At 34.8% G+C, this 72,089-nt stretch overlaps 5 protein-coding genes across 6 annotated transcripts; 4 read left to right on the top strand and 1 right to left on the bottom strand.

The window, feature by feature from the left end:
- The first annotated feature begins 4,911 nt into the window (after positions 1-4,911).
- Positions 4,912-10,061, top strand: LOC107616352 (putative amino acid permease 7). The gene is made up of 7 exons (XM_016318322.3): positions 4,912-5,032; positions 5,124-5,357; positions 5,469-5,562; positions 5,693-5,907; positions 7,812-7,945; positions 8,066-8,293; positions 9,621-10,061. The coding sequence occupies exons 1-7, from the start codon at positions 4,957-4,959 to the stop codon at positions 10,020-10,022; spliced, it is 1,383 nt and encodes a 460-aa protein (XP_016173808.1). The 5' UTR covers positions 4,912-4,956; the 3' UTR covers positions 10,023-10,061.
- A 12,326-nt stretch (positions 10,062-22,387) lies between these two features.
- On the top strand, positions 22,388-22,831 carry LOC148575626 (uncharacterized). The gene has a single exon (XM_088502455.1). The coding sequence runs from the start codon at positions 22,388-22,390 to the stop codon at positions 22,829-22,831; it is 444 nt and encodes a 147-aa protein (XP_088358581.1).
- A 20,703-nt stretch (positions 22,832-43,534) lies between these two features.
- Positions 43,535-48,494, top strand: LOC107612881 (putative amino acid permease 7). Its single transcript, XM_016314686.3, has 6 exons — positions 43,535-44,039; positions 45,697-45,790; positions 46,365-46,576; positions 46,795-46,928; positions 47,468-47,695; positions 47,796-48,494. Exons 1-6 carry the CDS (start codon positions 43,724-43,726, stop codon positions 48,195-48,197), a joined length of 1,386 nt encoding a protein of 461 aa, XP_016170172.1. The 5' UTR covers positions 43,535-43,723; the 3' UTR covers positions 48,198-48,494.
- A 4,146-nt stretch (positions 48,495-52,640) lies between these two features.
- On the top strand, positions 52,641-54,119 carry MYB80 (myb domain protein 103). Its single transcript, XM_016314573.3, has 4 exons — positions 52,641-52,753; positions 52,895-53,033; positions 53,173-53,302; positions 53,408-54,119. The coding sequence occupies exons 2-4, from the start codon at positions 52,901-52,903 to the stop codon at positions 54,117-54,119; spliced, it is 975 nt and encodes a 324-aa protein (XP_016170059.1). The 5' UTR covers positions 52,641-52,753; positions 52,895-52,900.
- Positions 54,028-70,739, bottom strand: PA200 (proteasome activating protein 200). Of its 2 annotated transcripts, none has more exons than XM_016314468.3 (35): positions 70,323-70,739; positions 69,019-69,121; positions 68,814-68,926; positions 68,419-68,541; positions 68,070-68,171; positions 67,813-67,978; positions 65,673-65,789; positions 65,497-65,564; positions 65,267-65,368; positions 64,966-65,182; positions 64,586-64,822; positions 64,373-64,500; positions 64,152-64,269; positions 63,866-64,078; positions 63,620-63,775; positions 63,464-63,540; positions 62,369-62,574; positions 61,616-61,829; positions 61,434-61,513; positions 61,222-61,339; positions 60,966-61,136; positions 60,309-60,477; positions 60,183-60,226; positions 60,047-60,089; positions 59,809-59,960; positions 59,468-59,562; positions 58,481-59,379; positions 57,415-57,684; positions 57,237-57,332; positions 55,962-56,140; positions 55,503-55,584; positions 55,228-55,352; positions 54,782-54,874; positions 54,465-54,618; positions 54,028-54,360 (listed from the first exon to the last, which is right to left on the bottom strand). In XM_016314468.3, exons 1-35 carry the CDS (start codon positions 70,481-70,483, stop codon positions 54,319-54,321), a joined length of 5,433 nt encoding a protein of 1,810 aa, XP_016169954.2. In that variant the 5' UTR covers positions 70,484-70,739; the 3' UTR covers positions 54,028-54,318. The 2 variants fall into 2 exon arrangements, with proteins under 2 accessions (XP_016169954.2, XP_020972497.2); XM_021116838.2 differs by having other exon boundaries at positions 68,814-68,921; positions 70,323-70,710.
- Positions 70,740-72,089: the final 1,350 nt, after the last annotated feature.

Raw genomic sequence — 72,089 nt, 5'->3', positions numbered from 1 at the left:
AAGTAAGGAATAAATGTTTTAATTCAGAATTATGAGGGGATTTCTGAGAAGAATAAAATTTTACATTCAAGCAAAATTCTTATCCAAGTCTATTCAAATTGTTGTAACAACTTTTTAAATTACGTGTTCCTTCTCCTTCTCCTTCTCTGTTTCTTTCTCCTTCTCTGTTTCTTTCTCCTTCTCCTCTTCCTCGTATTTCTTCTTCTTCTTCTTCCAAATTTGGGCAGATTCTTCTTCTTCTCCTTCTTCTTCTTCTCCTCCTCTTTCTTCTTCTTTTTCTTCCAAATTTGCACACGCAAGTTTTTCTTCTTTCCTTCTTCTCCTCCTCCTCTTTCTTTTCCTCCTCTTAGAGATTATCAATTCAATTCAATTCAGTTGAACAACTGCGTCTATTCAATTCAAAATAATCCAATTCAATTCATAATAAACCGAACATGATATTAAGATGAAACAATTGTATAGTACTAAATAAACGGAACATTATCCATTACATAAAATCAAATTCAAAATAAATGTCTGCATAATGAACCGAACATGTTATTAAGGTGAAACAATTGTATAGTACTAAATGAACGGAACATCATCCATTATATAAAATCAAATTCAAAACAGCTTTCTGCATAATGAACTGAACACGTTATTAAGGTAAAACAATTGTATAGTACTAAATGAATGGAACATTATCCATTATATAAAATCAAATTCAAAATACCTGTGTCTACAATTTAAAGATTATCAATTCAATTCGATTCAGCACACTTGTGTTCATTCAATTCAATTTAGCAATTGCATTCCATTCAATTTGATTAAAAAAATAATCCATTAGCATAATGTTAGTGTTGTTGGTGATGACGATAACGAAAGAGGAGAAGAAGAGGAGGAGGAGAAGCAAAAGAAGAATCTGTGTGCGGGAAGGAGGAGGAGGAGGATGTATGTGTGTATTTGAAAGAAGCGCGGGGAAGGAGAAGAAGAAAAAGCGCGTGTAATGACGCGTTTTTAATGAGTGGTTTTTGTTGGTGTTGGACCTATTTGGATAAACTTGAATGAAAAAATACTTGGATGTGTAGCAATCCTGTTCTGAGAATTGTACGATTAATGTTGTGTATAGAGAAGTCTTTAATAAATTGAGATAATCAGTTATTGTTTAATCAATTGGTATCTCTTTGTTATTAATTGTGTTTTTTATTTTTTATTTTTTTATAGTTGAATAAAAATTTATATACAATTAAAATTTAAATTTTATTTGATATAGAAACAAAAATACAACTTATAGATATACAACTATCAATGTTAGAGACAAAAAAATGTATATGTATATTTTCTTAAAAAAATTAAGATATTAATTTATTATATATTATATTTTTTTTTAATTAATCTAATTATTTTATAAATTTTTTTGTTATGTACTAATGTACTATTGTCTAGTATTCCTATGAATAAAAAAAATAAATTTAATTTAATTTAAAATTAAATATATTAAAAAATATTTTTTTATTAAAAATATTTTAAATACAAATAAAATATTAAATATTTTTCGTGCATCGCACGGATACATATATACTAGCAACATTCTAAAGTTATTATTTAAATAAAATATTTCCTATTATAGAAGAATACAAAATTAAATTTTGTGATTAATGTACATCTTCAAATTTGTTGACAAGATTTTGTTGCCTTCTTTTATACACCAAAAGATTAAAAAATAATAATAAAAAAATTCCACTCTTGTCAATGTTCATTAATAGTAGAAACTTTATTTGATATTTTACGCATAAAGAAATTTAATTTTAATACGTTATAATGAAAATTATTTTTATATTATTAATATATTAAAATTAAATTAAAAAAATATAGTTATTTAATTAGTAATTTCAATGATCATTTATTTGGAATGCATCAATTTTGAAATAATAGGAGAGAAGAATAGTTAAAATAAATAGGTTTAATTATTCTGTTGGTCCCTATAATTTTGTGAAATTTTCAATTAGGTCTCTATACTTTTTTTTCTTTTTAATTGGGTCTCTACACTAATTTTTTTTTTCAATTAAGTCCTTCTTAGTAGTAATTGACTTAATTTTATAAGGACCCAACTAAAAAAAAAAGAATTAGTATAGGGACCTAAATAAAAAGAAAAAAAAGTGTAGGGACCCAATTAAAAAAAAATTGGTGCAAGGACTCAATTAAAAGAAAAAAAGTATAGGGACCTAATTAAAAATTTCTCGAAACTATAGGACTAACAGAGTAATTAAACCATTAAATATTATACTCATAAAATAAAATTACAAATTACATTAAGCCAATTTAATTCGTAATTGATGTGGGCCTGCACTTAATTAAGCTATGAACATAATTAAGTTTAGCATCTATTCTGCAATACAATATAATTATTCATATATTTTTTATTAATTTAAAATTTAAAAAAATATTTTTATAATATAATATTATAATTTTTATGATCAAATAGTCTAAAGTTTAATTTTTATTTCATGCAATTTTTTTAAAAAAACTTTAACATGTATTTTATATAAATAATTAATTTGATAATTAATCTTTTACGTATATATAACATAACATGGTTGAATAATTCCTAGTTTTGATATGATTTTTTTCCCTTTAAAAAAGGTTAAAATTCACTACCGATGGGTTTTACCAAAAATAAAATGTGAATCTTGCTGATATTTATACGAAGATGGTAAAGTTACCTACAGACATGAATAATAATACGGATAAAACTCTTTTTTTGGGTTTATTTAATTTGTGCTTTAAGAATACATATTAAATTTATAAATTAAAAATTTTTTATTGAGAATATAAAAATTAAAACTTTTAAAGTATTTATTTTATATTTATTAAATAAAAATATTTAAAATTTTTTTACTAATAATAAATTTATAATGAGCTTTTAAGATACATGTTAGCTATTTTTTTAAGGAAAAGTATACGTAACCAACAACATTTTTGAATAATGTGTAAACAATGTGAATTAATAGGGTTAAAAGAGTAAATTAATCTTAAATTTAAGAGTGAAGTACCAATCCGGTCCCTATCCATTTCTAAGAATGACAACGCGACCCCTCAAAATAAAATCGATCCACTTTGGTCTCTGTTCCCTAATTCCGTCACACAACGCGGTCCCTATGGGTATTTTTCCGTCAACTATGAACGGAAAATGTTGACGTGTCAGGTTCAGAAATGGATAGAGATCTAATTGTCTCTAAATTTAAATTGGTTAGGGGTTTATTTGTCCTTATAATTTTTTAAACAAAATTTTTTTAGATTATTTTTTTATTTATTATATTAATATTTTTTTTCCAATAAATTATTAAATATATAGTATAATAAGTACAAACTAATTAATAAATTATTCAAATTTAAAAATATCATTTATTATCAAACTAAATAAATCATTCTCAAATATAATTTTTAAATACATAAATAATAAACATTAAACTTCAGTTAATACATTAATAATAATAACCCTATGATATACTATTAGTATTATGATCTAGAAAATTTTTCACAATAAAGTAAAAACTAATGAACACATTACTTGATATATAGTAAAATATTTTTGAGTAATAACAAATTTAATTTTTTATCTCTTTAAACTAAATTAATAATTCTATTTAATATCTTTCTACTAAAATACACTATAAATAAGCTACTAATACTAAATGAAATAATTAAAATATATAACCTTTAATGAAATAATTAAATACTAATTGAAATAATTCTATTTTTTATCTCTTTAATTGAATTTTAATATACTTAAAATTTTAATTAATCTATATTATTCTTATATTGATAAATCTTTATCAATCTATAACCTTATGATCATATGTATTATTAATAGATTAATAATATTATTGATACTTTAAATATGATATATATATATATATATATATATATATATATATATATATATTATTTCATTTAGTATTATTAGTAGTTTACTCATAGTGTATTTTAGTATAAAGATATCAAATAGAATTATTAATTTAGTTTAAAGAGATAAAAAATTAAATTTGTTATTACTAAAAAATATTTTACTATATATCAAGTAATGTGTTCATTAGTTTTTACTTTATTGTGAAAAATTATTTAGATCATAATACTAATAGTATATCATAGGGTTATTATTATTAATGTATTAATTGAATTTTAATGTTTATTATTTATGTATTTAAAAATTATATTTGAGAATGATTTATTTATTTTGATAATAAATGATATTTTTAAATTTGAATAATTTATTAATTAGTTTGTACTTATTATACCATATATTTAATAATTTATTGAAAAAAATATTAATATAATAAATAAAAAAATAATCTAAAAAAATATTGTTTAAAAAATTATAAGGACAAATAAACCCCTAACCAATTTAAATTTAGAGATAATTAGATCCCTGTCCATTTCTGAACATGACACGCCAGCATTTTCCGTTCAGAGTTGACAGAAAAATATCCACAAGGACCGCGTTGTGTGACGGAATCAAGGGACAGGGACCGAAGTGGATCGATTTTATTTTGAGGGGTCGTGTTGTCATTCTTGAAAATGGACAGGGACCGGGTTGGTACTTCACTCTAAATTTAATTAGTAGCATTAAATTATGGTGTAGTGTATTTTTATTTGATTGGTGATTGTTTATATTGTTCAAAATAGTCATTGTTTACCTAGCACTCCCTTTTTAAAAAATAAAAAACATGTATCTACCAAAAATAAAAATAAAAATAAAAACAAAAACATTATTGAAGTTAGAAAAATGATAGCTAGCTCTCCATTACAATCTTAAATCGTAAACCCAAACTCAACTAGGATGGTAAAATATAATTATAATCAGCTCCTAATATCATCTCATGCAACTTCATATATAGTGCTCCCCACCTTCAATTTCTCTTTAATGTTCCAAGCTTAGGCCTAATTAAACTCCATAACCATAAGCTTGGTTAAAAGATGGATGTGATGAACTCTCTCCAAATAAGAAGTGGCACAGGTGCTTATGATGATGATGGACATGTCAAAAGAAAAGGTAAAATTTTTCTTTTTCTTCTAAATGTCTCGAAACAGAGAATACAGAGACACTGAGATAGAGGCTAAATGTATCATAATTCATAACCCAGGAACCGTAAGGAGTGCCGTGGCTCATATCATCACGGCGGTGATCGGCTCCGGCGTTCTGTCTCTTGCTTGGAGCACTTCACAGCTAGGATGGATTGCAGGGCCAATTACCTTGCTCTGTCTTGCAATTATAACCTATGTTTCTTCATGTCTCTTATCTGATTGTTACAGAACTCCGGATCCTATAACTGGGAAAAGAAACTACTCTTACATGGATGCTGTTAGAGCCAATCTTGGTACTATCAAAATTTTATATAGCATTAATTGTTAATAATAATTTTAAAAGAACTACATTGGTAATTATAAATTATGATTTCATATGGTGTATATGTTAAATTTTTTTCCAGGTAATAAAAGTACTTGGTTTGCTGGTTTCCTTCAATTTTTGGCCTTATATGGGACTTGTATAGCATATGTCATAACCACAGCGACCAGTCTAAGGTATATGAAATTTGAAATTCAATGTTTTATGCATAAAATAATTTTACATCAATAAAAATATATATTTTTTAATATTGACGGCTTGAATGGTTATTAAAAAGAACGGATGTGACTAACGTCACTTGTGCAGGGCAATTCTGAAATCAAATTGTTATCATAAGGAAGGACATAAGGCTTCTTGTGAGTATGGAGATAGTTTGTATATGGTGATGTTTGGGTTGGTCCAGATTGTGATGTCGTTCATACCAGATCTTCATAACATGGCATGGGTTTCAGTTGTTGCTGCAATTATGTCCTTCACTTATTCATTCATAGGACTTGGACTTGGCATCGCCACAGTTATAAGTAACCATCTCTTCTATTATTACTATTTAATGTTAACTTGCTAATGTTGGTTTCATTATTTCCAAAGTGTCTACAATCTCATCGGTTTTCAACTAAATGAGATCACAAACTTTTAAATTATAGAAACTTCATGTATTCTTAAAGATCTTACATACTTGTTAGTTTGTTTGGGTTAATCTAGAATCCATAGATTTTACCCCATCTCAATTAAGCGGGTGCACATACATATGCACACACACACATTCTTTTCTTGAAAAAAAAAAAAATATATATATATATATATAATATAAAAAGAGTTTAATTTTGATATATTAACAGTGTTATACCGTAGTGTAATTACATTTGTTCTTTGGATAACCAATCACATAGTTAATGGTTAATATAAAAAATAGTTATTTTTATTAATATAATGTTACATAATTAGATACATGTGTAAAATTATTTTACATTAACAATGCATTAAAATTAAATTCATATGAGAAGTATACCCATCATTGACTTTTGAAACCATTAATTTCATTCAAATTAATGCATTAATTAATTATTGGGTAGGAAATATGGTGAAAAAATATATATTGGAGCAGTTATTTTCAATTGTTGATGATATTATGATTTTTTTTGTTTAATTATTCTATTGGTTTTTATAATTTTGTAAAATTTTTAATTAGGTCTTTATACTTTTTTTTTTTTAATTTGGTTCCTCTACCAATTTTTTTTCAGTTAAGTCCTTCTTGACAGTAATTGGTTTAATTGTATAAGGATCTAAATAAAAAAAATTAGTGTAGAGACCCAAATAAAAGAAAAAAAAGTTTAAGGACCCAATTAAAAAAAAATTAGTGTAAGGACTCAATTAAAAAGAAAAAAAGTATAAGAACCTAATTAAAAATTTGGTGAAATTATAGGACCAACAAAGTAATTAAACTTTTTTTTTTTCTTCTTAACTGAAATTTAGTTCGACGGAGATTCAAACTTACTACTTAGGGGTGAGCACATGTCGCGGTACCTGATTACTCGTCCCAAACCCGAACCGAATAAATTATATTGGCTCTGGAACTAATGGGTAATCGAGTCTAACCCAAACCAAACCAATGACTCTCTCTAGTAATTAGTTGGGGTAACGGTTATGGGAATGCGGAACCCAAACCAACTTTTAGATCTGACCATATATTAATTAAATAAAAATTTAAAATATATATACCTTTTAATATGTATGGATTTTAATGTCTTTAGTGTTTAATATATTTGAATTTTAATGTGTTTAATTTTTAATGCATTTGGTGTTTAACATGTTTGAATTATTTATATTAATGTTATATGTTTATTGTAATTACAGATTTTTTAAGATAAATTTTTTTTTTATAAATTTTTGTTCATTGGACACCCAATTACCCGAACCGTTTGATTTAGGTACACACACAAAAAATATAAATCTGAACCAAATCAAACCAATTACAATTCAATTAGTTCGGTTCTAATTTTATCTTAAACCCGAACCAACCCGACCCGTGCTCACCCCTATTACTACTTAAAAAATAATCTAAACGCATAAATATGATAGATGATGTTGTAAACTCATATTATCAATATAAAAATACTTTATACATGTATTTAATTATACTATAGCTTATTAAAAAATATAACTAATAAACATTTTAGATTGTGAATAGATCGTTTCAATTTTTTTAAAAAAAAAAATTGTCAAGCATAATCTTTTACTATTTAACATCTTTTTTCATATATATATATATATTTTTTAGTCTCACTTAAAAAAGTGTATAATAAAAAATTATTTTACAACAATATTAAAAAAAAAATTGAGAGATCCATTCCCTGGATAGAGGTAATTTGATTTGATAACTTTAATCAAATAACAATGTATGATTGGAATTTGGTGACACTTACAGAAAATGGAAGAATTATGGGTAGCATAACAGGGGTAGCAACTAATAACGTTGCAGACAAAATATGGTTAGTGTTTCAAGCACTTGGCGACATCGCATTCTCTTATCCCTACTCTCTTCTCCTCCTTGAGATTCAGGTATTTCATATTCAAATTAGGTAGTAATTATTACTTATTAGTGGTTGGTACCACTTTTGAAAAAAAGAAGCAGCAATTTAATGCTGAAATTAAGAAAATGTTGAATTTTGTTGTTACAAGGACACACTGAAGTCTTCTCCACCGGAAAACCAAACCATGAAGAAGGCGTCGATGATTGCAATCTTGATCACAACATTCTTCTATCTCTGTTGCGGATGCTTTGGATACGCCGCCTTCGGAAACTCTACGCCGGGAAACCTGCTCACTGGGTTTGGCTTCTATGAGCCTTTCTGGCTTGTTGACATTGCTAATGTTTGCATTATTGTTCATTTGGTTGGAGGGTATCAGGTACCTTTATTGCTAATGTTTGAATTTAGGTGGAAACTCAGGTGGAGTCGACTTTACGTGAAATTGATACTTGAGAGTCGTTAAATAATTTGACTGATTTGACTAAAATTTCATCTAATGGTTTTTAGGTATCAATTTCATATGAAGTCGACTTCACCTGAGTTTTTACCTTAAATTTAACTTTGTTACATTATTAGTGTAACTTTACATAGAGTCATAGACAATAGACCATATATATTGTCGCGTAAACAAAAATAACTATTTTTTAAATATATTACTTAAAATGTATAAATATGAATCGTATGAAATTATTTTAAGTATCAAAATTAAAAATGTGTTTGGAAATATTAAAATGAGAAAAGAATTTTATTTTTATTAAGAAGTAAATTTTAATTCTATTTTAAATTTAAATTAATGATTTAGAACAATTAATTACATGAATTAAATGAATTTTGTGTTCTTTACTATTTTATTTTTGGGGTTTTTTATTTTTGCCTTTTTTTTATTTGTTTATTAGGGACAATTTTAACATTTTAATCTTTAGTAATACAGAATTACAAATCAGATTTTTTTGGTATGATTTAATTTGAATATTAATGTAAGAATTGAAATTCTTTTGAGAATTAAAAATTATACTTTTATTGTATTTTAAACTTAAAATTTTTTTTTATGAGAACTCTATTCTCAAGATATTCCAAACACACCTTAAACGCTTTTGGTTAAACTATTTACTATTTAGCATCAATTTCTTAATTAGTAAAAGTTTTTAATAGAACTTACATGTGTATATAACTTTCATTCTCGTCAAATTGAATTTGAGAAGTATTCACATGTATATGTCCTTGTATAATAATGGCTAAAATCACATTAAATGGTATGATATATTTAATTAAATAATATGTGTTAATGTATTAACTATCATCTTTATATAAAAATATTTTTATTTAAATAATTTCATTTTTAAAATGTTAACTAATCTTTAAATTGTCATAGTAGATTTTCAAATATTATGTTAACCAGATAGATAACTAAATTCATAATTATAAAACTTCGGAAATCAAATTGATTCTTATTATCTCTATTTTTTTTTAACCCTTTAATTGTTTGCTCACCTACATCATACTAATTAATGGACAATTTTATTATGATGATGAGGTTTTTGTGCAGAGAGAATAAAGAAAAATGTATAATTTATTTTAAAAAATAATAAAAATAAAATGACATATTCTTCTAAATAGATATCCAACTATTTGTTAGAAAGAATTTTTATCTCTTTACCATTTTTTTCCCTTCATGCAACTTAATTAATTACTGTTCTTCTTAACAGATTTATTGTCAGCCAATATATAATGTAGCTGATAGATGGAGATCAAGAAAGTTCCCCAACAATGGTTTTGTGAACAATTTCTACAAAGTGAAACTACCCCTTTTGCCCCCTTTTAACTTCAATCTTTTCAGGTTCTGTTTCAGAACAATTTTTGTGATTTCAACCACAGGAGTTGCAATTCTTTTCCCTTACTTCAACCAAGTTCTTGGAGTTTTAGGAGCCATAAACTTTTGGCCATTGGCAATTCTTTTTCCAGTGGAGATGTACTTAGTTCAGAAAAAGATTGAAGTATGGAGTAGCAAATGGATTGTTCTTAGGATATTTAGCTTTGGTTGCTTTCTTGTGACCTTAATGGGGTTTGTGGGCTCACTTGAAGGAATCATAAGACAGAAAATTCATTGAAAGGTTTATTAGGTCACTCTATTCAATAATACATCATTTCTTTCGTGTGAGAATAAATTAAAATAAACATTACGCAATTAAATAACTTTTTTCTAAAAGTATATTTTATTGTTGTTAATGTTAGTGTTGTTTAACACCGCAACTAGAGTATCAGCCAACTTGAGTCAATTTTTTAAATTAAAAAAAAAAACACGCTGTCCTCCCCCTCTTCTGTGCAAAAAAAAAAAATCCAAAATCTAGGAAACAAACATCCAATAACTCACATAAAAAATCATCCATTTATTTAGAAATAAATATTCGATACCCTGTAAAAGAAACACCATTTAATTAGAAAGAATCGTCCGAAAAATAGTTATAAAAAAACAGAAACACACTGCAAAAGGACATTGCGTTCGCGAAGGAAGAGGTGCTGCGGTGGTCAGTAGTGGTATGAATTGTAACACCCTACTACACAGAGCTTTACACCTAAGATGTAAAACAGATGTGACGAGGCGCTACAACCTCTAAAAATAAAATATAAATATACATAATATAGTTAAAAAGAAGGTTTATCTAGGAGCCTTTGAAAGAAAGTTTAAAGCAAAGCATTAAATAGAAAAACGCATCATTCATGTAAGCGATAAACGTAACGAAGCTGGATAAGAGTAAAATAAGCATGAAAATATATATGCAAAAGAGTTCCAAGATACAGATAGCAAAGCTTCTGACCCGGCTCGCAAAATTAAAACCGGACAGAGCATATATATAGATATACACATTAGAATCCCAAAGGACCACAAGATAGCCTACAGAACCTGTTTCTCCAAATACAACATCTAAGAGGATAAAACATAACATACATATGTAGTGGAGATAAAAGTATAAATATATATACATCATAACCAAACTAAAGTCCTAAATACTACAAAAGAATCTTCGCTTTTAGAAGCTCCCAGAATGCTTCAGCGAGGTGCCGCCTGACCTGCATCTGAAAACCACAAATATCCGTATGGAATGAGAACAGGGGGTTCTCAATATGGTAAAGGTGTCGTATACATAAGATATAAGGTCTTGGGAAAACCAGAGGCAATCCTAGAATGTCGACACTCAAATTATAAAGCTTAAAGAACTAAAACAGAAACCATGAATGGGTGGTCCTCTAGGGATTCCTAAACCTAACTAAAACTTAACTAGAACCCAAAATCTCTCCGCCTTTCTTCTGTTCCTCTATCTCCCATGAAATTACAAAGACAAACAAGCAGACAATGGTAAATACAGGTAGAATACAAGTAATACAGATAGCAAATATAACAAATAGCATATTATAATCACTTAGACAATTCCAATTAATACACAAGCAATCAATTCAAACAATATGCATATAATGCATGCCTGTCCTATGGCTAATGAGTCTCATCTATCGGTTATCAAACCAACCCGACAAGTCCGGCTGCTAAACCCTGGACTGTCCCCCGACGTGCATCCCCAAGAGTCTATGCATAGCTTTTTCTCATATATATAAAATTGCTCAATGGGGGTATCCTTCTCGGAAATTTATAAGTGCCCGGTCACCTTTTACGTCGTAGGCTCACCAGAGTATCGAGTCTTAACCTGGAACACGTGGTGGTAAGTCATGGTACTTTACCCAGGGACACTCGTATCTCAGATAACATAAGTGCATAAGCCTCATTTCATTCATATTCATTCATAATCTTTCATTATGGCCATAACATTACTTATATATCATATATTTGCACTTTTATACATAGTTTATCATAACCCGAAGCAAGTGGGACGAACCACACCCTTGCTTCTACTCGGGGAGCCTCTATACTAACCAACTTCGAACAAGTAGGGCGAAATCACAACTCTTGCGTCTACCCAAGAAGTACGTTCTCATATGCCTAGGAAGAACAAAGAAGGAAATCCTAACCCCCTACCATCTCGCTGGTAACGATTTTACAATACCAGGAGGAACAAAGAAGAGGATCCTCACCTTTCACCATCTCCTGGGGTCGCACTTTCAAGAAAGAGTGCTCAGATGAAATATTCATTCCTTTCTTTAATCAGTTTTATAATTTAAGAAGTATATATATACATATATTTATGCCACCTATCTTCTCATATCAAATTCATCATTTTTCTAACCTTACTTCATCCCCAAGAGACCTCCTTTACCTTAGTTTCATCTCATTACTAGGTCTATTACTAAGATCTAGGATTAAAAGAGTGAAATTAGAAGTTTAGAGGTTTAAAATCATGTTTAAAACATTAACATTCCATTTGCTGAAAACAAAGGTCATGCGTACATGTGGGAGTGCAATTTGCCCATCACGCATATGCATTACCTCATCCGCGTACGCATGCATGCCAAACAGAAACGTCCATCCACGTATGGAGGGGTTTGCGTACGCATGCATTGTAGATCAGTCAAAAATGGTTAAGTCTGCAAAATTTCAGCTTTACATACCAAACTTTCGATGCACATAACTTTTTCGTTTCAAAATATTTTTCATTCGTTCTTCGAACAGCGTAAACTTCACGGACCCAATTTTCCTATAAAATAAGTTTGAAACAATTTGAAAGCCTGAAAGCCAAGTTATGATAAGCCAAATTTTGGCCAAAAATTAGATTTTCACAAAAGCTCATAAACCTCTATTTTCACCAAAACAAACTCAAATCAACATTCTATACATATAAACAGCACCACAGCTTACCATTCACAGCACCACAATTCCCACATCCTACCACAATCAATCATACCTCAATTTTACATAATCTCATACATAAATCCCTCTAAAATACCAACAAAATCATCATTTATTCATCATATGCACATATACATCATTATCGCCTTATCAATCATCTCCAAATCATCATTTAGCATTCCATGTTCATCACCACACCAATCACCACTAATACTCAACCTATTTCAACAATTATTAGCAAGGTACTAAGCATTTAATCACATTCATGCATCCACACCTATCCTATGGTCATCTAACCTAAGTTTTCATAAGACATTATATATTAAATACGAGAAACCAAAATCATACCTTGGTCAATTTTTCTCCTAAGCTCAAAACCACCAAAATTCAATCTTCAAGATTCTTAATCAACTCCGATAATTCCAGCCACCAATGGTTGTTCCAAGAGCTCCAATTCACCAACTAAAACTCCAAATTAACATAAATCCGATCTAATTTATACAATTCACTAAATTAGCACTAGGGTACACAAAATTAGACAAACCAAAAGGATTTAGAGTTTCTTTACTTTATCCATTGATGATTGGAGTATAATTCAACAATTATCCAATGTTAGATTGTACCTAAACCACCAAAATCATCAAAATCACTCAAAACTCAAACTAATTTCGTGAAAAAGGGGGAAACAAAAAACTGGGCATGAATTATAGAGAAACTTACCACTTAATTTAAATAGAATTAAAGAGGAGCCCAAGACAAATGTGTGGTCGCAAACGGCTCGTCAATCGAAACTCCAAATCAAAAATTACGAGCGATTGAAAACGGAAGTGAATAGTTTTCTTCCCAAACCCTTTTCCCCCTCTTCTCATCCAACGTTGCTTCCCCTCCTTTTGTGTGATTAATGAGCTGAAGGCTTATGAATGGAGCTGATATAGGTTGGGCCTTGGGCCCAATATGGGTCCGGTTCAACCAGTTTAGTCCGTTAGTCTAACTTTGAGCCAAAATCTTTAAAATTAGTGTTGAAATTCATATATTTTAATTATTTCTACATCTTTAAACTATAAAATTTAATTTTCTAATTTTTTTAAAATAATTAATTTATTGACTAATTATTCGTTAATTTTATGGGATTTACATAAATCGTGAAGGGGAGATAGAAAAAAAGAAAAGAAAAGAGAAAACCTATAAACGACATTACATGGACGTGGTTACCATTTTAGTGGGTGTAATCCAGAGAGGAGGGCGACAACTAAATGCAAGGTGGCCAACGACGAGGTGGTCGATGGCACTGCGTGGACGGTGCAAGTATCTCCTCGCTATTTCTTCTTTTGCGAGTCCCCCTGCGTGAATGGCGGTGGAAGTAGTGGTTGTGGCTGAGACCTTCATGGACGAGGGGCGAGCGGACTTTGAATGGTGCAACGGTGGCGTGGTGGCGTCTTTCTTCCTTCGCGAGCTCCCTTGCGTGAACGGCGGACTAGGTGGAGCAACTACGATGGAGGACGTGCGGGGAGAGGCGGCTGCATGCGAGGGAGGGGGAACAAAGGTGGTGCATCGGAGACACAACGATGGCGTGATGGGCAAGAGGAGGCAGACGCCAAGGTGTGATGTACGGGAGGAGGGGCGGAAGAGAGAAGACGAAAGACACCTACATTGAGTGATTTGTGGTTTAGGATTGATATGGAAATGACTTAAACTAAATTTTTCAAATTTTAAAATTATAACTAGAAAAGGGAGTTAATTGAGTTAGCTTATACTATAATTGCTCCCTATACTTTTTTTTTTCTAAAGTTGAATCAAAATTATTTAGTAAATAGTAAAAATAATATTTAATATAAATGAAAGATTAATTAAAAATATAATATTTAAGTCTTTTTTCCTTTAGTTATATGAATTTTAAACTTCATATATACTACCTCTTTATTATAAAAACTAATCATGGCTTAATAAAGTACAATAAATTTAAATAATTATTTTACAATAGTACATATTTAAATAAATTCTTAATTCTAGTTAAAATATTGATAAAAAAATGTTACTTTTGAAATTTTGCTTTTGCATTAACTAATTAATATTACCGAATATAAACTATAACCCTAAATAATTAAAAGAAAAATATTTCAACTCATTGTATTTAAAAAGTAAATCATATTTCATTTTAAAATAATAATAATAATAATTAAAATACACGAAAATTTAGCTCATCAAGATATTTTTAAAATTTACTTAAACCGTTAATTTACTTAATTTGATTATTATTTAATATAATAATAAAATTAAATCATCTAAACCGTTTAAGATGGAAAGAAGTTTAAGAAAAAAATATTTTTTATTTTTATTTTTGTTTATTTTTGTTATTGATATATTGCACAAGATAGTGGGAGAGACAGTAAAAAATGAGCGTATATCTTTGTTGTTGGTTGAGAGAGATAATATTAAACTGTTGCATCTTCGATTTGTGGATGATACTCTTTTATTTTGCCCACCAAAGACATAGACAATTTTAAATTATAAGAAGCTCTTGCAGTATTTTGAACTCATGTCGAGGCAGAGTATTAACTTTGACAAGTCAAATTTGATCCCGGTAAAATTGTGAGTCAAAGTGGGTGACAAATATGTGTAGGTTACTAGAATGTACAGAAGTTGTTCTACCTGTGAGATACCTAGAAATCTCCTTAGGAGATCTTAGATTGGTGAAGATCTAAAAATCGATTATAGATAAGATGAAACAAAACCTTAGTCTTTAGAAAGCGAAGGTATTTAACAAAGTTAAAAAGTTAGTTTTTATCAAGTCTGTGTTTAATAGTTTGTTAGTCTACTATCTTAGTTTATATAAAATGTCAAAGGGAGTTGTAGAGAAGCTTATTGCATTGCAAAAAAGATTTTTATGGGATAAAGAGGATAGTAACAATGGTATGCCTCTTGTAAAATGAAAAATAGTGCAGACGACGAAAAAGTTAGGTGGATTGGAGGTGGAGGATGCGATGATTAGGAAAACATCGTTTTTGTTTAAGTGGTGGTGGTGTTTTTCAAAGGAAGATTGTCCTTTATGGAAGAAGATTATATGTTCTTGTAATGATTTAAATCCCAATATAATATTATCAAATCAGTTACTACCTTCAAAAAGTGGTCCATGAAAAAATATCTGTCATTGAATTTCAAGGAGCAACAGGTAAAAGACAAGATGATTAGTCGGCTGTTTATGAAAATTGAGAATGGGAGAAGAACTCGATTTTGGGAAGATAATTGATTACAAGGTGGGTCTTTTAAAGGGATTTTTTCGATACTTTTCTCTGTTTCAAACCAGTAAGGATATGTTATAAGAATTGTGGATTTTAGGATAGGTCAGAGTGGATATAGAATTTCCATTGGAGGAGAGAGTTGTTCCAATGAGAGTTGGTACTTGTTAACCAACTTCCTAAAAGGTTAAGGCCAATTAAATTATCAACTAGTAGAGAGGATAGAATGGTGTGAAAATTTGATAAAAAATATATTTTTTCTACTAACTCCTTTGTGCAGGTGTTGCAGACAGAGACTATTTTGAAAAAGGTCACAAGTTGTCAAGTTATAGTTTCATTAGTTTAATTTGGAGAGGTTTGGTCTCGCCAAGAATTGAATTTTTTGCATGGTTTATTTTAGTGGGAAGGGTGAATATCAAAGAGAGACTGAATAGATTAGAAGCCATTCATCAAAGTGATAATATCTGTGTTTTGTGTAAAAAGGATGTAAAATTTGTTCATTATTTGTTTTTTGTTGTGAATTTACTTGGTAGATGTGGTGCACATAGTTGACATATTTTGATAGAACTTGGATTATACTGGATAAGATCAAAGAACTATTTGAGAGTTAGATAGGATTGCATAGCAGAAAAGATGAGCAAAAAAAAAAGTGACTGATTGAATTATTTGCAGTAATTTAAAATATATGGTTGGAACAAAATGTGAGAATTTTTCAGAATAAAAAAGATAGCATTGAAGATTTTAAAATGAAGTCGTTGTTGAACTATAAAGAATAATTTTGCCCTGATCTATTTGATTGTTGATGATAAAGTAAGAGATAATAATAAGTTAGTCATTTTGTGTTTCTTTTACTTTTATTGTATGAATCATATTTTTTTGAGTCATTCCACTTTAACGTATTGGATTTTTTTTTTAAATGAAATCTTTTCAATTTTTTATTTAAAAAGATAAAGTATAATTTTTTATTATATATTTTATAAATAAAATAAAAAATATAAAAAATTAAAAGTATAAAAATTATATTATATATTTTTAATTACAAAAATTAAAAGAATTCAGTCCAATATATAAAAATCTGTTACGGTCCAGTCCAGGACTCCTGCGGGTCAATCCGACCCGAGCTCGGCCCAGCCCAGGACTCCTGCGGGTCAACCCGACCCGAGCTCCACCCGGCCCGGCTACGCGCCCTTCAACCGACCCTGACACGCGTCCCATACAGCTCACACACAGCTATGGGACAGCGTCCCTGAAAATATGGGCCTGACCTCCAGAGGGGCCCAGGACTGACATGTATATAAGGGGAAGAATGGCTCTTCCCCCGAGGTACGTCACATCCCTACACCACCCTCATTTCGCCTGCACATATTCTGACAAGAGCGTCGGAGTGTCTTTGCAGGTGGCACCCTCCCTCTTCTCTCACACGACGTGCTCGGGACCTCCCCAGCCCGGACTGGAAGACCGTGACCAGACGAGCCCTTTCCTTCATCCCGGGTCCTGACCCGAACCGTCCGGTAACCGACCTACCGAATATTGGCGCCGTCTGTGGGGATCGTCCATGGACTTCGTACTAGTCCAGACTGGGACCGGCAGCGAGGCCGCGCCTCCCGTGCTTGGGGGAGGCGCCGTTTCGACAGAAACCCGACAACAGCAGAGGTCGCCTCCGAGGGATGCGACGCAGACTCACGAAAGACGCCCCTTCGGAGGAACTGGCGACAACCACGCCAGGATAATGCAAGAGTTGCGCCATAGGATGCAAGACTTAGAACGCCGGCTAGCCGAAAGAGAACGCGACCAACGCACCCTGGAGCGAAGCCCCACCCGTTCCCGTTCAAGGAGCCGCTCGAGGCGCTCACCCAGCCCCCAATACGAGTCGGAGAGCACGGGGGGATGGGGACGAGCCAGAAGAAGAAGTCGAGACCCATCATTTACGCCCGACACGACAGACGGCGTGCGTCAAACAGAGGCGGGGAGGACGGCCGTCGGGAGAATGACGAGCCGGGGAGAACTACCCGGGGACCAGTAATAATAGGAGTGACCCCTTTCCACCGTTCCGTACTCGAGGTCCGGCTGCCGAAACACTTCGACAAGCCAACAGACATGAAGTATGATGGAACACAAGATCCCCTGGAACACTTGACGGCCTTTGAGGCCAGAATGAACCTGGAAGGGGTAGGAGACGAGGTCAGATGTCGCGCCTTCCCGGTCACCTTGGCGGGCCCGGCGATACGGTGGTTCAACAACCTCCCGCAGGGCTCGGTGACTCAATTCTCCGACATCAGCCACGCCTTCTTGGCTCAATTCACGACCAGGATTGTCAAAGCCAAACACCCAATCAATTTGCTAGGGGTGACACAGAGGCCCGGAGAGCCGACCAGGAAATACCTGGACCGTTTCAATGACGAGTGCCTGGAAATTGACGGTCTAACGGACTCGGTGGCAAGTCTATGCTTGACGAACGGGCTCTCGAATGAGGACTTCAGGAAACACCTTACCACAAAGCCCGTTTGGACAATGCAAGAGATCCAGTGCGTGGCCAAAGAATACATCAATGACGAAGAAGTCAGTCGGGTCGTGGCTGCCAATAAGCGGCAGCCCGCCTACAACCAAGCCCGGCACTATGAAGGCAGAGAAAGACCAAAGGAACATGCCAGGGACGGCGGTCCGAGTAAAACACCCAAACCGTTCCCCCGAGTTGGGAAGTTCACCAATTATACCCCCCTCACAGCACCAATCACCGAAGTTTACCAACAGATAGCGGAAAAGGGGATACTGTCAAAGCCCCGACCTCTGAAGGACAGGACGGGAGGAAACAAGAACCTCTACTGCGAGTACCACAAGGGTTACGGACACAAGACCCAAGACTGCTTCGACCTAAAAGACGCCCTGGAGCAAGCTATCAGGGATGGGAAACTTGCTGACTTCTCCCACCTTATACGGGAACCAAGGAGACGTAATCGGGACTACGATAGCGAAGATAGATCCCGGCCAACAAGGCGACGGCAGGAACCAGAGGGTGACGACCACGGCCTTACGGTGGTAAACGTGGTAACGGCCAGGAATACCGCCCCAAGGTCAAAGTCAGCACAGAAAAAAGACGCCAAGGTCCTAGTGGTCTCCACCTCGACAGGTAGAAGTTTCCGAGGTATCCCACCCATCTCCTTCGGCCCAGAGGACCAATGGTTTGACGAGGCACCGGAGAGTCCGCCCATGGTCATCACGGCCAGGGTCGGAACGGGCCTCGTCAAACGAATCCTGGTAGATACGGGGGCAGACTCAAACATCATGTTTTGAAACGTTTTCGATGCCCTGGGACTAAGGGACGCCGACCTGACGACCCACCAGCACGGTGTGGTAGGGTTGGGGGACCACTTCATCAAGCCGGACGGAATCATCTCACTCCCGACCTCTGTGGGACAGGGGCAAAAGCGACGAACAGTCATGGCGGACTTCGTAATATTACGAGACTCCACGGCTTATAACATCATCCTGGGGAGAAAAACCATTAACGACCTGGGGCCGCCATTAGCACAAAGCTGCTGGTGATGAAGTTTGTCACTGATGACGGATCCGTAAGATCCATCAAAGGCGACTTGGAAACGGCAGTCGCTTGCAACCACGCCAGCCTCTCTCTCAGGAAAAAATCCAAAGAAGCGTCTGGGGTCTTCCTGGCTGACCTAGACGCCAGAATAGACGACAAACCTAGACCAGAGCCAGAAGGGGACTTGGAAAAGTTCAGGGTCGGCGAGGAGGACGATAAATTCACATTCATAAACAGGAACCTCCCCCACGAAATGAAGGAGCCATTGATGGAAATGATCAGGGCTAATGCCGACCTCTTTGCCTGGACGCCTGCCGATATGCCCGGGATAGATCCTCAGCTCATATCGCATCATCTGGCCGTCAAGGCGGGAACCAAGCCAGTGGCCCAGAGGAGGAGAAAAATGTCGCAAGAAAGAGCAGAAGAAGTAGCCAGGCAAACGGCCAGCCTTCTAGAAGCAGGATTCATCCGAGAACTGGACTACTCAACTTGGCTGTCAAACGTGGTCCTGGTCAAAAAGCACAATGGGAGGTGGAGAATGTGCGTAGACTACTCTGACCTCAACAAGGCGTGTCCCAAGGATTGATACCCTCTACCTAACATTGACGCACTCGTTGACGCAGCGGCGGGGTACCGGTACCTGAGCTTCATGGATGCCTACTCAGGATACAATCAGATACCGATGCACCGACCTGACGAAGAAAAAACGGCGTTCATAACACCAGGAGGAATCTATTGTTACAGGGTGATGCCTTTCGGTTTGAAAAACGCTGGGGCCACGTACCAAAGGCTGATGAATAAGATATTCAGTGAACTCATAGGCAAAACAGTAGAAGTCTACGTGGATGACATACTCGCGAAGACTACACGACCCAACGACCTCCTTAGTGACCTTGATGGTGTTTTTTCGTCCCTCCGGCAACACGGCATGAGGCTTAATCCGCTCAAGTGTGCGTTTGCCATGGAGGCCGGTAAGTTCTTGGGATTCATGATTACTCAAAGAGGGGTGGAAGCCAACCCCGAGAAGTGTCAGGCAGTTCTCCAGATGAAGAGTCCGGGCTGTATCAAAGACGTCCAATGACTTGCCGGGAGGTTAACGGCTTTGTCCCGATTCCTCGGCGCGTCAGCAGCAAGAGCCCTACCTTTCTTCAATCTAATGAAAAAAGGAATGACGTTCGAATGGACCCCAGCATGCGAGGAGGCATTCAACCACTTCAAGCAGATTTTAGCGGCACCACCAGTTCTCGGAAAACCCAGGGCCGGAGAACCGCTCTATCTCTACTTATCGGTAACCGAGGAAGCAATGGCCATGGTGCTCGTCAGAGAAGGGGAAAAGACCCAACAACCCGTTTATTTCGTTAGCAGGGTCCTCCAAGGACCAGAACTGAAATACAGCAAGCTGGAAAAACTGGCGCTGGCGCTCCTAGTCTCCTCCCGAAGGTTAAGACAATACTTCCAAAGCCATCGTATAGTCGTAAGGACGGACCAGGCGATTCGCTAAGTATTGCAAAAGCCTGACTTGGCCGGTAGGATGATGACCTGGGCCATCGAGCTCTCCCAATGCGACCTACAATATGAACCCCGACACGCGATCAAAGCTCAGGCAATGGCAGACTTTCTGGTTGAAGTGACGGGGGACCCTCCCGAGGAAACGGGCACACGGTGGAGGCTCCACGTTGACGGGGCCTCCAACCAAACGTCCGGGGTAGCAGGGGTCATCCTAGAAAGCCCAGCAGGGGTCATCTATGAACAATCGACTAAGTTCGAGTTTCCAGTGTCGAACAACCAAGCAGAATATGAAGCTCTCTTGGGCGGACTAACGTTAGCTCGGGAAGTCGGAGCGACAAAGGTCGAAGTATGCAGCGACTCACAAGTTGTCACCTCGCAGGTAAACGGAAGCTACCAAGCCCGGGACCCCCTCCTGCAAAAATACTTGGAAAAGGTTAGAGAAATAATGAGTCAATTCCAGGAGGTCATCGTCCAACACGTCCCAAGAGAAAGGAACACACGGGCGGACCTCTTGTCTAAGCTAGCGAGCACAAAGCCAGGATCGGGTAACCGGTCCCTCATCCAAGGCATGGTGAAGGAACCAACGGTCGCCCTCCATTTGACGAAGTCAAGCCCCTCATGGCTAGACCCCATCACCAACTTCCTGGAACTCGGCAAGTTGCCCGAAGATGAGAAGGCAGCCAAAGCCTTAAGAAGGGAGGCGGCCAGATACGCAATTATACAGGGACAACTATTCAAAAAGGTACTCAGCCAGCCCCTGTTGAAGTGTTTGCACCCCGACCAGATGGACTACGTGCTTAGAGAAGTCCATGAGGGGTGTTGTGGACACCACATCGGGGGCAAAGCCCTAGCAAGGTAGCTCATCCGAGTAGGATACTATTGGCCAACAATGATGAAAGACTCAAAGGAATTTGTCAAAAGATGCATAAAGTGTCAACAAAACGCCAACTTCCACAAGGCACCGGCCTCCGAGCTAAGTTCTCTGACGACTACTCGACCTTTCGCACAATGGGGAGTCGACCTCCTGGGGCCTTTCCCGGTCGGCCCAGGACAAGTCAAATACCTCATTGTCGCCATCGACTACTACACCAAATGGGTGGAGGCTGAACCGCTGGCTACGATATCGTCCTCCAACTGTCGGAAGTTCATGTGGAAGCAGGTGATAACCCGTTTCGGTATCCCGGAAGTCGTTATCTCAGACAACGGGACCCAGTTCACAGACAAGAAGTTCATGGAGTTCCTCTCTGGCCTAGGGATAAAGCAAAAGTTCTCCTCGGTAGAACATCCCCAAACAAACGGGCAGGTAGAGGCCGCAAACAAAGTCGTCCTTCTTGGTCTAAAGAAGCGCCTAGACAACAAGAAAGGAAGCTGGGCCGACGAACTCTCTTCCGTCCTATGGTCTTACCGGACAACCGAGCAAAGCGCCACGGGGAAACTCCCTTTCGCCTAACATACGGGGTCGATGCGGTGATACCAGTCGAAATCGGCGAACCGAGCCCCCGACTACTACTCGCGGGCATGAGCGAAGCGGTCGAAAAGGACCTGATTGAGGAAACAAGGGAGATGGCGCACCTAACAGAAATGGCGCTGAAACAAAGAATAGCTCTGTGTTACAACGCAAAAGTCCTCAAACGAGATTTCGAGGAAAGGGACCTCGTCCAGCGACGCAACGACATCGGCGTCCCGACCCCAGGGGAAGGCAAGCTGGCGGTAAATTGGGAAGGTCCCTACAGGGTAAGGGAGGTACTCGGCAAAGGTGCTTACAAGCTCGAAAGACTCGACGGCAAGGAAGTGCCCAGAACATGGAATGCGGGTAGCCTAAGAAGGTTCTACCCATGACCAGACGATTCGCCGTCCTGAGAACCTAAAGAAATAGTAAATACCTGCTTTGTTTGCATGACAATCTACCTTTTTATCTTGTCAAATATTCGCCATATTGATTAATTTGCTTAGCTAACGATTAACTCATACTTGTCAAAAAAATTTTCGTACTTGTCTACCTCTTTTCTACGTGCGCCACACACGAGCGCGCCTTAAAACGGCAGATCGGGACTGATCACCCCGTGGGCCATCTTCGTTACGGCCAAAGCCAACTGCGACGACAACACGACCACGGCAATCCAAGCCATAACAATCATAAAACGGGAAAACGGGCGCAAGCCCCCCAAGAGAAATAACGACAACAAATACAATAAACGGCAACCCGGCCAAATGACCAAATAAGTATAACCTATAAAGAGTCAAAACAAAAAACGAGCAATAAGTTGTTCAACAAACACGTTACAAAATATTCTAAGTTACAAGACCTCACTTCCTCGGCATGTCAACAATCTTTCCGTCCTGGATAGTCTTGAAAACGCCAATTGACGACGTGTCGAAATCAGGAGCTGCGATCCTCAGCTGAGCCTTCAGGGCATCTTCGGTCATCGAGATGGCATTCTTCCCTTGCTCCTTGGTCACCTTAAGCTTCTTCTTAAGCTCAGCGGCTTCAGCTTTAGCGGTTTTTGCCTCCGAGACGGCCTGCTCCCGCTCTTTTTCCAAGGCGACAACCCGACCCTGAGCGGCGTTCAGCTGACCCTCCAATGTCATCTCGCGCTCAAGAAGCCGGGCCACGGTCTCATCGGACGCCTTCAACCTCTCCGCAACAAACGACGACTTCTCCTCAGCAGCGCTAAGCTTTCCCCCCATCTCGGACAGCTGACCCTGGAGGAGTTCAACTTGAGCCTTGAAGTCATTGTTCGCCTTAACAGAGGACTCAAGCTTCCTCCGGAGCGCCTCCATTCCCGATAACTCGAATTCAGCCTTCCGAGCTATCACGGCCCCACGAAGCAAGGTGCGATACATCCACCTCGCCTGCCCGGACAGTTCGGTCTCGTGAAAATGCTCCTCTGTCCCGGGTATCAGTTAGGAGTCAATAAATTTGGTAGCATCAAAGTTCCTTTCCATTATGGTAAGGGCCCCTTCCGGGCTGGAAGACATCTTTCGCTTCTTGGGAGTATGGATAAGCTCCATATCACTATCCGGCTGGGGGGTGAGAGTCGCGTGCCCTTCAGCGGACCCTTCCTCACGGGTAGGGGAAGCCTGGCCCCCTGCAGCCTGTTTCCCCGACACGTCGGTATCCTGGGGAGAAGGCACAACCTGATTCTCCTTCTCCCCTGAAGGACCCCCCGACTTACCGACATCCTTCTCTTCGGCATTCTCGTCGTCACTTGCCTCAAAAAAGGTCTTCATCAGATTCTCAAGACCGGTCACGGTGGCAGACATTTCCACTGCAACGAACAACAGGCACGTTAGTCGTTAGATCAGAAAAAGAAAATCAGAAAAAGAAAAAACAATGATAAAGAAACATAGGCAAACAAAGAAGACAACTCACGAATATAGCTCCTGGCGGCCTCCCGTTCACCCATAAGAAGATGTGGGTTCACGGGGTTCTTTTCAAAAATGGCAAAAAGTACGTCAGCTATTTGCTTATCTACAGCCGACAACCTCTTGTACGTCACCTTGATGAAAGGATTCGATCCCGCACCAAAACTCCAATAAGTCTGGATAAGGCACTCCCCCTCTAACGACAACCAAAAGGGGTGACGACCTTTGACGGGACGAACCTTGAAGTACTTATCTTTAAAACCATGGTAGGAGTCCTCAAAAAGGCCAAAAATTCTCCTACCCTGGGCAGAACGGAAAGAAAGAAACCCTTTTCTCGCCTTCCCCTGTTTGGAGGGGTTGGTAAGATTGAAATAGAAGAGGAAAACGTCCACCGACACCGGCAGCTCCAAGTACTCGCAGACCATTTCGAAGCAACGGATTGAAGCCCAGCTGTTTGGATGAAGCTGAGACGGGGGGACGGATATCCGGTTCAGCAGTGCCATTTGAAACTCGGAGAACGGTATCCGAACGCCAACTTGTGTGAACATCGACTTGTAAAACCAGATCCAATCGGGGACACGAGGGGAGTGAAAGTTGAGCTCATAAATACGCTCATGGGGGCAGGGACAATGGCCTCGTAGTTGGCCTCTTCGTCACTCCCCCCACACAAGTAGCCGGCTTGCCGGAACTCGGTCAACTCCTCCAAGTCCATCTGGTTGGGTGAGCTCCTTATATCGTCGGTCACCCAGGCGTACGGGTCGTAGGCCGCGCCAGTTCCTGAAGACCGGGAAACGATGCGAGGCATACCTACATCGGGGTACCACTCCGTTAGACTATGAGGTCGGGAGTCCACAGAAACCCAGAAACTACACCTTTTCAAACTTAGATCATGGCCAAGAACAGTTAAAAACTACACCTATCACGCAAATCACCTAAAACCTACCCAGGAATGGTACCCCTCCCCTAGTTCGTCTACCCCACCAATGGAAGGCCATTCAGCAAAAGTAAACCAAAACATACAAACAGTAACTACCGCAACAGCGAGGCATAATATAAACATGGGGGGAGAAGGATCAAGAAATTACCTAAAATGGAGTACGAAACTGGAGTGTAAAAGAGAGGCACAAGTTAGCCCGAATAGAGAATCTTTGGATGTCAGGGAGAAAAGAAGATGAAAATAGCAAAGTGGGAGGAAGAGGAAAGAAAACTGTTTAAAAACCACCATGATAAGCGCGAAAGAAGGCAAGGGCAAAATGGTCTTTGCGCACGGGGTTTTTTCAAATCATTACGAGCATTTAATGCTCAACGCGAAGAACGAAGCGACGAACGAACGCCTCAGCAGACCAAGAGACACGCGCACCAGAGACGCGTCTCTCCCACAGTCAGCCGACTCGACGACAACGCACGAGTAAGGAAATCACGCGCCACCGATCGTCCTCGCGACCATCACTGGCGCGTCGGGGGCACTGTTACGGTCCAGCCCAGGACTCCTGTGGGTCAACCCGACCCGAGCTCCACCCGGCCCGGCTACGCGCCCTTCAACCGACCCTGACACGCGTCCCATACAGCTCACACACAGCTATGGGACAGCGTCCCTGAAAATATGGGCCTGACTTCCAGAGGGGCCCAGGACTGACATGTATATAAGGGGAAGAATGGCTCTTCCCCCGAGGTACGTCACATCCCTACACCACCCTCATTTCGCCTGCACATATTCTGACAAGAGCGTCGGAGTGTCTTTGCAGGTGGCACCCCCCCTCTTCTCTCACACGACGTGCCCCCCCTCTTCTCTCACACGACGTGCTCGGGACCTCCCCAGCCCGGACTGGAAGACCGTGACCAGACGAGCCCTTTCCTTCATCCCAGGTCCTGACCCGAACCGTCCGGTAACCGACCTACCGAACAAAATCGAAGGAAGTACCTTTCACCATGTAGCTGGACATCGACTTTTTTTTTTGCACTATGTTTGATTTAATGGAAAATGAATAGAAAAAAAATAGATGAAAAATGATATTTTTTTTTTGTTTAGTTATCAAAGAAAATAGAAAGGAAAGAAAATTTTTGTGTGGGTCTCATTAAAAAGATTTTTTTTTTCTATCACAAGCAAGAAAACAAAAAAAAAATGCTATAATTTTGTATTTTCAATACTATCCTTAGTTATATTATTATTGACAAATATTAATATAAATTTAGTTTTAATATATTATTATAATAAAAATTTATATTTAAACATTATATGAATTAGATTAATAATTTAAATTAAATATGTAGAACCTATGCACAATTACTCAAGAGGGGGGGTGAATTGAGTATTGCAACAACAATGAATCTTTTTGCGAAAGTTAAAGACAATATACAAAAGTGTTATTGTACTAGTATTTTTCCAAGAGCTTAACTCAATTGCTAAGCATTTATAAGGAGCTTTTACTTTCCAATAGACACCAACTCAAATAAATTGATCAAGCTTTTCACCAATCGGACTTAAGCTATTTCTTAAGTACTTACGAAGCTACTTTTCAATCACAATTTATTTGCTCAAAGGTAAAAGACAATAATATAGAAGAGATGAGTTTGGAGAGATGCAAACGCTATTTAGAGTGGTTCGGCACAATCCTTGTCCTACGTCCACTTTCTTTCTCAATCGCTATTGAGAAGTTCCACTATTGCCAAGCTTCAAGGTGCTCGCGCAAAACCTTTTACAATCCGAGTCCTTAGTTTCTAACACCTCACGGTATATGATCACCACTCGTATACTAACCCACTCCACTTAGAGACTCCTTCTCTAAGATTTGCCTTGAGTACTTAGTATACTTCTTTGGTATCCTCACCGACTATAGTGTTTATAACTCTTGACTCAACCTTGGAGATCACACTCCAACTTACAAAGTGTTACAAGAAAACAATTCTCAAAGAATTGTTGAGATGAAATGAGTACTCTCTAGAAGAGTGTATGATTACAAGTTTAGCACTATTGAACCAATTGATATTGCTCTCTCAAATTGTGTATTATAACACCTTAAAAATGTGTAGAATGAAAGAATATGAACAAGATAGTTTGCAAAAATTCACATTTATAAAATAAGGCTTTAATCCATCTATTTATAGACTTCCCAAACCTTAGAAACGTTTGGGAGTTAATGGGATGGAGCCGTTTTGTTAAAACTAGCCGTTTTTTATGTTTTTGAATCATTTGCATCGATGCATAACACTTTGCATCGATGCATAACACTTTGCATCGATGCAAATGTGTCTTTGAAGCTGAAATTTGAATTTTCAGCTAGGTTGCATCGATGCAAACATCTTTGCATCGATGCAACAAGTCGTTGCATGCTTTGCATCGATGCAAGATGAGTGTGCATCGATGCAAACCTTAAAGAATGGCTTAAAATCACTTCAAACTACTTAGGATTGATCTCAAACTTGTTGGAGTCAATTCCTATGCTTTTGTACCTTTGAAAACAAGTTTTTAAACCATTTGGCTAGCATCGAATTGCAAGATATGCATCAAAACATTTTGTGAGTGTGTGTTGAGAGATTTAGCAATTGGTTCTTAACAGGAAGTTACCTAAGTCCTAAGACACTATACTTGTCTTCAAATGTTGTGGACTTGAGTTTCTTGTTGTTGTTGTGTTGCTTTCAACTCTTCATTCCTCAACGTTGAATGTTGGTTGATCTTTCAATATGCTTGTTTATTCAAGTTGTTTGTTGGTTTGTCTTTCATGTCGTTTGTTGGTTTGTCATTCATCAAAACCTATGAATACAAACTTCGCATACAAGCAACATGATTTACAATTTCCCCCTTTTTGATAATGACAAACCAATTTTGAGGATATGCATTTATAAATGATTTTGAAAGCAACAATAATGCACTTTGTTTTATAGAAAGCTTTGGAGAAGACTTCACAAAAAAAATTTTGCAGGAGTTCCCCCTAAATATGTGCATTTGTTCCCTTAATGGGCGTTTATCAAAGAAAACAATTTAGATATCAAAGTTTTTGCTTAGCGGAAGTCTTTTTGAAAACATTGTTTCGCACACTTATTTCTTCTTTTCAAATCCTTAAACTTCTTCTTTTTCAAAAGTTTAAAATTTCAAATATCCTCAAACTTCTCTTCCCCCTTTTGACATTATCAAAAAGAAAGGATTTTGAAATGTGTCATAGAAGCATGCATAAAACAATGAAAATAGATATTTCCCCCTTTCAAAAAGAATTTGATTTTCTCTTTTTATATATAAAACAAGCATGCATAATTCCCCCTAAATAAGTGAAATATATTAAAGCATGCTCATTAACTTAAAATAGGGGTACCAAGCCTATTTTGAGTTATTCACCAAATAAGCATACAAGCATTAATCATTAAACAAAATTATGAAGAGCATATCAAAATATTAAAACCATAATAGAAATCCTTAGCTTACTAGGAGTTAGTTTAACAATTCATATAATGAAATAAACATAAAGCAATAAAAAGTGACTTGATGAAGAGGAGACAATCAATCTTGGTCTTCATCATCATCAGTGTCCTCTTCATATGGTAGGTGGATCCCGAAATGCTTATATAAGTCATCAATACGACGATCCAAGCGACCCGTGCGACGATCTACACGAGACACACGACGATTAAGTGCTTCAAGTTGCCTACCATGCTCTACGTCAATCCTTTGGATGTTTTGGTTGATGGACTGTAATTCTCTCATTATATCAACCAAGGAGGGTGGTTCTTGAGCTTGAGGTGCTTGTGGAGGAGCTTCCTCTTGAGGACCTTGTTCATCAACATTTCTTCTTCCCATTTTGTTGAGAATATGAGTGTTGATACAAGATTGAGGTGGTACTTCCTTGGTAATCTCATTTGATACATCAATACCAACATAATCAAAGACTTTAGACCATAGGCAAAGGAATCCTAATCCACCATTCCTATCCTTCATCTTGAGCCTAACCATATGTTGTATTATAAAGTATGGCCAATTAATCTTAATTCCATTCATCATAGCCCACATGACAATCAAATCTTCATCATTTACATTCGCATGCCCGGATATTCTAGGTTGCAATACATAGGTGACTAGATATAACAAAGTTCTATGTTCCGCACTCATTGAATTGCAACTAATTTTGGAATGAGCTCCTTGTACAAGATTGAACAAATGCATGGCATTGTCCTTTGAATAACCCCATTCATCAATTGGGGTTTTACCACCTTGAAACAAGTCACCTTGATTTGGCAGCTCCCAAATGGTGGCTAACTCATCACCATCTAGCCTATAATCCTTTCTTCCTATCTTGAAGAATAATGTGAAACTTGATTCATCTTCCTCATCAATCTCAATCATGAGTGTACTATAGGCTATGGCAACTAAATCCGGATAAAATTTACTCTTAATTTGAACAAAATCCATGAGACCTTGATGAACTAGAATAGCCTTAAGAGTATCAAAGTTATGAATGACAAGAAGGGTCGGATCCAAATACCTCGGAGGAATTTCCTTTCTTCCGGCGAGCCTTGCCTCATAGAATTGAAGATCTTCATTAGAAGCAAAGTACCTTGCCAAAGGATGATTATTTGGAGGTGGAACCACACTTGAAGAACCTTTTGACTTCTTGACGGTTCTCTTGATTCTAGGCATTGTGGATGATTTTGTTTTATGGGTTTTGTAGAGGAGAATGTGGGGACTTCAAATATGTAATTTGTTTGTAGTGGGTATCTAAGTTTTGTGAGTTGTATGAAGCTATATGTGAGCTTGTTTTGGAGGTAATGGAGGTTTGGAGGTGGAGATATGAGTTGTGAGGTTGAAGATGATGAAAAAGTGGGGTTTTGTTGCACAAAAATGCCAAATTTACGTGTTTTTATGTAATTTGGTCTTGTTTGCATCGATGCAATGGGCTTTGCATCGATGCACATAGCACGTCGTGTGCTTTGCATCGATGCAAAGCTTGGTTGCATCGATGCAACATGCATCATTTTGCCCAAAATCACCAAATTTTCATCCTTTGGTGGTTCTTTCTTCAATCCTTTGAGTTCCATCATGTATATACTCATTTAAACTATTATAAACTTCAATTTGTTGATCCTCCATTGTTTATAATCTTCAAATTCTTCAATCTACCTCAAGATTAATCACTCATTTATCAACTCATAAACCTACAAAACAATGGCTAATTGGATATCTCCAATGCTTAAGTTAGTAAGAGATAAAATAGCAATATAAATACAATGAATTCAACCAAATCATATTAGATTAGAATTCAAGATACCAAGTTCATTTCGGATGTTAAAAAAACTTTCTTTACATAAAGGTTTAGTGAAGATGTCCGCTAGTTGTTTACTAGTTTCGACAAATTCAATAACCACATCACCCTTTTCAACATGGTCTCTTATGAAGTGATGTCTAATCTCAATATGCTTGGTTCTTGAATGTTGAACCGGATTCTTGGTTAAATTTATTGCACTAGTATTATCACATTTGATAGGAATGTGATCAAGCATGAGTCCATAGTCCACAAGTTGTTGTTTCATCCATAAAATTTGGGCGCAACAACTACCGGCGGCTACATACTCGGCTTCGGCGGTAGATAAGGCTACACTTACTTGTTTCTTGCTATGCCATGAAACAAGAGAGTTTCCTAGCAAGTGACAAGTGCCGCTAGTGCTTTTCCTATCCAATTTGCAACCGGCAAAATCGGAATCGGAATAACCAATCAAATCACAAGTGGATCCTTTCGGATACCACAATCCAACATTTAATGTTCCTAGGAGATACTTCATAATCCTTTTCACCGCACTTAAGTGGGATTCCTTAGGATTAGTTTGGTATCTCGCACACATGCATACACTAAACATGATATCTGGCCTACTTGCCGTTAGATAAAGCAATGATCCTATCATGCCTCGATACTTCTTTACATCTATGTTTTTACCTTGTTCATCTTTGTCAAGGTAGCAAGTAGTGCTCATTGGTGTGTCCATTGCCTTAGCATTGTCCATTCCAAATCTTTTGAGCAATTCCTTGCAATATTTGGTTTGGCCAACGAAAGTTCCTTCTTTTCCTTGTTTGATTTGAAGACCAAGGAAGAAGTTGAGTTCGCCCATCATGGACATTTCAAATTCACTTTGCATGAGGTTTGAGAAAAACTTGCAAAGTGATTCGTTAGTTGAACCAAATATTATGTCATCGACGTAAACTTGTACCAAAAGAATATTTTTGTTTTCAATCATGATAAATAAAGTTGTATCAACCTTCCCTCTTCTAAAACCCTTTTCTATTAAAAACTTGCTCAAACGTTCATACCAAGCTCTTGGAGCTTGTTTAAGACCATAAAGAGCTTTCTTGAGTTTAAAAACATGATTAGGATTTTCATAATCCTCAAAACCGGGAGGTTGTTCAACATATACTTCTTCTTGAATGAAACCATTAAGAAAGGCACTCTTAACATCCATTTGATAAAGTTTGAAGTTATAAGAGGATGCAAAAGCAAGTAACATCCTAATAGCTTCTAATCTAGCTACGGGAGCATAAGTTTCGTCATAATCAATGCCTTCCTCTTGATTATAACCTTTAGCTACTAATCTAGCTTTGTTTCTAACAATTGTACCATTTTCATCGAGTTTATTTCTAAAAACCCATTTTGTTCCGACAATTGTTTGATTACTTGGTTTAGGCACCAATTCCCAAACGTCATTTCGTTTGAATTGGTTAAGCTCCTCTTGCATTGCCATAACCCAATGTTCATCATCAATTGCGGACTCAATGGTAGATGGTTCAATTTGAGAAACAAAAGCACTATATGTAAATAAATTTCTAAAAGAGGATCGAGTTGTTACCCCTTTCGAAACATTACCAATGACGTTGTCTAGAGGATGATCCTTTGAAGTACGCCAGTCCTTTGGAAGTGCATTTATTTGTGCTTGTGATGGTGCAATTTCTTCAACTTGAACATTATCCTTTGTTGTAGAGGCTTTATTTAAATCTTTTTCTTTGTCTTCACCATTCAAATTTAGTGAATCAAAGTTTTCTACATTTTCATCAAAATCTTTTCTAGCATAACAACGGTTAGTTTCATCAAAAGCGACATGAATACTTTCTTCCATAGTCATGATGCGTTTATTATATACTCTAAAAGCTTTGCTAGTTAAAGAGTAGCCTAAGAAGATTCCTTCATCAGCCTTAGCATCAAATTTGCCTAAGTTATCTTTTCCATTATTTAGAATAAAGCATTTACAGCCAAAGACGTGAAGGTGGAAAATATTTGGCTTTCTTCCTTTGTACAATTCGTACGGTGTTTTCTTAAGAATAGGTCGAATGATAATCCTATTCATAACATAACACGCGGTACTAACCGCATCCGCCCAAAAGTACTTAGGAATATTAGCCTCATTGAGCATAGTTCTCGCCATTTCTTCTAAATGACGATTTTTCCTTTCAACCACACCATTTTGTTGTGGTGTTCTAGGAGAGGAAAAATTATGCTCAATGCCATTTTCTTCACAAAAAGTTTCAAAAAGATTGTTTTCAAATTCTCCACCATGATCACTTCTAATAGATGATATATGCAAATTCTTTTCATTTTGAATAACTTTGGCTAATCTTTTGAATGCTCAAAATGCATCACTCTTGTTTGCTAGAAACAAGGTCCATGTAAATCGAGAGTAATCATCAACAATAACTAAAGCATAGTAATTGCCACCAAAGCTCATAGTCCTGGAAGGACCAAATAAATCCATGTGCAAAAGTTGTAATGGCCTTGTTGTCGAAACAATGTTTTTAGATTTAAAAGAGGCCTTTACTTGTTTTCCCTTTTGACATGCGTCGCAAAGGATGTCTTTTTCAAAACGTAGCTTTGGTAAGCCAATTACTAACTCTTTAGAGACCAACTTGCTAAGATGGTCCATGTTAGCATGAGCTACTCTACGATGCCATAACCAAGTTTCATCATTTTTACTAACAAGGCATTTCACATCATTTGAGGAAACTTCATCTATATTAATCATGTATACATTGTCAACACGGTGTCCAATTAGCACAATTTCATTAGTGTCTTGCCTTTTTATCAAACAACATTTTGAGTCAAAGGTAACTAAGTTTCCTTTGTCACAAAGTTGGCTAACACTAATGAGATTATGTTTGAGACCTTTGACAAGTATAACATTATCTATGGAGGTAGAAGAATTTTTACCAACTTTTCCAACGCCGATTACTTTGCCGGTGTTGTTGTCTCCATAGATCACATTTCCTCCGTTTGTAGGCTCTATTGCGGTGAACTTTGATTCATCGCCGGTCATGTGTTTGGAGCATCCACTATCAACATACCAATTTGTATCCTTAGCTCCAACACGTACCTACAAAACAATTAAAATTGGGATTTAGGTACCCAAGTAAATTTGGGTCCTTGATGGTTAGTATGAGCATAATGCCCATAAGGTGCCCATCTCGTATCTTGACTACGAAAGTTTATATGTTTAATTCTAGTAAAGCATACGGGTGCTATATGACCTACTTTATTACAATAATGACATATGACATTTGGATTATGCATCCTATGCATGTTTCTAAATGGTTGCCTAGGTTGTTTCCTAAATGCAACATCTTTTGATCTATATGCATTGTGATTATAATTTCTAAATGAAGCATGTTGAGGAGGATGTTTAAAGGCTTCATTCCTTTTAGGCATGCTTGCCTTTTGGGCTTGCGGTTGCCTAATAGGAGTTTTAGTATTTTTAAATTTTCCTTTTTCAAAACCTAAACCTTCCTTATTATGAACATGCTTTTGGTTTTTCAACATTTTATCTAAGTTCTTTGAAGATTCATTGAACTTAGCTAAAGTGTTCTTAAGATTTTTAATTTCATTTTCATGCATTTTACAAGATTTGTATGGATCACTACTTGTGCTACACTTATCTTTTCCAAGATTGATATTCTCATTTTTCAACATCTCATTTTGTTTTAAAAGATCCATATTCTTTTTCTTTAGGAGAGAATAATCTTGGGTAAGTTTTGTGTACACCTCAAGTAAGGCATCATATTCATCTTGTAAATTAAAAGAAGTGGAGTTGTCATTACTAACCTTTTCTTCGCTTGCCATTAAGCAAAGATTTGCAACCTCGTCGTCATCGGAGTCGGATTCATCCTCGTTCTCCCATGATATGTATGCTTTCTCCTTCTTCTTAAATTTCTTGTTTTTGTCCTCCTTTTGAAGTTTTGGACAATTGGGTTTAATGTGTCCAACTTCTCCACACTCATAGCATTTTGGTACCTTTGTTTTACTCTTGAAGTTTTTCTTCATTGCAAACTTATTGAATCTTTTTAATAAGAGTGCAAATTCTTCATCTCCTTCTTCTTCATTATCATCACTCTCTTCTTGTAGTGATGTTGTTTTAAGGGCGAGACTTTTCTTCTTGCTTTCTTCACCTTTTTGTCTATTTAGCATAGTCATCTCATAGGTGAGAAGATTACCTCGTAGTTGATCAAATGTAAGTTGATCATAGAGCCTTCCTTCCACAATGGCGTTCACTTTGGAGTTCCATTTTGGTGTAAGGCTTGTAAGCACCTTGGTCACAATTTGTTTATCATTGTATTTTGTGCCAAGCATGCTTAGGTTGTTGAAGATCTTGGAGAGTCTTTCAAGAGCTTCTTCAATGCTCTCTTCATCTTTCATTTTAAAATTTTCCCATTCATGAACCAACATAAATACCTTTGATTCTTTAACGTGGTCGGTTCCTTCGTAAGTGATTTGGAGTTTATCCCAAATCTCTTTAGCGGTTTCACATGTAGAGATCTTCATATAATCATGCTCGTTAAGTGCACAATGAATGAAGTTGATGGCTTTATCATTCATTGCCACTTTCTTCCAATCATCGTCATTATATTCACTTTCTCCTTTCGGTACTTGCTTTAAGACGGAGACTTCTCCTTCTTTAGCGCTTGTTGTCTTTGTTGGAATGTGATTTCCATTCTCAATCACTTTCCAAATTCTCACATCTTGAGAACGGATCCAAATTCTCATCTTATTTTTCCAATAAGAGTAATTTGTTCCGCTAAAAAGAGGAGGTCTAGCGGTTGAGTTACCTTCACTAGTGTTGTTGTTGTTAAAGCTTGTGCTTGCCATGATCTTTTCCCTTAAACGGTTAAGTCTTTCAAAGGGTTAAGCTCTGATGCCACTTGTAGAACCTATGCACAATTACTCAAGAGGGGGGGTGAATTGAGTATTGCAACAACAATGAATCTTTTTGCGAAAGTTAAAGACAATATACAAAAGTGTTATTGTACTAGTATTTTTCCAAGAGCTTAACTCAATTGCTAAGCATTTATAAGGAGCTTTTACTTTCCAATAGACACCAACTCAAATAAATTGATCAAGCTTTTCACCAATCGGACTTAAGCTATTTCTTAAGTACTTACGAAGCTACTTTTCAATCACAATTTATTTGCTCAAAGGTAAAAGACAATAATATAGAAGAGATGAGTTTGGAGAGATGCAAACGCTATTTAGAGTGGTTCGGCACAATCCTTGTCCTACGTCCACTTTCTTTCTCAATCGCTATTGAGAAGTTCCACTATTGCCAAGCTTCAAGGTGCTCGCGCAAAACCTTTTACAATCCGAGTCCTTAGTTTCTAACACCTCACGGTATATGATCACCACTCGTATACTAACCCACTCCACTTAGAGACTCCTTCTCTAAGATTTGCCTTGAGTACTTAGTATACTTCTTTGGTATCCTCACCGACTATAGTGTTTATAACTCTTGACTCAACCTTGGAGATCACACTCCAACTTACAAAGTGTTACAAGAAAACAATTCTCAAAGAATTGTTGAGATGAAATGAGTACTCTCTAGAAGAGTGTATGATTACAAGTTTAGCACTATTGAACCAATTGATATTGCTCTCTCAAATTGTGTATTATAACACCTTAAAAATGTGTAGAATGAAAGAATATGAACAAGATAGTTTGCAAAAATTCACATTTATAAAATAAGGCTTTAATCCATCTATTTATAGACTTCCCAAACCTTAGAAACGTTTGGGAGTTAATGGGATGGAGCCGTTTTGTTAAAACTAGCCGTTTTTTATGTTTTTGAATCATTTGCATCGATGCATAACACTTTGCATCGATGCATAACACTTTGCATCGATGCAAATGTGTCTTTGAAGCTGAAATTTGAATTTTCAGCTAGGTTGCATCGATGCAAACATCTTTGCATCGATGCAACAAGTCGTTGCATGCTTTGCATCGATGCAAGATGAGTGTGCATCGATGCAAACCTTAAAGAATGGCTTAAAATCACTTCAAACTACTTAGGATTGATCTCAAACTTGTTGGAGTCAATTCCTATGCTTTTGTACCTTTGAAAACAAGTTTTTAAACCATTTGGCTAGCATCGAATTGCAAGATATGCATCAAAACATTTTGTGAGTGTGTGTTGAGAGATTTAGCAATTGGTTCTTAACAGGAAGTTACCTAAGTCCTAAGACACTATACTTGTCTTCAAATGTTGTGGACTTGAGTTTCTTGTTGTTGTTGTGTTGCTTTCAACTCTTCATTCCTCAACGTTGAATGTTGGTTGATCTTTCAATATGCTTGTTTATTCAAGTTGTTTGTTGGTTTGTCTTTCATGTCGTTTGTTGGTTTGTCATTCATCAAAACCTATGAATACAAACTTCGCATACAAGCAACATGATTTACAAAATATATAAAATTATAATATTTTATAATATTTATAAAATATAATAAAATATGAATAAATACAAATATTTATACTTTATTTTATGATAAAGATATTAATATAATTTTATATTATTATGATTTTCTTTTTTCTTATTTTTCTTTTCATCTAAACAAAAAAAAAAATTCTTTATTTTTTTTCTATCTATTTTCTATTCATTCAAATAACATATAAATAATTCAACTTTTTTTTTATTTTTTTATTTTTTTTATTTTTTTTATTTTTTGCAATATCCAATCAAAGTCTTATTGTTTTGATCAACAAAAGGTTCAGTCATATTTAGTGATTTTTATTGGGCTTTTAATGGACAACTAAAACGTGTCCAAAAAACCAACGGACAACAAGAAGAATAAAGGGCTTTAGGCCACGTTTGATTAGTGTTTATAGACGGTAGTACATGAATATTATTTTGTTAGTTAAGACATAAAATATTTTACGACAGAAATAAATACGAGTATATATAAATACACAAATTTTGTGTAGTAGATTAAATGTAAAACACAAAAACACAATATATGAGACAAATTAATTTTATTCTTATTCTTTGTTATTCGGAGATTCAGACCCTTTTCTCTTCTTTTTCATTTTAATTCTCTTTTTTCTTGCATGATATATTCTTTTCCTTTCTCTTTTTTTTTTTTTATTTCTTTGTATTGTTTTCTTCTTTCTTCTCTTTTCTTTTTCAAACCATCATTCCTTATATCTCTCTTTTTCGCTTCTACTTATTATCAAATTTAGGTTTATCTTGTTTGTTGTCGATCACAACGTGCTATTATTGTTGCTTGTTCGATAACATAATTATGAGTACTACTGGATTCATCTTTTTTGTTTATTATAATGCGCCACTATACATTCTTCTCGCGTTGTCTTTTTTTCTTTTTTGTCACTCTGTATTATGCAATCTATCTTAATTTTTACCTCACTATTGATTTGTCCCCTTTTGTTTTTCGTTCTGTTTATTAAAAAAAATGAGATTCTTGTCTTTCTCTTTACTCTCAAATACTGATTGTTGTGAAATTTTTTAGTTATTTTCCGCTAATTGATTTTTGGTAATGTGTCTAATGATGAATTCATGGTGATAGAGAGAGTGATTACTGACAGCGATGGTGAATGGTTTTTTTCTAAAAAAATTTATTATGGGATTAATATAGATTTTTTACAATTTTTATTGTGTCTTGTTCAATTTTTATCAAACACAATACATATACACTGATAATTTGCATCTATATTTTTAATATCTATATTTCTGTGTTTATGTCTTAACTTATTGATAAATCTAACACTATCTTAATGGACAATAATAACAAGTCAGTCATATTTAACCAAATGAAACTTTTATCTTGTAAAACTGTAATTCTATAGTTCTGGACTCCAATTCTGTCCCAATACCACAAAAAGAAAAGCTAAGTTTATACAAGCTCATCTAATTAGTCCAATGATTAATTTATTCTTTCGTTTAAATAAATGTTAGAATTTTGAATTTCACTTTATATCTTATAATTTATTAACAAACAAAAATTTTTTAAATAAAATTTAGATTTACGACGACTTAATCTTTAACCTATCGAATTAAAAAAATTGTAATTCATAAATAATAATAATAATAATTACAGTGACTATACAAATTTTATTAAAATTAAAATCATATTTTTTTTAAAATAATAATAAAATAAAATAATTTTAATTTTAACAATATTTAAATACTATAACCACTATAATATAAACACCATAACATGCATTATAATTAAAAATTAACAAAACACGCTCATCCTATTTTCGTAATTAAGAAAGAATTACTGTTTCATGAACTAATTAATTATGCTTAACCCAAATAGGGTAGAATAATTAAAAATATTTTAATTTTCTTTTTCCACTTTCACAGAATTCGTGAAAAACGAAACTAAACAACGATGAACACCCTGACATGGCAATTGAAAACTACAATTGCGTATCGCAGTGAAACATAATTTCATTAATTTGAGATTGGAAAAGTTTTACACTATTTTTTTTATATGAAAAAAATATTAGTATTTTTTGTTAGAAATAGAATTATTTGACGTAATTATATGTGGATGAATTTTGTAAAGGAGAAGTTAATATGTGAAGGATGTGTTGTAATAATTAATAAGTGAGGACGTGTTGAATACGTAGCAATATCCTAGTAAATATATAAGACGTGATAAATATTTTTATAATACGGTAATATTTTAAATATCAATATTTAACTAAAACATTATCTCCACTCCCACGTTAAAAATAATTTTTGAAAGTTTTAGGTCAGTACTTTTATTTTTTTTTATTTTTTTGAAAAAAAGATCAAAACACTAAAGTAAAGCAAAAAAAGACAGACAAGAACTATAAAAAACAAACGAATTCTTGTGTCATCTCCAACATAGCCATCAATAGTATGAATTATTTACCCCCTATTATCTTGTTTTGAAATATGACATCATTCTATCGCCAAATAGTCTATATAACTGAAAAGAACTCGACTAATCAATAATACTTGCACAATTTTTTAGATCAGTACTTTTATTAAAATGTAACTAACATTTAATTATAAAAAATATATAATTTTATATTATTAGATATAATTTTATACTATTAAAAATATTAATAATAATTAATTAATAATTACAAATTATATTCTTTAACACTACTGTTTGAGATTTGTTTTGTTTTGCTTTGTTGGTAACTTTGAAGAACTTATCACTGAAAGGGTCCCATTAATATTACATAATTTGTGACCTAAAATAACACGTTGGAGTTAGAGATCCTTATCAGAAACTGAAACCCTCTATTTAGAAGCCAAATTCAAAACTTTGATCCTCCAAATAAATTGAAGAAAATTAAAAAAAAAGCAACTCCAATCATGCACCTATCTGAAGCAAAAGCCAAACTATTTACTATCTTCCCATTGTTTTGTCCGTTTCTGTATACATATGAGGAATAAAGTGGTTAAAACTTAAAACTAAAATTTTACATAAAATAAAAAAAATAAAAATATGAAACATGAAATGGTAAACATTATTTATAAACAATTTTTTCAGGTTAAATTATATTAATCATTATACTAAATTTGAACTAGATCCCTAATATTATTTTTTAGGTTAGATCTATTCAATTTTATCAATCTTTATATTAAAATTAAACTCCTAGATCCTAACGTACGAAAATAGATGATTAAACTAAAGTATAAAATTTTGAAAGAATCTATTATCGAGATTCAAAACATGGGATCTGATGAGTGTGATCAGAAAGTATGTGAAGAGCCTTGAGGTTCATTGAATTAAGTAACACTATAGCCACCAATTGTATAATTATTATTAATTATGATTGTTGATTGACAAAGAGAATATGGTGACGAGGCAAATAATGCCACATCGTAGAGCAGACAAAACAAATTGATAAGGAACATCAACCAATGAGTATGTTCCAGGTTTTAACATGTTTGAATGGCATTTATAAAGGATAGATGCTTCTGCAATGTTCCACAATCATGAAGAAGAGAAGTGAAACATTAATTCTAAATTTTGCAATTCATCATATTTCGGTTTAGGGGTGTACATAGTCAGCCCGATTTAAAGATTCGGTTCGGTTATGAACACTTTAGAAGTTAATTTAGTGTGATTTTATTGGGTTTAGAATCAGATAAGGGTCTCAAAAATAGACCCAATCATTATTTCGGGTCGGATCCGTGCCATAGTTCGGGTCACTCGAATTTGGTCCGGTGGCCCGGTCATCTTACACAATTAATATTTTGTGTTATTAGTGATGGATCATGACTATTCTTATGTGGAATTTAAGTATTGTAAACTTTAATATTTTGTATTATTAGTCATTATAAAACTATAAGTTAATATTTTATGTTTAGAATGCATAAGACTTTAGACTAATGCATAATATTGTGTTATTTGTATTGATGTAAATATTTGGTGTTATTAGACAATATTAGTATTGATTGTGGTTATGCTTTAATATTGATTGTGGTTATGGTTTAATTTTGAAGAAATGTTGGTTCTTGTTATATTTTTCTAAGTGAATTTTACCATGTCAAATAATGGTTGAGTCTTGAAAATTTGGATATTTTTACACCCTAACTTACAAGAAGGTATCAACGTAATGTAACGTTAACGGCCCGATTTTCACTCGGTATAATTATGGCCCGAAAGTGTGTTGGTTTCATCGGGTCTATGATCGGGTTCGGGTCTAATAAATAGACCCAGTGTATATTTCGGATCGAATATAAGTCACATCAAATCCGGTTTGACCGACCCATGTGCACCCCTATTTCGGTTATTATTAACGGCTTCATTTTCTGTTTATATATGTTTGATCTTCATGGAATTCCCAAATGTTTCTAATAATAATAATATATATATATATAGGAGCTTGGGTTTGAACATTTATACTAATGTTTAATGTTTGATACTAATTCCATTTAGGCTTAAATAAATTTATAATCATCATAAAATGAGTTAAATTTTTATTTTAGTTCCTACTAAATCCTAAACATATTTCAAAGTTTTGATTTTAATTTTTATTGTTAGTTTATTTTGCTAAATGCTGACATGAACATGATGATACTATGGATAAGAATGAAAATTGAGTCTAGTGTGATGGCCAAGCTGGATATATATTGGATGATCACTTAATTCATTAACAATCGAAGTTAATTTTAAAATTTAATTTTGATTTATTGTAAAATTACAAATGGATTCAAATTCACGTATTGGTTTAAATATCATAAACATAATTAAAATCCTTCACGAATACAAAAAAAGAGTTCTTTTATATTTTTGAATATTCATAGATGTTATTTTACACACTTCATATAAAGTAATTATCAGCTATTAGAACAATTAAATGTTTAACATAATAATAATAATAATAATAATAATAATAATAATAATAATAATAATAATAATAATAATAATAGAATAATCAAATATATTTACAACATAATCAAACTTTTTAAAAAAATTTCAAATATATAATTTTATATGGTAGATAATTGGTGATTGATTTTTAGGATCTATATAATATAATTGAACATAATTGATATAATAACACCACATGCACAACAAAAATACTCCACCCATTAAATAAGGGTAATTTATTTAGATAAATTGCATGAGAAAAAAATTACACAAATATTTTAAATTAATTTTCGTTATATGTATGTTTTATTTGATTTTTTTATGTAAATTTAATTTACACTTTTTCAATGTAAATCGAATCAAATAAATTCGATTTGCATTTATATGTTATATTAGAAGTAAATCGAATAAGTCACCAAAAAAAAAAAAAAGAAGTAAATCGAATTAAGTTAATATTACATAAAATAATTTTTTAACTATTTTTAATATTTTTAATTATATAAAACATTTAAAATATTTTTTAATAAATAATAATATATTATTTTTAAATTTATTTCAAAAGTATATGTTAAGAATAAGGTTAGATACGTCGATACGTAATAGTATTTAGATGTGTCCAAAAAAGTCCGAAAAAATTCATTTATTTTTTATTAACATACGGCTAAATATGACAAATATGCGTATCGAACGAATATCGACGAGTATTATGTCTGAAATGTGTCCAACATGCAGATACGATAATTCATAGAGACAGAGCTAGATAAAATATTAGAGGGGGCCAAAAATATTTATACAATAAAATAAGACTAAAATAAAATTTTAAAGAGGGCTGAACTGAAATTTACATATAATTTACATGTAGGGCTGGAAGTGAGCCGAGCTAAACCAAGCTCAAGCTCGGCTCACAAAAATTGAGCTTGGCTCACGGCTCGACTCATTAACAATCGAGCTTATTTCTTAAGCTCAAGCTCGGCTCACCAAAAGCTCACGAGCTGGCTCGAGCTCACGAGCTAGCTCAAATAAGAGAAACATAGATACATAATCTATAATTTTATATCAATAAATTATAACTTATATATTTTTAAAAATATTTGAAAAGATCAATTTTATATATTGTTTATCTATCAATAAATTATAATTTTTTTATTTATGTCCTATATTAAAATTATATGTAAAAAATAAATATAAATATTAAATAATTAAGATTGTTATTATATATATGTATAATCGAGCCAGCTCACGAGCTAATGAGCTGAGCTTATCCAAGCTCAAGCTCGACTCATTTAATTTATGAGCTCAATTTCAGGCTCAAACTTGGCTCACCAGCTCACGAGCTTAGCTTATCGAGCTGTTAACGAGTCGAGCTCGAGCTGGCTTAACTCACTTCCAGCCCTATTTACATGTAAAAAATTAAAATTAGGAGGCTATTCCGCGCCTGATAATTCATAAAATGTTTATGTTTTATAACTCTTAAATATGTTAATTATTTATATTAATTTTAAATGAAATAACATTAAAAATTAAATTAAAATTTAACCAAAATTTTGATACCGAAATATTACTTTACTCTAATAATAATAATAATAAAGCAAGCGCAACGCAACCATAAGGAATGATAAGAGAAGAGATGTTAGTATAATATATAAGTTTTGGAGTTGGGCTATTGCACGTTTCTGTAACCCATTGGAGTCTGTGCTTCCAATCCCCAAATTCCACGAACCAGCGATTCTGAATGAATCAGTTGTAACTAACAACATCAAACGCCATGGCAGATGACTGTGCATCAAACGACAGCACACCACTGCTGCAAACCCAGTATGCGGAATCGGAGCCGAAAAGAACAGGCACAGTGTGGACAGCAGTGGCGCACATAGTGACAGGTGTCATAGGCTCAGGAGTCCTCTCACTCGCATGGAGCATAGCCCAGCTTGGATGGATCGGAGGCCCTCTCGCAATGCTTCTCTTCGCTTCCATCACTCTTCTTTCCTCTTTTCTTCTCAGCAACACTTATCGCTCCCCTGACCCTGAATATGGACCCAAACGGAGTTCTTCTTATCTTGACGCCGTTAATATTCATCAGGGTATGCTTTCACTTCCATGCTGTTACTTTTACCATTTCATCTTCATACCTAAGCTTATTCCCTTCTTAATCAAGACCCGTGAACCTTCGCTTTTTCGTATCATCTAAATAAATTTTATCAAGTGTTACGGACTTTAATTTATGGTTGGTTTTTATATGTATTAGATCATTAAAATTTTAATTTTACTTTCATTTAACTTTGGATTAAAAGCTTTTTTTTTTTTTTTTTTGTGAATCTCCGTTACCTATTTTTAGTTAGTTTTATTTTAAAAGAATATATAACACGAAGCTAAATGCCTAAATTATAGTTATCTACGAATCTGCCCTTTGACTTGGCATTTTAATTTTGGTATCGCCGTATCGGATGGCTATAAATAAGCGGGAGGAAGAACAAGTTTTCCAGCAAGAATATAAAATAATTATCTCTTTTTTTTTTCTTTTCTTTTTTCCGCCTAATGCGTTAATGTCACGGCAACCATTTCTTCAGCTTCTGTTGTTTTACTTTTTTCATCGGTCTCTTTCTCATTTTTATTTTTATTTTTATTTAATTTTAATAATATTAAATACTGCCACATGGATCATGACCCTGCCTTCACAGTTCTCCTCCTCCTTACGAAAGTATATTGGAAAGTTACAGCACTTTATATATAAAAAAAGAAAACCCAAATGAATGATTGTTATGATTCAGATTAATTGTTCGTATGGCTTAAGTTATATTATGTGTACATTTTTTATAATTGATTTATAAGATAGAACCTTTATGCCGTTAATATGACTAATCTAATATAATCAACACAAATCTATGCACATGGTCATGTCACGTGAAAATTTTATGTGTGTATATATATTTCTGATTTCCGATCTGTCTGCGTACAATTATTTTTTTTAAGAAAAAAAATTCAACTCTAAACTATCAAGTGTTAGTCCTTTTATGATAGAATATTAGAATATACAGTTTTTTTTTTTTTTTTTTTTTTGAAGTTCTATTCTCCCTCTGATTTATCTCTTAGAGATTAATGTTTCCTCCAAATATTTCTTTTGCTCATGTTATAGATAAAATATATTCATGAACTATTAGAATTAGATTCAATAATTCCTCAATGATGCAATTATACAGTAGGAATAATGTTGTAAGGTGTAATATAAATAATTGTGTGTTTTTATTTACAAAAGGAAGAAAATAATAATAATATTAACACTCAATAATCACATATTGATACCAAGAAAAAGTAGTAGTATGATAAATATACAATTTATCTCTGCTAATCTAATAATGATAAATATCATTGCTCTATTAATATAGTTTAACATTGAGATTACATGATTAAGGAAAGGTAGCAGTGAAAGACATCATGGTGAAATTGGTGAATGGTGATGATAGCAATGGTAGATGAACCATGGTGATATTTATAGTGATGGAGCTATGGTAGGTTATGTGTTCCTATTCAATTAGCAAAGTTTTCTTCTACGTTTGACCTCTTTAATCAATACCAATAAGCTGAAGAACAAGAACATTGTGTCTCAATGTATCAAGTGTAAACTTTTTGAACTATTGAGTGCACACATTATGTTTGATAAAATGTCACAGAACATTTAGAAGAGTCTCTTAACTGTATATACAAAATTACCATGAAATGATGATCATTTTGTGGTTACAGGAGTTGGAACTGGAAGGCTCTGTGGTGTTTTCGTGAATGTGAGCTTATATGGTTTTGGAATCGCCTACATTATTACTTCAGCTATCAGCATGAGGTGTGTCCTTTGGTTAATCATACTGGTTCCTCTTGTTTTGTCATATTTCCTTGCTTCTACTTTACTTTTCCTACGTTTAATCAAGGAATGCGAATGCCGGGTTGATTGCGTTTACCTCTTTCAAATTTACATCAAGTACATTCTAACCTTGATTTCAAAAGTATAAAGTGATCCCTTAAACATTTCAAGGTGTACAACTTAACCATGTTGGTAATTTTTCTATTGATTGTTAACAAAAATAACACATATTTAAGGTATCAAAGTTGCAAATATAGGAAAAGCTCCGAGGAGCAATTTGCACATAATTCAAAGTTTAAAAGAAGTATAATGCACTTATGTTGGGTAATCTGCATATTTGGCAAAGGTTAAGGGACCCAAATTTACATTTTTGATTTGGGAGTTAAAGTGCACATGGTGTAAAGTTCAGGGAATAAAATGCAGTTAACCTTGCTAGTGCCACTTATTTTAAGCATGATATGTTATTTATACTCCAACAGAATCTGACTACCAATATTGCTAAATGCTAAACAATAATTTTATTGATTTAGACTGCTTTTTGTATTTGTTGCTGCAGAGCAATCCAAGAATCAAACTGTCACATTAAGAACGGGAATGGTGCATGTGAGTTTGGGGATTCATACTACATGCTTATATTTGGAGTTATCCAGATTCTTCTTTCACAGATACCAAACTTCCATAACATTCAGTGGCTTTCGGTTGTCGCGGCGGTTATGTCCTTTGCTTATGCCTTCATAGGAATGGGGTTCGCCATCAAGCAAACCGTAGGTATGCTCATCAGTATTTATTTGTTATTTTGTTTTGAACCAATACAACAACAATTAAGCCTTGTACCATTAAATGGGTAGGCTACATAGATCAAATAGTGCCCTATCATAAATCATATTTTTGTTTAGCCCATTTAGAATTCAATCTTTCTTAGTAATAATTTCTTCTACTTTGACTCCCTTTATGACATTTGTCTTGAACCATTACATTGGGATCAGAAAAAGGATATGCTGAGGGTACCATTGAAGGAATTCCTACTTCTACTGATGTTCAAAAGATGTGGCTGGTTGCTCAAGCTCTTGGTGACATAGCATTCTCCTATCCATTCTCAGTAATTCTTATAGAAGTACAGGTACGCACCTTATGAAATCAGATGCTCAGAATGTAACTTTACAATATCCTTAGGGTAGCGTTTGGAACAGAAAGAACAGAGACAGTGGGATGGTAGAGATGTTACCTTCATGTCCCTTCTATTTTGGGGCTCATAAATTCAGTTCAAATTGCCCCTAGGACATGTCTTTTATCTCCCTCTATTTTGAATGTACAGAGATTGTCTTCAAAGTTGTTTTGAGAAAAGGACAACCCTTTGTCTTTCTTATTGTTCAACAAAAATACCATGTACACACCAAAAATCAGCTACCATGTATTTGTGTGTGTGTGTGTGTGTGTGTGTGTGTGTGTGTGTGTGTATTTTGTATTCCAACATATATTCTATATGGATGGCTAATTTGGTAGCTAATTTTTTGTGTACATGTAGCATGATTGATTTTTCAAACATGTTTGTCCCAAATATCTGAGTCCCATTTGTCTCAGGACAATAACAAAACATGCTACCTTTAGCAGAACTTGATGATTATAAAAGGCTAATGTGAATCCGTACAATTGTTGAAGGATACCTTGAAGTCACCTCCTCCTGAAAACGTAACCATGAGGAGGGCCTCGCTAATAGCAGTCATTATCACGACGTTTTTCTACCTCTGTTGCGGCTGTGCTGGATATGCAGCTTTCGGCAATGACACACCGGGAAACCTTTTAACAGGGTTTGAATTTGCAAGGCCTCACTGGCTAGTAGACTTTGCCAATGCTTGTATAGTTGTTCATCTTGTTGGTGCATATCAGGTACATATAAAGATAGCACCCCCAAAGTTTTTATTATGGTGCTTCCATTTCATACATCTGTTATCCCACATTCTTCAACATTTATGTTGATCTGTTGCAGGTGTATAGCCAGCCACTCTTCGCCAATGTTGAAAATTGGCTTCGGTTCAAATTCCCGGACAGCGATTTTGTGAATCAAACATATAACTTGAAACTTCCTTTTCTGCCAGCTTTTCCGTTAAACTTCCTTCGGCTTACTTTCCGAACTGCTTATGTTGTGTCCACAACCATCATTGGGATGCTCTTTCCCTATTTCAATCAGATCTTGGGGGTTCTTGGTGGCATAATCTTTTGGCCATTAACGATATATTTTCCAGTGGAAATGTACTTGAGTCAGGGCAACATTCAACCATGGACAACGAAGTGGGTCTTGCTTAGAACTTTTAGCATTGTTTGTTTTGTGGTGGGAATGTTTACTCTTGTTGGATCCATTGAAGGAATAATAAGTGCAAAATTAAGCTGAGAGAATCTTTCCCCAAAATTGGAAATTTCTTCCCGTTACTTTTCATATGAAAAAAACATTAGTCATTAGACATAGGACTAGAAAGCATAAAGCATTATGATTAGAGAGAGTATTGAATTGAAGGTTTTGATGCTTTTGTCTCATTAATATGTATGATTGAGCTGCTGGAACTTAAAATTACATTGTTTTTTTTTTTTTGGATTGGTCTTGGGAAATTAGTTAGTTTCACCTGTAATACTGAAAGATAGATATAAGATGCATTTTTTTTATGTGATGGAAGAAGCATAAGGTTGAACATGCCCAATGTTATAAATGTCACTCTCAGAAGCCTGGAAATGAGACCCGTTGTAGGGCTCTAAGTCTTTAACTGAAAAAAAAAAAAGAAATGACCCTACTTCCACTTCCACTTCACTCTTAGCATTGTGGTAACAAATTGAAAGGAAGAATGTTTATATGCACAAACTTTTGTGTACCTTTCTTTTCTAAGTATTTAAACTGAAAGTTAAGAAAAAATAGAATACAAAAAGTTTGTCTTCTAATATCAAAGGGCAAGGTGTATACTTGAGGCATACAAAACAATGGTAAATGGCAGTTGTAGTTGTATTTGCTGGATCTGTTGAGTGCTCATTGCAATGAGCATGTGTCACCTTGATCCCATCTAGTTTCTTAGAATGTATTTCAGAAATAAACTAAAAACTTAAGATCTTAGTTAACTTGTAAGGATACTAAGTGACAAAGCGAGGCAAGATCAAAGAGAAAAACCACCCCTTTTGTGTGGAACTGTGGATTCAGTAGAGAACAGCAATGACCACCATAGAGATGATTAGAGGAGATGATAAATAACCTTTTTTTATTCAAACACACACCCCCACTCACACACATACTCTAATTTCACTACAACCCAGCTACTATTGGGTATCTAATCCTAGACATAAATTTTTGCACATAGTACACAAATTTTTATTGTGAATATATTTTATTAGATGGATGAGTCAATATTTTGTATGTAGTTCTCCAAACGTTTATATGCTGCACATCAAAATTTTTATACTATACACCAAGATTTTTGTACTATACATTAAAATTTATGTGTTGTATATATTTTATTGGTATAGTGTACAAATTTCTGTATATAATACAATTTTTTGCACATCGCACAAATTTCTATACTCTATTTTTCTAAACATTTATAAGAGAAGAAGAAGATGAAAACAACGAGGACCAATAATAAAAGAGGATGAAGAGAAAAAAAAGAAAAAATTAAACAACAAGACAACGGTGGCGGCAGCGACAACGACGTTAAAGAAAGAAGCGTACAAAAAAAAGAACATGATGACGACAATAACAAAAGAGGAAGAGGATTGAAAAAAAAGCACACAAAAATTAGATTTTTTATTTTTATAAATAAAATAAATGTGATCATTATCAAAATAAATAATTTGAAAATATTTTACGGTTTTAAATTTCAGGATCTTATCTCGTTTACATTGTAAACGAGATAGGACACGTCAGCTGCCACGTAGTGTAAATGAGATAAGGCATGTCCGCACCATAATTCTCGTTCGCACTGTCCGCCACGTAATCCTCGTCCGACTCCTCCTCGCCCTCTTCTGTCTCATCCACTGGAATGGCAACATGAATCGACGGTAGTGCGAGAGGTCGGTCGTCTTGTACATAGGTCGCGTGTACCGAACCACCACCACCACTATGTCCCACCTCGGTGGAAAGCTCCATTACCTGCTCCACCATGATCCTCCCATGGATGTCAAACATCAGGCGCACATGCTCGTCCCCTTAAAGTCCGAATAGCCAAAACCGAAAGACTCCGTTACCCATGGGTGCCAGCAACCTATACGCTATCCTTCCGATCTTCCTCACTTTTGTACCACTGAACTTGCTCAATATCAAACTCTTCAATTCCGACAATGTATTCACACGCTGAGTGCGAAACAATATCGGATCCTCGCACTCAAAGGTCACCTCGTTGTCCCCATTTCTCATACGACATAAACAAGCACAATTATGTATGGACTATTACTGGCCATTAATAGCTTGTTTTCGTGAGAAAAATCAGATAAAAAAAGGATAGAAAATGTTCGTAAAAAATACTAAGGATTACACATTCTTTTATAGTTGCTGCCACTTTGTTTTCTATCTATCTCATTTACATTATAAACGAGATGAGCATTTCATGTATCTTGTTTATAGTGTAAACGAAATACATACGTGGCAGCTGACGTGTCCTATCTCGGTTACAATGTAAACGAGATACACGCAATGCCATCTCGTTTACACCTAAAATTTAAAACGGTAAATAATTTTTAAATTATTTATTTTGATAATTATCACATTTATTTTATTTATAAAAATAAAAAATTCCACGAAAATTTTGTTAAAAATTTGATTTAAGAAATACTTGTACACCTAGTATTTTTCTTTTCAACCAGTAAAAGAACATGACTACTAGTAAAAAATTAATAACTATTTCTATACACAATTTTAAACCCGTTAACTAGATGGTTAAGAAACCCAGCCAAACGCCAATTACACCAAGCATCTTGATTTAGAAATGGCATATTATAAGCTATTATTATTTTTAACATGGCAAATTTGCAATATAGGGTCACGATTCAGCGGTTAATATCAAAACTTATCGCTTTACTTATACATCGATTCCGCAAGTCCCCTATTACTTCCAAAGATCTTATGCTTTAAAATGTTCTGAAAGAAAAATTAGGTGAATCAATGACTCTGTTAAAAACAGACCTCCTCTCATATTTGAATATTTGTCGCTTGTACGGAATATTTAGGGAGTTTACTTAATCCCAAATGTAGTTTCGAGCCAAAACCATAGTTAAAGATCTTTATCGATTCAAATAAATATGTGCCCACTAAAAATCAGTCAACCAATTACTGTAGATTTGTAGATACGGGACACGTCGACACGCAAATTTTAAAATCTTATAAGATACAGAGACACGTATACATATAAAATGTAAAATGTAAAGTATTTTTTAGATAAATCGTAATAATATTTTATTGATATTAAAATATAAATTAATTTTTTTAAATTATTTTTAATGTCTTATTTTAATTATATCAAATATTTAAAATATTTTTTGTTTTAATAATTAATAATATATACTATATTATCTAAATTTATTTAAAAAATATATGTTAAAAATAAGACTAGACTACGGAACTTTTTCTTTTTAATATTGTATTATTAGAGGTGAAATCCTTCATCATGAATTAAACTGTGTGTTGAACACAACTATGGCCATTTACAAAACGTCAATGACGTTTTGTGTTTCTTCAATTAAAATAATATTTTTCTAACAAAACGTCAGTAATGTTTTGTGTTTTAATAATTAAAATAATATTTTTTATTACAAAACGTTAGTGACGTTTTGTTCTTTGATGATTAAAAAAAAAATTTTATTGCAAAACGTCAGTGACGTTTTGTACTACTACCACAACCCTGTAGAACACCAAAATCATCAAATATTTTTGCATTTCACATTAAAATTATCCATATATAAAAATTTTAGCCCTAGACTACGTGTCTGGAAAAAAATTTTCTATTTTTTTTAAGACACGGAATACAACAAACACGCGTGTCGGACGAGTGTCGGTAAATGTCGTGTTTGAAATATATCCGACACCCAAACACGGCAACTCAGCGAAATGTCCATACTTCATAGGTATATACATATATTGTTTAAGCCATTTTTAATGTATCTTGTATTTCAACATAGTCATTACATAAAAATATAATTTTGAACAAAATTAACTAACGACTTTATTGGAATCCTTTGGCAAATGGCAATCATTTTAAAAGTATACATAAGATGTAAAACACGAGCCTACACTACAAGCTACAAGGTAGTAAGCACTAAGCAATTAATGGTGAAAATGAACATCCAAGATATATCGAGAAGTGATATGCATGTCAACGTAACCCTACTTGTGAGATCCAATCATCCAACACACGAGCAAGCATAGGATGACCACTTAAAAAAAAAATCCAAAACCATAACTAGGAGTTTGCTCAAAGAATGATTGAGACAGCGCACGTGAAACAACCTTAACAAGCATGGGGATTGGATCTAACCCTGCCATGCCACTCTTGCTAATGAAGAACCGAAAGATGAGGTGGTTTTGTGTGATCAAAGCAGAAACCTACCCAACATGTGCATTGAAAAAAGCGCACAAACTATGATCACAAAGCGGTCAACAAAGAAAGAAAGAGAAAGGGAGGTGTTGACTGCGGCATCTTGTGGGTGAGCTACCTGCCTCTCTCACACGCACAATATAGCGTTGAATTCTTTAATATAATCATGCGCCTTTGATGGATGCTCTTTGGGCCTCTTTACCCATGTTACCCCTATTGCATGCAATTTCAATTGCCATAACATAACCCCCTTTATATATAAAAAGAATAGGGAGCTACAACCAAAAATATGCACACAAGAAAACAAAAAGCAAAAGAAAATATTTCCTTTTTGCCTTGTCTCAAAGAATTGAAAGACTGGTAGAGTGTGTTTCTCTAAGAGGTTGGTGTGGGAAACAAAGAAAGACAATTCTTATAACTTTTTGACACTTCCCATTATTATTGTTATTATTATTTATCATTATCATTATTATAGTCCCTTTACCTGCCCCTTCTCAAAACAATTTAACAAATTCCAATACAGAAAATAATGGGACGCATTCCATGCTGTGAGAAGGACAATGTGAAAAGGGGACAATGGACTCCGGAGGAAGATAACAAGCTCTCCTCCTACATTGCTCAACATGGCACCCGCAATTGGCGCCTTATCCCCAAGAATGCTGGTTAGTTCTTATCTTAAATCCATTCGTGTTGTCATGAATTATCTGTTCTAAAATCTTAACAAAACAAATGATTTGGTATTAACATGTAATAATGTTGATGTAAACAACCCTTTTAATAGTTAATTGATTATGTATAAAGGTCTCCAGAGATGTGGAAAGAGCTGCAGGCTAAGGTGGACAAACTACCTTCGTCCTGATCTCAAACATGGCCAATTCTCTGATTCTGAAGAACAAACTATTGTGAAGCTTCACTCAGTTTTTGGCAACAGGTACATTGAACGTTTAACATGTGCATCAAGGTTATCTTTAACTCAGGTGATTTAGCTTAATCATACTTTAAGCCCACAAATAATCTACTTAAATTGATGTTTCAGGTGGTCACTGATAGCAGCACAGCTGCCGGGACGCACCGACAATGATGTGAAAAACCACTGGAATACCAAGCTGAAGAAGAAGCTTTCAGGCATGGGAATTGACCCTGTGACACACAAGCCATTCTCACACCTAATGGCTGAAATCGCCACAACCTTGGCACCGCCACAGGCAGCGCACCTTGCCGAAGCAGCACTTGGCTGCTTCAAGGATGAGGTACTTCACCTTCTGACCAAGAAGCCAATTAGCTTCCAAGGCCAACACTCAACTATGACACAAGGGAATAACATCACAGATTATATTAACTGTAAACCGGAAGAAAAGGATGACACTGTTGAAAAGATTAAGCTTGGATTATCAAAGGCAATACAGGAAGAACCTGAAATGATGCCCTCAAATAAGCATTGGGATTCCAGTGCAGCTACATCTGCAAGCTATGCAATGTCATACAGCGTATTCCCACCCATGCCCGGGTTTCAGTATAACCCAGTACCTTTTGGGAGTAAAGGGGATGCTTCACCATGGAGCCAAAGTGTATGCACTGGGAGCACATGCACAGCTGTGGATCAGCAAAACCAGTTACATGAAAAGCTTGAAGAAAATGGCGATGATTCCGAAGCTACAAAAGAAATTAGAAACTTATCCAATATTTTTAACTCAGATTGTGTCTTGTGGGATTTACAAGCAGATGATCTAATGAACCCAATGGTGTAAGAAAGATTACAGAACTGAGGAAGTCAAAAAAACTCAACTTATGGAAACTGGAATAAGAAATAAAATTATTAAGATAATCAATCGTACAAATGTAAATAAGAGCTATTTTTACAGATTATAGTTACACCAAAATGAAAAGTATTTTTTCCTCTAACTGATATTTTTAGTATTATCACAGCAATATCTTTGGACTGTAAGGTCAAGCAAAATACGATGATGAAGATGATGTATCTGCCAAGATCTGTAAATATATGGAAATAAGGTAAAAAAAAATATGAGAAGCGGAAATAATAAAATATTTTTTCTGAAAGGCACTCTTCAGAATATTTAGAAAAAATAAATTACCTCGAGTTGCTCTTCTGTAAATAACTCTTTCTGAACATTCCATGTATCAGCGTGAGTGCGCCGGAACTCTGCTATAGCTTTTGTAACAGTAGATTTCACAGGGGAGGGCTCCCCACTGAAACGAGCCAGCAATGTAACATGCTCAGGCAACCAACTGAAAAAATAGTTAATTATATTAGGTGCTTTAAGATTTGGTGAAAATTTATTGAATTTTCCTAGTTCACTATCAGTTTTAAGTTCAATTAAATCAATTCATCACTTTACTTAAATAAAGCATTAAGCATGTCATATCACATGGATATTATAGCAGGACAAACCTGGGCATATCATATGGAGCTGATAATACAGAAGCTGCCAAAGCTAGTACAGCACCATGAACAGAGGCCATGGATGAACCAGAACTTGATTTTCTGCTTCACGAAATTTTCACATCATGTTACACATAAACATTAGCATTTAGTTATTTAATACAAAAAATCATAACTCATAAAATATGCAAATATCACCTTGAACATACTCACTTCACACCTATACAAGTAACACATTTTTTTACAGCACAAACTGCAGTGACTCCCATCTCACTATATATCTCACTATATATAACGCTCATGTATGTTTAAAGGTGAAAGCTATATATTACTTTGCAAGACCATGCACATTAGATAAAGAAAGTTTGATTCAGAGAAATGATCTGGTGCCATTTTAGCAGCTAAGTTTCCTACAAAACAACTAATCTTTCCAGGAACATAGGGAAAAGAATGACCTTGACTTCCTTCTCTTATATACATTATTTGCCTCTACATAAGCTCTATTGCGGAAATCCTTAGCTATATCTTCATCTCCACTCTTCATTAATCCTGCTAAGACTGCTGCCGCATGTTCTCTTACCTAGATCAAAGATCAAATCTTCCATAATGAGACAATTTAAAAAGAGACAATCAAAATAACAATAGTAAATTATCAATTGCAGCCATCAATGATTGATGTTACACAAGTAGATATTTTGCAATATTCGATAACATTTAGGCGAGAGCTTACCTCAACTTGGTTGTCTACTAGTAACTTCTCAACAGTACCCCAAATTTCATGTTTCTTCGGACTTGAGAGAATGAAAGTGTGCCTGTTACAGAAAGATAAATTTTCATTTGTGCTTGCTTCATGAAAGACCAAAAAGTAAAATAACATACCCTACAAGCTGAAACCAGAGGACTAGATAAATTACAATAACAACTAAGTTTTACACCACTAGGTAGAATCAATTACATTAAGTAAATGACACCAGTGTGCCTATCATAGAAAATAATCATCAATGAGCAAGATGAGACACCCGAAAGGTATGCTTCATTAATAGTTTTTGTTCTTCTATAAGGGATCACTTGTCCTACATAGTCTTGTAAATTTCAATCTTAATAAAACTTGAAAAACATGATCAATGAATAATTATAATTACTAGTCATGGCTATAAGCCACAGCAAATCTGTCAGAAGATCATCATACCTGTACATGAAAGTGCGCAGATATGTCAAAGTAGCAGATCTAGTTCGCCAATTAGGATCACTGGCAGCAGAAAGAATCACAGAGATAGCCTTCTGGAGGTGAGGTTCCCAGACAATCATCCATTTTAGCAATTCAAAAGCTGCCTTTGCTACTGTTGCTAAATCTTTATTTGAGGTTTCCTTACAAAAAAAATAAAATTACTCAGAATTTTGATCATTGACATGCTTCTTATTTGATTGACAAGGGAATCAAATATATATATAAAATAAAAATAAAATCTTGAGAAAAGGACAAATAGGTCCCTGACCTTTTGTCCCGCGGACATTTTCGTCCCTGACCATTGAAAAATACTTTTAAGTCTCTGACCTTCACAAAACTTGGACGGATCAGTCCCTGACGGAGGCATTTGGACGGAGGGACTGATCCGTCCAAGTTTTGTGAAGGTCAGGGACTTAAAAGTATTTTTCAATGGTCAGGGACGAAAATGTCCGCGGGACAAAAGGTCAGGGACCTATTTGTCATTTTCTCTAAAATCTTATATGACTTTCCCAATACAGCTTCTCAAAAATCTAAATAAATATTAAAGTGCATTACAAGAAGCATAGTAGCCTTCATTAAAGTGAGAAAATTTCTGAGACTTCAGCTAAGGAGCTTTAGGTTTCCAAACAAAAATTTCAAGTGAAACCTTCTATGTGAAAGGAAACTGAGTTAAGAAATGAAAATGAGATGCACAAGTATAAACACAACCAAGGGTCTAATAGAATAAGAAAAAGATCAACATTGTATAGAAGTAAGACGAAAGATTGTTGGTCTCGAGAATATTTTTCACTCACGTTACGACCAAAAAAAAAAAAAAAAGAACGGAAGTCCCAGGGAATCCTTGCGTAGCACAAACACAAATGGGGATCAAATTTTAAATTAATGAATTTCAGATGCTTGTAGTCTAGATTTGGTTATATAATTAAGTGGCAATCATACTACTGTTTTCCCAAAGAAGAGGAACCCATAGTTTTGGAAGAAAATTAAGGATGACTGGAGACCAATTCAATATATATCATGCTACAATTAACTCTTGCAAAGTTGATGACAACCTCAAAATTGAGGTCAGTGTTTTCAGTAATACTCTGATCAGACAGATGCTAAGAAAATGCAATTAAATCCTAATACAACCAAGATGATCATGAGTTCAAACACAATTAAAAGCATACAAAGCAACCATACAAATGAAAGATATAAAACAAAATGTTATAGTACAGTCAAATCTATACAACAAACCTGCAAAGAAATAACAGGATGAAGAAGCCCCACAATAACATCAAGTAGATAAGAGGATCTCCCAGACTTCAATGATGAGATGATGAAGCATAGTAGCTGCACAAATTTCAAAATTTAAATAATTAGTGAATGGAATGACGAATACAAGCAAAATTCAGCTATATGATTCCATTAGTACCGTCTCCATCCACTTCGTATCATCTTGAGAATCATTGTCTGCATGCCCATTTTGAGATCTCGTATCTATGGGATTGGTTACTTTGTCTGATTGGCTAACATTCTGAATGTTAACAACTGCTTCAGCAGCTCGTTCAGTAAGAAGCTGAACCCAGCTTTCATCTTTCATCGGAGTATCAACATTGCTGCTTGTATCATCATGATGACTTGAATGATATAGTCGAATGTTTGAGCACAAAACAGATAGGGTAACACCTAGAGCTTCCCTCACCTGTTACATATACAAATTGAAATAGATCATAAACACAACCAACTCACAAAATTTGATTGCACTTCACATTAATTACATATTACACCCATTCCAGTTTCTACCATGATCCCCAACTTAAAACATGGAGGAGCTGTAAAAGAAAGACATTTCATATGTTCGCATAAAACCTGACCATGCTTTGGTATAAAAAAAGTGAAGGCACCTCAACAGCATGGTATAAAATTAAAAATATATCAAATTCAAAAACATATAATTACATCAAACTGGATAACACGATATTCAGTTTTATAAAGAGATAGCATTGTGAAATATACAAGACTTAGAATTACAATCCTAAGGTAACTTGTTTACCATATTGGCTGAATAACCAACCAAATGACTGACTGAATATGCTTGTAAAATATTAGCTATTCATCCTTGTCCTAAATTAAATACTAAGAACATCATCATGAATAAATAAATAAATGAATAAATACTAAGAATATATTGAGCTTAGGGGTTTAATAAATATACCAATATATCAACTGCTGGCATAACAAGATGTGGAGTTATTAAAAAGTGGCATGATTTTCCTAAAACTACAGAATAAATAAGCCGAGCTTTAAAATTGCACGGACAACCACAAAAGATCAATTACATAGTTGAAGTACATATACTGTAAAGAAGGGAGAACTCTGAAAAAGTAAATAGAAGAAATTTTCTCACCAAAAGAAAAGAAAAGAATTTAGGACAATTACATAAGGGAAAATTTAATCAGGTGATCAACTAATTAAATAGAACCAGAGGGAATGCTTACTTGGGCTGATGAGTGGCACATATTACCAAGAACTTCATTCAAGAGTATATTGTGGAGCTGGATTTCAGCAGCTGGCATTTTCTGTGGGGATATTTCTATCAGCGCAGCTGCCAGAAAAGCATATCGCTTGGCTGTTACAGTGGTAGCTACTGTTGGAGGTAAAGGTGTCATCAAAGCATCAAGAATTTTCTGCCTCAGCAGAGGAACTCTTGTTCCATATTTCCCTTTGCCAGTAACTGCATACCGTATGCAAGTGGCCCATTCAGGAACTGATTCAACAGATTGTGCTAGAATGATATTCTTCAACTGAGGCATGAGCCAGCTTTCCCACTCTCCCAATAGACCATCAACATCAGAGTGTAACACACCCGCCAATACTTCAGCAGCTACACATTGTTTAGACCTCTCCTTGGCAGTTGTAAACTCATCTACAGCGCCTTTTAGCGCCACTACAACTGGCATGCCGCATTCTTGTACAAGCCGCTTGAAAATACGTGCAAAACTTGAGTAGAATGTATCACTCCCAAAAAATGAGATCCAACTTGGAGTGCGTGGCCATGAAGCCGAGAATTCAAAGTAGAAGCGGGTTATAGATTTGTCAGCCAAGCTTTGGAAACTGGAATCTCCATGACCTCCTCTAGAAGCACTTTCAGAATCACTTATGATATGAACATGAGAAAGACTATTGAGTGTCTCGTTGAAGAAACCCTCTTCCTGAAAGGTGTGAGTTAAAGCTTCTTCAAGGGATGACTTGGCATTGCCTTGCAAATCCTCGAGTACAGCAGATTTCTCACCAGGTGACAGCTTGTACGGTGATTCCTTTAAGAGTGTATTCAAAGCCGAAATTGCAAGTATCCTTGTCTGAGGAAGTTGACTTTTCAAATTCTTCAAAAAGTGGCCTATACGAGCAAAAGCATAAATAGTAAACACAATGCACAAAAGATAGCACAAAGGAGGATTCAAAAGTATATAACAAGCAATACAAACCAGCTGTTTCACTCAGGATTCTAGTTGATGAATTTGGGTGGTTCCGAGAAGCCAAAGCTAGCAAGAGCAAAACTCTGTTAGCCATTAAATTATACCTGAAAGAGAAAAGTATTTTATTGAGCCAAGGCTTTGAATGTGCAAAATTATAAAATAGAAAGCATATACAAGTCAAAAAGATGTAAAGCAGAAAGCAAACTAAAGATGAATAAGATAAAACAAAAGTAGAGAAGAAACAGAGCCTAAAGCATGTGTCAGGCCATCTCAATCTATCGTGAGTGTTAAACAACTTTAAAACCTAGTCAAATATGAAAAGAAAGAAGGCCAAATGAGTTGCCATTTACCGCCAATGCAAGCCAGTGGAATCAAAACTCATAGAGCCAATCTGAGAAACCAAATCTGAAAATCCCAGCCCACAAGTATGGTTGTCTTTGTCTGATATCCTAAAAAAGCTTTTAGATACTCCAGAAAATTGGATGTTGTACTTTACAAAAAGCTGTTGAAAATCAGGAACTATTAAATTATATCAAGACAATAAAACTACAATACAAGTCAACAATCATCTGAAGGGGATAAGTCTACCTCATTAATTGCTTTCTGAGCTTTCAAGGATTCATGATGAGAACTTCAAGGAGAAACCAGCAACGTATTAGTCTCTCAAATTACCCATAGCACAACAATTTCTAACTACAATGGGAAACAATGAAAATGGAAATACCTTGAGAGAATGGCCATGATAAATGAAGAGAATGACTTCAGATCCTGGAATCAAATAAAGCATATAAGAGACATGAAACTAATAACCACCCAGAAAGACAATTTAAAGAAAATGCTCGATCATCACCGTAGTCAAATGTTTAAGAACCGTTTGTGAGGCAAGGACCGAACAAGAACCCAGCACTGCATATTCCTCGGCATTGGAATCCTGCAACTTGTTGGTAAGGGTGATAACACACTTAGAGATCATAGACGGCCATCTCTTGATTAGCTTCACTAGAGCTTTTCCTGCAAGCCTAGCACCATATATCAAATTAAATCAGCCACAAAAACACTAGTGACATCAAGTAACAGTAAAAAATTGTTGGACTAAAGTTTTAGATCAAGATAAACATTAACAAGCTCATCAAAACATACTTTGAATTTTACAATGATGTCATTGGGCATAATATTCTTTTCTATATTACTTTTGTTAGACCACAATTTTAACAGAGAAGATAAGGAAACAACAAGAAGAATAGTGAAGACATCATACTAAGCACCCATGATCGACATTGTAAAACTTTCTAAGGCTAGTTAGTAGTAAATGAACAAAATGTTAAATGATTTCATTCTTCTATTTTACTCTTTTAATAGAATTCTAATTTGTTAGATAATCAAAGATAGGTTACCAAACTAAAAAAAAAAAAGTATAAATATGATCCAACCTAAATCAATTGCTAAAACAAAAATTAGAACATAAAAACCTTTATATTATAGTTAGTAATGGAAGTTGCTCACTTACAGGCGCACTGTTTCATAGCTATGCAAAGAGAGACTCAACAAATCATCCACCAAAAGGGTCACATGATCTGATGGGCTGAAATTCCCACTTGTTCTATAAAGATGATAGGATGCTTGTGAAGATCTCCACGTATTGTGCATGAATGCCTTGTCAATAAGAGCCCACCTAGGTCTGGGAAGGAAATCAAGAGTTTTATTAGAAATGTTCATAGCACATAGTTCCAGTGATCAAATCAAAGTGTGTGAAAGTATTAAACCTTTTCTTTCCTTTAGAACGACTTGACACAATGAAATTAACCGGAGGTTCTACTATGGCAGCAGATTCCAACTTCCAAGCCTGCCTGTGACTCAACCACTCATCATATTCCAAACTACCTGTTTATAAAATGAAGCAGAATAAGTTAGGCGTGCGTATACCACAGAATTTGGGAAGTGCTTGATAAGTAATCAGAAATGAAACATTGAGTACCATAATTTCCTAAAGAATCCATAATGCGTATAATGAGTATCAAAAGGATGCTGTCATCTGATTTTTTCTCCAGAATATACCTGTTAAGTAAACGAGATCAATGGGATATATGAAAAAGTACAAGCACACAAGTTGAAGGAATAGTGTACACTGTACAGAGGTGCGTCAATGTTGATCCTTACTTGCAGGCTGTATGTACAATCTCGGCAGCTTTTTCTCGCAAAGCGGTACTGCCAACAGTACAACCTGTTGCTCCAGCAATTAGAAACTTATGATCTGAATCATCAGCCATCCCATTCCTTGAATTTGGGACAAAATCAGGCAAGCAAGAAAAAAGTCCTTGCAATGATGACTCAATTCGTAAGAGAGTCACTTTCAAGTGCTCTTTCTCATCCCCTGCACAAGACATGACATTCAAGATAACAGTGGGAAAAGTAATAGATAGACTTATTAGCCACTTCCATAACAATAACCAGTATCCAATCAAGTCGAGTAACCAGCAAAGCATCATCTCTCAAGGAGTAAAAAAAGCAACTCTGTTAAAATCCATGATTTTCTATGAAAATAATAGAGTAAATAGTAGCTCGGGAAATGAGAGGAAAAATACATTCCTCCTATGTGATGTGTGTAGATTGTATGCAGATTGTATTGTTACATGAGAGAATGCTAACATATATAGAAAGAAGAGTAATAAATGTGGAACACCTACTCAAATATTCTCCATAAACGCACAATCTAAACTACTAACCACTATTTAACATTAAAATCTCTCATTATATTTCAACAAACTCCACAATTTTAAAAACTGAGAATACATAATATGAGTTATTGTGCTAATTTTCTGACTCTGTCAAAAAGGAATGCAAATAAGAAATCTTGAATCATGAGCTAAGAATGATGCATAACTAATCGAGGTAAGTGCATGTGTAATATACCTTGATCCACATGCATTTTAGTTTCACATATTCTTAACAGATCATCCAAAGCTAACTTAAAGTGAATGTCTAAAAGCTCATTTGCAAACTGAACTTCTTCATCACAAGGAATATGCCACTTCGGGGTCAATCTTTCATCTGCAGTAAAATCTTTTGTACTAATCCATTCTTCTAGAGCAGCAGCATCAGGATGACTGAGAACACATCTACAAAACCAAATGTATAACATTCAGATAAAAGAAAAACAAAACCACAGAATAAGGAAAAAGAAAACTAAGGGTGTCTTTGCGGGTTTGGTTTAGAAGCAGAGGGAAACCCTTTCAATTATTTGACCTTGTTCATGAGTTCTATTATTTGGTGGGGGAGTGTTTTGGAGGTTCTAGTAAGTATTAACCCTCCAACCCCAATTTGCCACCCCAAGGCCCCTATTTTCAAGTTCCTCAAAATTGGTGAGTTTTTCATTAGATTTTAATTTAATTTAACCTTTTATCCTTAACAAATTATTGTAATATCATCTATATCCATATATATTAATTACAATAAATTTTAGTCATCGATAGAATCGTAAGAGATATATATGATAAAACCGTTCATTTTCCTCCTTATTTATATTAAAATCATGAACAAAAGGAGGTTTAAACACCTGCTGACTTTCCTTCACTTCCCCAACTTCTCCTCTAAACCTGTTTGGTTTGTGTTTTTTATTTTTTGTTTTCATATTCAGTGTTCTCTGGTTTCCAAATTTTGTGGAAAAAGAATAAAAAACAGTGAAAACAATAAGGGTCTGTTTGTGAAAACAATAAAACCCATTTCATGCTTTCATTTTTTTTTTCTTCACAAAATTCTAAAAACAAAAAACACTCGAAATGTAACAGAAAATGAAAATAGAATTGAAATTGCAACCAAACAGGCCCTAAAATCCTGTTTTCTGATTTCACTTTTTCCTTCACAAATCTTAAAAATAAAGAAGATTGAAAATGAAAACTGAAAATAGAAACAGAAATGCCAACCAAACATGCACTTTCCTTCCCCTAGAATTCGCAAACACACCCTAATAAAACACAACAAAACTCACACAACCAGCTATATACATACCTGTACTGATCTATTGGATAATAATAAACCTGACTTCCAAGAAGGCATCGGAGAAGATGATCAGCAGCCCCATTAACCTGTCATTGAGAATAAGAATAACCAAGGTCAGATATGTACTAGTAGACCATTATTAACAAGGTTGAGAGAGAATAAAACCTTCCAGGATGGTGAGTCAAAAGCCAAGAAGACAGCTTCTTTAAATTGATCCTTATAGCGGAGTATTGCCGGACCGCCAAAAATGATGCCAACTGATATTATTCTTAATTGATAGTCGATTGCAGCCTCAAGAGCTGGTGAAATTGTGGATCTATTCTGAGAAGAGAATTCTCACTGTTTCAGATTTCAAAAGAATCCTGCAGCAAAATTGCAGAGGAAGTAATCACTTCAAACAAAAAAGGATACCTTGGTTGAAGAAGCATAAAAGGTTCCTCCTGCAAATCCAGTGTGTGGTGTTCCTTTCAAGGAGGATATCACAGATGCTAATATTGGCTCAACGAGTTGACTAACTGCTTCTTCTGGGTTTGAGTGTACGCATGCACAACAGAGCAGTGCAACCTCAGTAATAGCACCAGGAAGAATATTTGTCCTCACAAACTTGGAAATTTTCTTCAAAGCCTGTTTAACAATGATGTGTAAGCTAATAATATATTCCTCCACAAAAACTAGGTATTATAATACTTTTAAGAACCTGATTATAAAGTGATTCTGAAAGCCTCCCAAGCAGAATTTCAAGCAGACAGAAGTAGTATGGACCATCATCAACCAGAAAAGTCGCTGATGCTGCTGAAGAGTGCAGACCTTCATTTCTAATATACCAAAACCATTTATCCAATTATACAAGGAACATACACAAAATACAGTTAAACAATATCATTGCCAAATAAAGAAACATATTGCACCTTTACTTACATAACACTGCTTGGTTCCAAGTGTAGAAATAAGGAAAAGAGACGGCATAAGAACTCATCCAGCCATTCAGAGAAACGTATCATCGGCATAAATGACAAGTCATCAATCTTATCATCCAATAAAGCCAACTGCAATTACAGTGTGGGCCGATTAAATATTCTTTGTAGTAATAAAAAGCTGTTTATCCAATATATCTAAAAGTTGAAAGCTCACATTTGAAAAGATGGAACCAATTAACTGCATGGTAGCCAAGGTCTTCGGAGGGTCATTAGCATCCATGCCAAGTAATGCATTCGATAATGAAACCCCCATAAGATCAATTAATGTTTCATCATCACCACCAAGATCAACTTGTTTCATTGAGGAAGCTGATACGGACGTAAAAAATAGTGAACGCCCAACAAATGCCACTGACATAACTGCAATTTTCAACTGGTGGATGGCAGTCATCTAGCAATGAAGAATGAATGTGGTCAGAAAGGCAGGCTAATATAAAATATTGTTTGTTTGAAGAATGACGTACTTTGGACAAATCATTGACCAAAAATAACATGAAATTTGACCATAGAAGAAACACATCCAGCACTACTAACCGTCTCAAGGGCCATTCTGAACCGAGATGCCACAAATGGTAGAACCAAAGAGGGTTCCACATAGGATAATATCGAAGTTGCTGCAGCTACTGTCTCAGAGAGATGCTCATTCTTGCTGTATTGTCCCCGATCAATTAACTTTAGCACAGAATTAACAAAGAAGACCCTCTCTGATTTCCCAAGATGTTGTTCAATTGGTTTGCTATTTTTTGTGCCCCTGCAAACAGAACTTGTCCAGTTGCATAAAACAGGCATGTCACAGTAATAGAAGAACAGATGATAAACCACACTTCATTCTTACAACTGTTCGTTCTGCAGGCGCTTCTGAAACTGAAGCACCAAATGAAACAAAAATCGCTCCAATGAGTAAGTCCATCGACCACCATTCGAGGGATGATAGTATCTGAACAAATAGATGCAGGGTAAAAAAGGAGAGGGTGGGGGGCGACAACAACACTTAGAACAAACTGAAGAAAATAAGGAAAACTTGAATAAACCAGAATAATGAGAGCACTGAGTGAGTAAACTAACTGCTCCAAAATGTTGATCAACTTCTCAAAGTGCTGTTGTGATGAACTACCAGGTTTTAATAAATATACCTGAAATCGCAAATGCAAGAGATCAAAATAATAAAAGAAAGTGGTATCACGGTTCAAAACTTCAAATATTAGAATCGTACAAAAGTATGCTGCAGTATATTTGCTTACAATTGTTTTGGCTATAGCCTTTGCAGGAGTGGAACTTTTGTTGGAGAACAAGAACCTCGTGTTCCTTGGGACATCCAATGAATAGGGATAAGATCCGCTGCCATTTGCCACAGGAACCTGTGATTCAAAGTACAAACATGAAATGTAGGGAGCAGTGCAAATGAACCAACTACAAGTTTGCATAAAACGAGCAATCAGCTAATGCCAAAAACTAACCAAATTCATGTGTTAAAATTTTGACTGTTATTTAGAAAATCAGGGGAACAAAAAGAATCTAACTTGAGACCTCTTAATAGAAAAGCTCTAACACAACCCGATAAACTCTCTCCCAAAAGCCTAAGCTACAGGGGGGAGACAGATGAATTATTTTTATATCCAACAGAGGAGAAACATAATAACTGCACAAGTTTAAGATTAGCATTTCTTGGTCATGTAATTCAGAAACAGTATTGGAATTCCTATTGGCATAATGATACATCACAAGACTCATTGTCTTTCGATGCTTGCATATATGCATGAGAAGGATTGTGGAGGACTCGAGAAGCTAATTATAGTATCTGCTGCAGTACAACTATGTTTGTTTCATGGCCTTTGGCAGATGCAGTAGCATGGTGACACATGCCAACAGTCAACAATGCTATATTGAAACTGTGCATTTTTGTTTTTACCCTCGATGTAATCAGAAATTAAGTAAAAGAATCTAGCAGTCAAGGATAGTGATGCCATGCATCAAGTTAAAAATGGAGCTTGATGAACCACCTTATCCAACTGAGAAGATATGATAGAGTATAGGTACACCAAATCACATGTGATTCATGGTAAAGTTTTTCTTCCCTCTCTAACCCAGAACCCCTCTCTCCTGAAGTCCACACAGTCCCTGCCCCTCCCCTCCACTCCCAATGCCCAACCCCCCAAAATCCACTATTCCATAATTTCACTCCCCCATCCACAACCTGTAGCCGCAGTTCCACTCATGGGAAATGGCAAACAATAACCACTTCACTCCACCCCTTTGCCCCTCTTAGCTGTTCTTCAAGTTCTACTACTCCCTCTATTTCACAAAATAAAACACGGGTCGCAAATTCCATTAGCTTCTACGACATTCTTCGGTGTAACAATGTTAATCCTCCATGTATGGTGTGCTTGGTTTTGGGCTGGTACTGAAGGCTACGCCATTCTGGTTTTGTTTTAAGGCCTATTCTTTTTTCTTTTCTTCTCAAAACAAGAAAAATATAGTAAATAAAAATCTAGGTTGCAAAATGTGAAATTATTAGTTACTCCAAGGTGGTAGCAAAGGAAGCCGAGTAGAGAATAATAAAAGATTGTGATTGAAGTGGGTTCAAAGCTTGTTTTGTATACTGAGCATACTGATTTCTGTTGAGATTAAGTTATGTTGTCGGAGATCGTGGTCAGGAGAGCAGACAGGCAGTCTGGCAACCTTGGGATAATTTTGGAGTTTTGGGGAGTGAAATATAGGGAATTTGCTTAGTGTGTCCTTGGTGTATTAATACAATTTGTGTGGGTAACTGTCAGATCACAAGGAGTATCTACCATGACATAACCTGTATTAATTCATGGCAGGTACACCCAATTTACTGATTGGAACACATAATCATCCAAAGACGTGGCATTCAGCATTAACCCCTACAAGAAATCTATATACATATATATTCACAACCAACACTTGAATAAAATTAATCGTTTCACAGCTTCAAAGTGTTACTCCCACTGGTCCATTTATCTATAACTTAATTATGAAAAACTTTCACTAAATACCTTTAAAAGTTTGGTATGAATAGCATACAAGGTACAATTGAATAGTGAAATTCTTTATTGCCATGAGAACAACGGATAAAAAAGACCACCAAGATTTTTTTTTTTTTTTGCAATATCAAAATAACACATAAAGGAAGGTATAAAGCATCTTTTATGTGTTCTGTAGTTGATAACTTAGTTGTAATAACAGAGAGATTATCAATAAGTTAAAAAAGGATAAAACAAGAAACAATCTCCATAGTGTGAGACAGAGATGGCGTATATATACTTTGTGATCATTCTCAATTAATCTGCTTAGTGCCAGTATTAACCTAATGTTAATAAGACATAAGACAAGCATTGCTAGTCGAATTTATATGCTCACCTCAAACATATTCAAGTATCTGGCAAAAAGCAAAGGCAGAAAGCACTCCAAATCAAGATTGTGGTAATTTTTTATGACCCGGGCTACCACATCTGCCCATTGACTGTTCCAGAATTGGCAATTTGGTATAGATCCCCACAAGTCTATACATTCTTCAATCCAACCACTGCCAACTCAATTATAAAAGTTAATTCCGCAGAAAGCCAATAAAAAAAATTAAAAAGAAAAAAAGAAAGAAGGAAATATATGCTTCTTACTGTGAATAAAAATCCTGATTGTCCACATTCATAGGAAGGAATAGTCTTGCAAACCCAGATCCCTCAAAGGATGAATTATGCCATGGGTTTTGCAATAAAGATCTATAAATTTATTCATTAAGCACAAGAAAATTCATCATTAGATAATAAATAATATAGTAAAAAAACAACCTTAAAAAACAAATAAATGAATAATAAATCCTTATGTGGCTGATGGCTCAAACAAGGCAATTCACTTTAATAACAATTTTAGCTAAGCATCAACATAGAATACAAAAATAAAATCAGAATGAGAAAGCTTTCATGAGGATAAATCAACGTTATACAGAAACAATGCCAGAGCACTCACTTAAACTCAGACCATATCTCAAAGGCAGAACCTGATGGGAAGAATCTCCGGCAGGACTGAACAAGGGTAGTTATAGCTTCAAAGTGTCGTTGTCTTATTCTCCAACCTTCTGGACCTGTACTTCTGTAACAAGAAAACAATAAAAGCGATCAGCACCAAATATTAATATAATCTACTATAAATACAAAAGAATCAATCGTTTAATATATATCCTAGTATTTCAAATCAGCTAATTTAGGTGTTCATCCACATATCGGTGATTAAGTATTAAGACTCTGCTTCCTTTCTTTTATTATCCTTTGCTTTCAATGAGTTAAGTAGTTAACTAAGAAATGACAGATTCCGGTTCTAGGATATTCTTAAACAACTAATAAACAATATTCATATGAACTTACCTAGTAAAATGTGTGCTGATCAACGTATCATACAAAGGCCGCCACTGAATACTCAATGCAATCTTTTTCCTATATTTGTTGAGTAGTCTGACTAACAAATTTCCCCATCTAACCTAATGGACAAAAAAATGAGATTATCGTTTAAGAGCATGAAGAGATGTATTGAAATGCAAAAACTCCACATCTCTGAGACAGAATGCAGCACCTGTGCATAAAGCTTGTTACGGGACAAGTGAAATAGTTCAAGGCCCATCTGAATAAGGGCTTCGACATCTTCCAAAGCTACATCACTTTTGGCCTTTATAAAACTGCACAAGACATGCAAAAGTCAGGTTTCATTCCCCTCCATCCGGCAACTAACTCCACCCAGATACAAGCCATAACTGGGAAAATAAATAAATAAAAATAGTTGTCTAGTTATACCGTAGCTTTTGAAACGATAAATAAGCAATGGATGAAAATAAGAATCTCACAGGACTAGTCGATACTCGATAGCAGATAAGCAGTACACAGTATTATACACTTGCTAAACAAGGTCACCTTTTGCCTATTCACAGCTAGTTAAAGTTTAGGTGACAACAGTATCAAGCATATAACTTTCAAACAGAGTGATTCACTAGCAGATTCCTTTTTAAGCTCAAAACTTTTTCTTTTGTATGTAATTAGTATAATTGCAACATGACTTGGATGAAAACGTTGAGGGTCTTATTGACTAGTAAGTGGTAACAGCATTTCTTGCACTTCTCATTTCAATTTGTCCAATTTCATCATCTCAATTCCCACTCAACTAGCTAAACATAACAATAAAAAACATTATCACATATTGAGACCAATAATTCCTTCTCTCTCTTCAACTTATTGCTTCACTTTGCAAAACCCACCACAAACAGAAATCCTGTACCACCGCAAGACAGAGAAAACAGAAAAACTCATATCCATAAACAACTCCAACATACATCATTCTCCCCCTAACAAAATTGCAACTAGCTTACACAACCATAAATCCAACACTCCTAGAACCATAAGAAAAACACAAACACAATCATTTCCTCTCCAGTGACTTACATCTCCAACTCAAATAATTTATAACCACGATCACAAGCAAAACCTTTTGCCTTTTCTTCCCCCCCCCCCCCTTTACTTATGCCTAAAACACCAAAATATATAACTAAATCAACAAAAAAAGACACAAAACTACACAGAGCAACAGCATAAATGATAAATCTCTTAAAAACCAAATGCATCAAACCAAGATTACAAGATTTTCTTAGTTAAGGCATCCACAAAAATAATAAGAACAACTTCAAACAAACAAAAAATGAAAATTAGCAGTGATTTAAGGTCAAAGATAGAGAAAGACACACACTTGAATCGAAAAGCTGAATAAACAACCACAAAAACCCGAATTTGATTGAAGTGAGTGACAGAGAGAGAAATTGAGGTGTAAAAAATTGGAACTAAGGAAGTGGAAGAAGAAAGAGATAAGAGAGGGAAAAAAATGGAACTGACAGGTCAAGGACAGAGATGAATTTGAGAGTGGAGAAGACGGATTCGGGATCGTCAGGGCGGAAGGAGGCGGAGACGTCGGAGATGACACGGCGGAATGAGTCCCTCTCGGCGGCGGTTTGGGCGGCGAGCGGCGGTGGAAGCCATGCATTGTAGAGATGCATAGTTTGTAACTGTAAGCGAAGACTGAGTGATCTGACCAAAATGTCACGGCAGAAATAAGAAAAACGCACTCACAAAAAGAACGCTTTCGGTAATTGGGTCCTGTGATTCTCTCTACCTATATATATAGAGAGAGAGAAAGAGTGATAGAGATAGATAGATCTGAAAATGGTGAGAAGAGAGAGAGAGAGTACAGCCTTTCTCAACAAGAAAGAGGTGTCTCAGACACAGAATGTGTATGTGAATAATGCATAATGTATCGTAATAATTAATTTTTTATATTATTATAAATTTTAAATTTAATTTTTGGCAAAAATTCACTATTATCTTCTCGTGAAGTTTTATATTCAAGAATAGAGTATCCGTACAATACTATAATGTGTATTATAGAGTTTAGAGAGATTCTATTCCGTAGGATATCATATGTTTATTATCTATGGTATTTTGATGGTTATTCTGGATAGTATAGGTATAATATGTTTGAGAAATTAGTAATATTTTATTTTGAATATTCATTTTTTAACTCATACTAAGCCAAATAAATAGCCCATTATACACATTGTACAAATAATCCATTGACTTTCTAGCGGGATTCAATAATTTATTCTCTTTAACTAAATTATTATCTAATCATTTTTAATATTAATTTTATTTAAAAATAATTAATTATATGTGAATTTTTATTTAATTTTATATTATTTTATAAAATTGGTATTCATAATATAAAATATAATATTTTATATAATTATTTAATTACATATATTTTTTGAATAATTATTTATGTAATAAATAAAAAATATTATTTTGTTTAATATAATATTACATGATTGAATATATAGATAAAATTATTTTATGTTAATAGTATATTAAAATTTAATTTTTTTATATATTAATAGTATAAAATATTTTATATGACCATCAATTAAATTTATAAGTTTAAATAATTTGTTGAGCTATTACTAATAAGGGCTAATAATGTACAATAGACTACTAAATATTTACACACAAAAATTTATATTATTAATATGTGAAAATCTTAGAATTATTTTATAATTTAATTTTTGTCTTTGTTAAGAACACTATATCCATTGTTAACAATAATAACAAATAAAAGTAAATGCTTGATTTAGTTTCTAACCATTTTTTATTCTAAACAAAATAAATTACAACTCAACTCTTAATCATGAAAATAAATTATCAATGGCTGATCAATCTTGCACTTTTTGTAATTAGAAAAAATTATTATTTTATTTTAGTTAGGATGTGACTGTCTATAAGAAAGAATAATTAAAAAGCAAATTGAATATTTATTGGACTTGTATTTTTGTTGTGCGAGTTGTTTAGAAAAAGTAAAACAATCAATATATCAATGAAAACTAATTATTTATACTCATTACTTGAATATATTTATCTAAAGAAAGAATTTCATATAATAACAAGATAAAATAATTTCATATCATTATCCAATGAAAATTTAGAAAATGATAAATTATATGAAGTTGGAAAAAAAATACTTTTATATTATACAAATTGTGCTAACTCAATTATTGGTGGTATAAAATTTTTATTCCTAGCCATAAAATTAAGTTACAATTTAGATTAAAATTG

The sequence above is a fragment of the Arachis ipaensis genome, chromosome B1, assembly GCF_059453495.1.
Source record: "Arachis ipaensis isolate K30076 ecotype BB chromosome B1, ASM5945349v1, whole genome shotgun sequence".
In the NCBI taxonomy this organism is placed as follows: domain Eukaryota; kingdom Viridiplantae; phylum Streptophyta; class Magnoliopsida; order Fabales; family Fabaceae; genus Arachis; species Arachis ipaensis.
This window is presented reverse-complemented; position numbering and strand designations above follow the sequence as displayed.

Excerpts from the sequence above, each read along its gene's own strand:
- LOC107616352 (XM_016318322.3), top strand. The coding sequence starts at position 4,957 with ATGGATGTGATGAACTCTCTCCAAATAAGAAGTGGCACAGGTGCTTAT. Across the intron at positions 5,358-5,468 it reads TGCTGTTAGAGCCAATCTTG|GTAATAAAAGTACTTGGTTT; the intron begins GTACTATCAAAA and ends ATTTTTTTCCAG. Across the intron at positions 5,908-7,811 it reads TGGCATCGCCACAGTTATAA|AAAATGGAAGAATTATGGGT; the intron begins GTAACCATCTCT and ends TGACACTTACAG.
- MYB80 (XM_016314573.3), top strand. The coding sequence starts at position 52,901 with ATGGGACGCATTCCATGCTGTGAGAAGGACAATGTGAAAAGGGGACAA. Across the intron at positions 53,034-53,172 it reads CCTTATCCCCAAGAATGCTG|GTCTCCAGAGATGTGGAAAG; the intron begins GTTAGTTCTTAT and ends TTATGTATAAAG. Across the intron at positions 53,303-53,407 it reads CACTCAGTTTTTGGCAACAG|GTGGTCACTGATAGCAGCAC; the intron begins GTACATTGAACG and ends TTGATGTTTCAG.
- PA200 (XM_016314468.3), bottom strand. The coding sequence starts at position 70,483 with ATGCATCTCTACAATGCATGGCTTCCACCGCCGCTCGCCGCCCAAACC. Across the intron at positions 64,823-64,965 it reads TCAGAATGGCCCTTGAGACG|ATGACTGCCATCCACCAGTT; the intron begins GTTAGTAGTGCT and ends CTTCATTGCTAG. Across the intron at positions 61,340-61,433 it reads GGATTCTTTAGGAAATTATG|GTAGTTTGGAATATGATGAG; the intron begins GTACTCAATGTT and ends TTTTATAAACAG.
- LOC148575626 (XM_088502455.1), top strand. The coding sequence starts at position 22,388 with ATGGTCTTACCGGACAACCGAGCAAAGCGCCACGGGGAAACTCCCTTT.
- LOC107612881 (XM_016314686.3), top strand. The coding sequence starts at position 43,724 with ATGGCAGATGACTGTGCATCAAACGACAGCACACCACTGCTGCAAACC. Across the intron at positions 46,577-46,794 it reads CGCCATCAAGCAAACCGTAG|AAAAAGGATATGCTGAGGGT; the intron begins GTATGCTCATCA and ends CATTGGGATCAG. Across the intron at positions 46,929-47,467 it reads TAATTCTTATAGAAGTACAG|GATACCTTGAAGTCACCTCC; the intron begins GTACGCACCTTA and ends CAATTGTTGAAG.